At 54.2% G+C, this 50,996-nt stretch overlaps 6 protein-coding genes across 18 annotated transcripts; 3 read left to right on the top strand and 3 right to left on the bottom strand.

Annotated features, from left to right (window-relative positions):
- Nucleotides 1-5,924: 5,924 nt before the first annotated feature.
- LENEP (lens epithelial protein) lies at nt 5,925-6,925 on the bottom strand. Of its 2 annotated transcripts, XR_004349372.1 has the most exons (2): nt 6,302-6,925; nt 5,925-6,214 (listed from the first exon to the last, which is right to left on the bottom strand). XR_004349372.1 is itself a non-coding variant. In XM_032628460.1 (1 exon), exon 1 carries the CDS (start codon nt 6,538-6,540, stop codon nt 6,355-6,357), a length of 186 nt encoding a protein of 61 aa, XP_032484351.1. In that variant the 5' UTR covers nt 6,541-6,925; the 3' UTR covers nt 5,925-6,354. The 2 variants fall into 2 exon arrangements, 1 of the variants encoding a protein (XP_032484351.1); XM_032628460.1 differs by having other exon boundaries at nt 5,925-6,925.
- Nucleotides 6,926-7,040: 115 nt separating this feature from the next.
- Nucleotides 7,041-12,902, bottom strand: FLAD1 (flavin adenine dinucleotide synthetase 1). 4 transcript variants are annotated; one of them, XM_032628427.1, is made up of 8 exons: nt 12,838-12,902; nt 12,157-12,381; nt 9,897-10,641; nt 9,046-9,193; nt 8,489-8,587; nt 8,222-8,411; nt 7,380-7,453; nt 7,047-7,262 (listed from the first exon to the last, which is right to left on the bottom strand). In XM_032628427.1, the coding sequence occupies exons 2-8, from the start codon at nt 12,235-12,237 to the stop codon at nt 7,127-7,129; spliced, it is 1,473 nt and encodes a 490-aa protein (XP_032484318.1). In that variant the 5' UTR covers nt 12,238-12,381; nt 12,838-12,902; the 3' UTR covers nt 7,047-7,126. The 4 variants fall into 4 exon arrangements, with proteins under 4 accessions (XP_032484324.1, XP_032484318.1, XP_032484312.1 ...); XM_032628421.1 differs by lacking the exon at nt 12,838-12,902 and having other exon boundaries at nt 12,157-12,814; XM_032628433.1 differs by lacking the exons at nt 8,222-8,411; nt 12,838-12,902 and having other exon boundaries at nt 7,041-7,262; nt 12,157-12,289.
- Nucleotides 12,903-19,740: 6,838 nt separating this feature from the next.
- Nucleotides 19,741-23,510, bottom strand: CKS1B (CDC28 protein kinase regulatory subunit 1B). The gene is made up of 3 exons (XM_032606312.1): nt 23,384-23,510; nt 20,879-21,006; nt 19,741-20,259 (listed from the first exon to the last, which is right to left on the bottom strand). Exons 1-3 carry the CDS (start codon nt 23,440-23,442, stop codon nt 20,207-20,209), a joined length of 240 nt encoding a protein of 79 aa, XP_032462203.1. The 5' UTR covers nt 23,443-23,510; the 3' UTR covers nt 19,741-20,206.
- Nucleotides 23,511-23,786: 276 nt separating this feature from the next.
- Nucleotides 23,787-34,126, top strand: SHC1 (SHC adaptor protein 1). Of its 8 annotated transcripts, XM_032606252.1 has the most exons (14): nt 23,805-23,941; nt 26,055-26,203; nt 27,410-27,577; nt 28,115-28,185; nt 28,712-28,775; nt 28,922-29,041; nt 29,318-29,371; nt 29,560-29,611; nt 29,773-29,899; nt 30,715-30,913; nt 31,001-31,070; nt 31,149-31,283; nt 31,428-31,666; nt 32,489-34,126. In XM_032606252.1, exons 3-14 carry the CDS (start codon nt 27,413-27,415, stop codon nt 32,615-32,617), a joined length of 1,425 nt encoding a protein of 474 aa, XP_032462143.1. In that variant the 5' UTR covers nt 23,805-23,941; nt 26,055-26,203; nt 27,410-27,412; the 3' UTR covers nt 32,618-34,126. The 8 variants fall into 8 exon arrangements, with proteins under 8 accessions (XP_032462152.1, XP_032462133.1, XP_032462169.1 ...); XM_032606261.1 differs by lacking the exon at nt 26,055-26,203 and having other exon boundaries at nt 23,787-23,941; nt 31,152-31,283; XM_032606242.1 differs by lacking the exon at nt 26,055-26,203 and having other exon boundaries at nt 23,787-23,941.
- A 515-nt stretch (nt 34,127-34,641) lies between these two features.
- On the top strand, nt 34,642-38,903 carry PYGO2 (pygopus family PHD finger 2). The gene is made up of 3 exons (XM_032606301.1): nt 34,642-34,948; nt 35,395-35,444; nt 36,091-38,903. The coding sequence occupies exons 1-3, from the start codon at nt 34,846-34,848 to the stop codon at nt 37,156-37,158; spliced, it is 1,221 nt and encodes a 406-aa protein (XP_032462192.1). The 5' UTR covers nt 34,642-34,845; the 3' UTR covers nt 37,159-38,903.
- Nucleotides 38,904-39,730: 827 nt separating this feature from the next.
- On the top strand, nt 39,731-50,401 carry PBXIP1 (PBX homeobox interacting protein 1). 2 transcript variants are annotated; one of them, XM_032606204.1, is made up of 11 exons: nt 39,731-39,825; nt 42,186-42,272; nt 44,024-44,150; nt 44,507-44,571; nt 44,645-44,810; nt 46,385-46,618; nt 46,747-46,770; nt 47,063-47,145; nt 47,230-47,361; nt 47,969-49,200; nt 49,731-50,401. In XM_032606204.1, the coding sequence occupies exons 2-11, from the start codon at nt 42,222-42,224 to the stop codon at nt 49,810-49,812; spliced, it is 2,196 nt and encodes a 731-aa protein (XP_032462095.1). In that variant the 5' UTR covers nt 39,731-39,825; nt 42,186-42,221; the 3' UTR covers nt 49,813-50,401. The 2 variants fall into 2 exon arrangements, with proteins under 2 accessions (XP_032462095.1, XP_032462101.1); XM_032606210.1 differs by lacking the exon at nt 39,731-39,825 and adding an exon at nt 43,308-43,430 and having other exon boundaries at nt 42,193-42,272.
- Nucleotides 50,402-50,996: the final 595 nt, after the last annotated feature.

The following is a 50,996-nucleotide window of genomic DNA, read 5'->3' as shown; positions in this document are numbered from 1 at the left end:
GGGCCGCTGCCCTGCTCCCCAGCCAGGGGCGGAAAGTGTGAGGCGCCCCTGAGGGCCCAGGCCAAACCAAACAGCCCCCCACCCCAGACATTATCTCACTGTAGATTTAGGGGGGCTCTAGGAAGGAGGGGGTAGCAGTAGCAGGCATGGGTCTCTCCCGTTCGGGGTAATCCGCTCCAGGTTTTCCTATCGTCCCTGTCCCTCTTGGGTCCCGAGGCTGGTCACTGCTCCGGGTTTTCTTCTCGGCCCCGCCGGACAGATTCTGGTTCGCGAGCGCCCGAAGCCGGCGGGGTCCAGGCCAGGGATTTTCCCTCCCTTCCCCAGCTCGGGGTCGCGCTAGCCTGGAGAAGGGCCGTGCCAGGGGCAAGACGGCAGTGCCAGAAGCACAAGTGAAATTGAGAGGGGGCTGCTTCGGGGTGGAGAGGGCATGGCCGAGGAAAAGGGGGGCGGGAAAGTGGCTCGGGGAGGGTAGAGCCAGGGCCTCTAGAGGCAATAGAAGGGAGGGCACCTTGGCATCAGCCCATAGGTATAGAGAAGCGAACAGCGGGCTCGCCATGTCCCCCATCCCTGGGGGTCGCCCCAGGCGTCTTGTTGGACCCAACCTGGATTTTTCAGTGGCTGGAATGCCATTCCTCACTTGAGTCTCGAGAGTCCGGGAACCTCCTGTTAGTTTCTCAGTGACGCCCCCTCCCACGTTCTCTTCTGGTCCACAAAGCTCCCTCGCTCAGAAGTCGGAGTGGGGAACCCCGACTTTGAAATTCCCGCCTAACCCCCAACTCCCGGGCCCTTACCTCGCCAAACCGCTGAGACCGCGTCGGCCAAGAAACGCTGACTGGGGGCCCCGCCCTCTCCCACGAAACCCCAGCCTGGCCCCTGGGGCCTGCCGCCACCCCTGCCCCGCCACTAGGCCTGGACTGGAACTGGGAACTGGAGGGCAGGTGTGGGCTCTCCAAGGGCCCTCCAGGGGATCGGGGAGCGTCCAAGATCCGCACGTTCAGTTGGTCTTCAGGCGACCAACTAGACCTTAATTTTGTGTGGCAGGAGGTGGGTAAATACCCGGAGAGTGAGGTGGTTGACCAAAGAGAAGGATGAACGCCCAGGCCGGGAGTTAACCCCTTTTAGGGAGAACTGCACACCTGGGGCTGGGACAGCGATTCGGGGTGAGGGCCAGGTGCCTAGGCCGGGCCACGTGCGCCAAGGTTGAGCTGCAGAGGAGCTGGATGTTTGCAGAGCCTGGAGGAGAGAGGGCTTCTGGCGGGAAGAAAGGCACGGCTGTGACTGGGCGGGGTCCTGAGTGAGTAGGTCTAGGGGCCTGCTTTGGAATGTGGGGGGCTGAGCTGGAAGCGGCGCATCAGCTTCGGCGCCCACCTCTTCCCCGCTCTCCACCTTCCCCCGGCTGCCTCCGCTTCCCTCGAAAAACCCGCCGCCCAGGAAACCGCTGGGGGCGCTCAGACCGCAGCCCTGCCGCCCCCCGGCGCCCCCACCGCGACCGCCCAACCCACCTGAAGGAGCCGTGGCTGCCAGGGTTGCCCCCCTCCCGCCGACTACCCCCACACCTGCGGGCTGCACTATTTATAACTCGGCGCCTATTCCGGGCCTCTGGGCGGGAGCCCGGTGTCGCGCAGCGCTAATCATCGCCGGGATCTCTGCGCCCCCCAGGGCCGGGGGAGATAAATTTAGCCTCAGGAAGCTCGGGGGAACATTTTCCAAAACTCCACGTCCCAGAGAAGGCGAAACTGAACCCCTCTGCCCTCAGCCTCCTCCGGACAGCCACCAGGCGGCGCAGGTCCCCCGGCTCGAGAAGCCGGGTCGCTGCTTTGAAGCTGGGGTAGGTAAAGGGTTGAGAAAGAACGACCTGAGGGTACTTAGGGGCGGAGGTCAGAGGGGTCAGAGAATGGCCAGAAGAATGGGTATGCCCCCAAGGCTGGCAAAGACTGGAGTAGACAGTCTCAGCTGGGCATAACTGAGAAAGGACTAATGCCTTTTGAAGGGGAAATAACTCATATGCAAACGAGATGCAAATAGGGACGCAAATAAGAGCGTATTCCCTTGGGGGTCTGCGCTCTGGCGCTAGGGAAACAACTGCCACACTCTCCTTTCTGCCCGTCTTTCAGTTTAGCTGGGAAAACGTGGGACCCGCCCAAGATTATTACTATAATATCCAGTTTATTGCGCACGGCTCCTCAGACCATTTCTCTTGACCCCTCTCCTCCAGCTTCTGCACACCACTGACGGTCTTATATTCGACGTAGTCAGCTGGGAATCCTGGATATCAGGCCGCTCCTCCGCATGCTGTCGTACTTGGGGGTCACTTCCAGTTCTGCCTGGTCTCCTTCCCTGTTTTACCCCGCCCAGTCCCCTACCCCTTGTGGCCACTAGAGGGCCCCGGGGCGCCGAAGGGTAGATGAGATCTTACCCATCCCTCCCTGTCTAGGTGCCTGCACATCTTCCTTTATTGCTCCCCTCATCCCCCTCCAGTGAGTTCTTGAGACAGTAGTTTGTACACTTAAAACCTGAACTTACTCTAGTTGGGAAGAGAACATTGCAGGGAAGCTGCCGCATCTCACTTTCCCTTCTAGACCAGTAGGGAGGTGTAGTCCAGGGAACCATCTCCTGGCTTTGTGGCTTACATGAAAAGGGCGTAGCTGGGCCTCCCAAATGAGCGCGGGGGAAATCAAGAACAAGGGGAGATTAGGGTTGAGGTGAAGTGGGAAAGCATGGAGTGGGTACAGAATAGGGGTGGATAGTCCCCTCCACATTTCTGCTAGCCTGGCCCTGCCTCCCAGGCCACTTAGGCTACCACCCCAAGCACCAGTTCAGAAGAGGAAGGCAGGAGAGAAGCCCTGAATTTGAGATGAGAGAATCTGGGTTCACTAAATGACTACCCTACTGCAGTGTGCTGTTCATATGACTTTGGAGGGGTCACCACACCTCTCTGGGCTTGTTCTTTCATGTTAAGATGGGACAATTGCCCTTGTCCTAACTACTTTTTTTTTTTTTTGCGATACGCGGGCCTCTCACTGTTGTGGCCTCTCCCGTTGCAGAGCACAGGCTCCGAACGCGCAGGCTCAGTGGCCATGGCTCACGGGCCCAGCCGCTCCGCGGCATGTGGGATCCTCCCGGACTGGGGCATGAACCCATGTCCCCTGCATTGGCAGGCGGACTCTCAACCACTGCGCCACCAGGGAAGCCCCGTCCTGCCTACTTTTGAAGTGGACTTGTGTAACGCTCGCACACTCTGTAGCTGAAACGGGCTCTGGAACGGTATATGAGGTTTTTGTTATCCTCCCTATCCCTCTCCTCAGTCTTTCCACTTTCCGGGCTCTGACACTCTCTTTCCAGCTCTGACACTCTCCTTGGGCTACTGGCAGTCACGACTTCTCTCCCCTCTTCAGCTCCCACCACCTGCCACAATCACAGGCCCTGCCTTCCACCCCTACTACTTCCCCAGTGGCACTTGCCAGACATCCCCTCCCCTGGCAAAGTCAGAACCCTCAGACTTCAGGATCCACCTCCAGGCACTGCCCCAGCTTGGTAGGAGTGAGGTCTAAGAAAGGAAAAGGAGGCAAAGGTCTAGAGCTTGAGTCAGGGAAGGGTTGGGGTTGGCCAAGCAGGGTGCAGGCTATGAGGGGGAGAGGGAACTCCAAATTCAGATGGGAAGTTGAATTCTGTGTCCATCTCTACAACTAACCTCTCTCTCCTTGGATTCAGGACCTTCTCACTGCTGTGCCCTGGGGCTCTGAAGGCACCAGGCAAGAACACTGACCTGCATTTTGTGGATGTCTAAAGAGGGGCTGCCAGGAATAAGAAATAACCTTGAGTTGGAGTACTATAGAGTACAATACTGCTGTACAAAAGAATGGTCAGGCTCTAAATATACTGATGTGGAATCCTGTACGAGGTATGTGAAGGGAATAGCAAGGTACAGAACAGGGTATAGAGTATGTTATTAACTAGAAGTATAAGTATATGTAAGTGCAGCCACTTCTCCCTACTGCTATTGCTGTAAGCCTGCTCTGAGCCACCAACATGTCTGGCCCCGATTGTGCCCATGACCTCCTAAAAGGTCTCTACTATCATACCCTTGGTCCCCTAAAGTCTATTCTCAACCCAGCAGCCAGTGTGAGCCTTTTAAATAAAAAATCAGTTTATGCTCAACTGCCTGCAACAGTTCCTCATTTTACTTAGCATAAAATCTCAAGTTCTTACCATGGCCTACTAGGCCTGCCTCCACTCCCATCCTTAGCTTGACTTTCTCTTTTTCCATAGAACCTATCACCTAGTAACATCAATGTACTCTTATTTTTTAATGTTTATATTTTATTTTCTGTCTCTACCCACCAGAATGTAAACTCCATGAATACAGGGATCTAGTTTGTTCACTGCTGTATTCAAATCAGCCAGATTGGCATATAGCAGATGCTCAATAATATTTGTTAAATGAAAGAATAAATGTTTTGCTATTTGCAAAAACATGGATGAACCTGGAAGGTATTATGCTTAATGAATAAGTCAGACAGAGAAATACAAATACTGTATGTTATCACTTACATGTGGAATCTAAAAAATAAAACAAATGAATGAATATAACAAAACAGAATGGACTCACAGATGTAGAGAACAAACTAGTGGTTACTAGTGGAGAATGAAGGGGGAGGGGCAAGACAGAGGTAGGGGATTAAGAGGTAAAAACTACTGTGTATAAAATAAATAAGTTACAAGAATATATTGTATAGCACAGGGAATATAGCCAATATTTTATAATAACTTTAAATGGAGTATAATCTGTAAAAATTTTGAATCACTGTGTTGTACACCAGAAACTAATATAATACTGTAAATTAACTATACTTCAATTAAAATAAAAAACTAAAAAAAAAAAAGAATGAATGACGATGCAGTATATGCATAGACTATCTCTGGAATGCTGGCCAAGATACTGGTCACCATGGTTACCTCCAGGCAGGAGAGCTGGGGGATAGGTGTGGGAGGGAGATACTTTTTACTATCAGAGTTTATTAGGCATATATTACTTTGACAAAAAAAAAAAAAAAAAAAAAAGAAAGAGAGAGAGAGAAAGCAAGAAAAAGAAAATAAGCCCAGAGAAAAAGGAGTTAACTAAGAAGTCTGAGGAAGAGCTGGTCCCTGGCAGTGAGGGAGGGCCACATACACCATCTCCAGGCCAGTGTCCCAGGACAGAATGGAGGGGGGAGGGCATAATTGGGCCCCAGGGAATGCTGGGTAGAGACCCCAGGGACACTTTGGCTGGCTCTGAGGTCGTGGGGGGCTGTGAGTGGGCATGTCATTAGGCAGGAGCAAGACGATGTAAATGGCTGGTGTGTGCCTACCACTGGGAGTGATTCAGGGAGAGCGTGTGTTGGTGGCTGCCAAGGGGAAGTGAAGAGTCAATTCTGCTCATTCTGGCTGTTTGTGTCCTATGCACTGTCATAAACCTGAGGGACCTGTGTGGCCATACAGGTGGCTTTCTCTTGCAGCTTTGTGTGTAAGCTAGAGGAGCAGGGCCGGACTTCCTCCATAAGCTGGGAACTAGCACCAGCTCAGTGCTTTCCCCAAGATCTTCAGGGGCAGGGAGCTGGCCAGACCAGGTCTTCTATTTGGGTTCCCATCCTTACACACAGGGCCTCACAGAAGAAGACCCCACCCAAGCTGGACTCCTCCCTGTCTACAAGTTGGGAGGAACCTGGCCTTTCTACCCAACGCCCTCCCCACCCAGGCACCAGTGAGTCAGGAAACCTGGCTTTCATTCTGTTCTATCCAGGAAAACTTCCTTCCCTCCTTGGCTCCCAGACTCTTCCAGTGCTGACTTTTTCTGACTTCCCTGTAGACATTTAGAACGTTTGGTCTCAAGGCTTATTTATTATACATACAGTTCAGTGATTCTCATACAGAGATACTGGGGGCAGCCCATTCCTGGTACTAAGAGGGTATGGTAAGATCAGCCATCTGGGCCGGTGGGCTCACTGTACCAGGCTTGGAGGAGTGCCAGGTTCTGCTGCAGTCTGACTGGGGTCCTAGCCAGCAGGCCAAGCTCCTGTGCACTGGCGGTGGGGCCTGGGAATAGAGGCCCAGAGATGAGGCAGGTCTGACAGATGGCACAAACTCAAAGCAGGATCACACTTCACTCATTGTTTGTGGCCCATCCTTGGTCAAGCACAGCTGGCCCCAGGAGTCTTGATGGGGGTTGGGCTGGGTGCTAAAAAAGAGAATGGGAAGCTGAGAGGCAGGCTTTGCCACAGAAGCTGCAGCCATGCCTCCTGTCTGTTTGCCCTACCCTGCCCACCTGAGCGATGCTGGCCATGATGCCAGCGGGGAGGAGGCAGCTCCCTGCTGCCATTAATCCAGCAGCTCCTTGATACACCAGCAGCAGAGGAGGATGTAGGCGACTTCCTTCAGGGTCCGCTGCAGGCCCTCCCACCCTGTGCCCATCTTCATGACGGGCACCCGGAGTCCAGTGTCTCGCAGAACTCCTCCAAGGGAGAAGGGCAGGGCCTGGGCTAGGGGCTGTATCCGGGACTGCATGTGGGCAGCAGCTCTGAGGAAGGGTGTGGGAGCTGCCTCTAGTGCCTTTTATCAACATTGTCCCCACCCCCTTCAGACCTCATGACTGTGGGGACAAAGGCCCCAGGGTCTAGCACAGGGAAAGTTCTGGGCCTGAGAATGGGCTGAGTCAGCCCCTGTGCCCAGGGATGGTGGGGTGGGGTTAGTAGGAGGAGGGCCTGGCCACTCCATCTTTCATCCTCCACAGCCAGGCCAGCTCAGCTTCCCTTCCTCCAGCCTGGGCCTCAAAGCCCTGGCTGCCCTGCCCAGTTATCCCTTCCCCCAGGGGTTGGCACTGCTCCCTGCTCCTGCCCTCTGGTGGGCTCCAGCTGAGGCTGGCACTGAAAATCATCAGTGAGAGCTCCTTTCCAGCCTCCTCTCTCCCCCGCCGCCCCAGAGCGAGCACTGAGGGCTCCGAGCTGCCAGGGCCTGGCCCACTTCTGCTTCTTTCGTCCCCTGAAGCAGGAAGACACAGCCAGAGCAACAGGCACAGGAGAGGTGGTTTATTGACAGGTTAGACCCCAGGATGGCCCCCTCCCTTCCTCCTGGACAGGGCAGGAGTGGGAGGTCACGTGCGGGAGTTCCGCTCCTCGTCTTCGTTCTCAAGCAGGTAGGCTGGACGGTAGGTGGGCTGTCCTCCTGGGTTCGGGCACTTCAGGGCTGGGTTCCGCACCGTGTTCTCCCGGCTCCCCAGTGACGTATAGCTGGTGGGGCGGGGGAATGGGAATGGAGGGCATGGGTGAGTGTGGTGGGCTCGGCTCTCCCAGTCCCAGCATCCTCACATCTTCCACACACCCATCCTCTTCCTCCAAATCCCTTACCCTTGGTCATACAGGATACAGTATGGGACAAACAGTTGACGCAGAAAGTCCCAGATGTCTCTGTAGGTCCAGTCCTGGGAGGTCAGAGTCAGAGAAGAGTCACACATACTTTCTTTTCCCACACCTACCCACTGCCACCTGGGAAGGGGACTATCCAGGGCTCTTCGGCTCCCTTGGCCTCTGAGGGAGGGCCTGCTACCCAATTCTTTGGTACATCTTGCTCTGCGTAGGCCAACCAATAAGAAAGAGAAAGCTTTTATCCTGTCCCTCTCCATTTCTCAACCCACCCTCCCCTGGCATCTAAGTTCCAGGACAGGGAGAGGATATCTATGTCTGTGTAAGCCTGTGCTGTCCAGTAGAACTTTCTGCAATGATGGAAATGTTCTTTATCTGTGCTAACATGGTGGTCGCTTGACACGTTGTTAGTAGAACTAAAGAACTGAATTTTGAATTGTAATTTAATTTAAAAATTGAGACATTCACATGCCATGAAATTCACCCTTCTAAAGTATACAATTCAGTTTTGTTTTTTTTTAGCAATTTGTATTTCGTTTCAATTAATTACAATTTGAGTGTAAATAAATGGCTCATGGCTACCGTATCAGACAGCACAGGTCTAAGTCATTGTTCTGTCCACAGGAGAAAGCAGGATGCCTGCCGTTGAATTAGTGCTCGATAAAAATTGGTCAAAAGGCTGAACGAACAAATAGCACAGCCTCCCCCGGATGATGGGGCTGTTTCATCCAAGCCCCAGGGTCTAACCTCCCCCAACTCAGGTAGCCAGGGAGCAATGACTGATAGGGGGCATGAGACTGAAGGCGATAAATCCCCTTCCCTGATACCAGCAGCGGGTTGATGCGCATGAATGAAGGCCACCCTGGGTCAGTGGGACTGAAGGGGCCGAGGCTGCAGGAGTAGGGGTCGGTGCGGCGGGTGCCCATCAGCACGGCCTCCAGCTGGGGATGCTGTGCCCGCAGCTCGCTCAGGGCCTGCTTCATGTCACCCTCAGCCTCCAGCACCTGCAGACTGTACCTGAGGAAGAGCAGTGGGAGTCAAGAGTGGGCCCTGCCAAGCCCCTCTTGGAGCCCAAACCTTCAGGTCCCTAGTACCTCTTGATGGTGTCCTGTAGAAACTGCTCCAGCTCAGGGAAAGGGGAGATGCTGCGGATATACAGGATCTGGAGGGGCTCTTGAGCATCAGGGTATTTCCTGGGGAGGGGGCAGAATCCATTGGCTTGCCAGGATGGGCAGGGAAATGCTCTCCAAAGAGCTTGCCTTTTGGCCCCTGGGATGGACACCCTCCCCTTCTCTCCTTTCCTCTTCCTTCCCATCCATCAGAACCCACTTCGTCTGGGAAGCCCACTCTGACCTCTTACCTCTCAAATCTGGAGCATACACTCCTGTTTCCAGTATGTAAGCCTTACCTCCCCGACAGGACTGTGACCACCCTGTTGTCGGGGATGGTGGCTTGCACGCCCATACCCTGCGCCAGGCAGGTGTCAGACGCTCAATAAATATGGTGGGGGAATGGAACTGAGAGGTCACTATGGCTACCATCCTCCCAAACCCCACCCAGACACCCCCTTTCCTCCCTGCTTCTTAGGATGGGGAACTAGAGAATGGGGCCGATCTATCTCTGGGGTCTTGCCTCCAGGGGGTTGGCTCACTTCTGCACAGCGGCATGGAAGAGGTGCAGGAGGGCGGTGCAGTCCTTGCCCCCGTTGAATCCCACGCAGAGCTGGGTGAGGCTGTACTGAGCCAGGGCAGTCTCAATGGTCTGTAGGGCGCCTGCCACCTTTTCTCTCAGAGAAGACCCTGCCAGCCAGGCAGGGAAGAGGGCATCAGATAGAGACATATGACTGTCAAAGGGCAGTGGTCAAAGGGCAGTGGGGGCCAAGTTGCCCTTGCTTAAAACCCTTCCATATCTTCCCAGTGTTCCCCATGCCTTCATCTGCCCACTCGGCCCTGCAGTCTGCCCCCAGCCTGTCATTCAGCCACACCTCATGGCACTCTTCACCTCAGTGTCTTCCCTCTGGAGGTCCTGGTTTCTTTCCATTCTCCTAACCTCATGCTGCTTCCTTTCAGACCCTCTCTCACACCGTTTACTCTTGCCCACCTCCTGGTCTGACCAAATCCTCCTTAGCACTCAGCTTCTATGTCACTCGCCCAGAGAAGCCTTCTTGGACCCCACATCAAGGCTGATCTCCCTGCTATGGAGACCCCCCATCACTGACGCCTCATGCACGATTACCTGTTTAACGTCTCCCTCTCCTGTTAAACTCCTTGTCCAGAATAGGGCATACCTCTGTCTTGTTGAGTTATACACCCAACAGCCAGCACAGTGCTGCTGAAAGGAGGTACTCAATTGATATTTATTGGAAGAATGAATGAATCAGCTGTAGCTATCTTCTACCTTCTCCTGGATCTGGGGGAAGCCTCCAACAGCCCCTGCATTCCTGAGACTGAGGGTGGCACCAAAGGTCTGGTGTATGCTGCCCCTCCCCCAGGAGGCCCCTACCTGACTCAGTGAGTTTGTACACGGCCTCCCTGGCCTGCTCCACGGCGTTGGGTACGTAGGGGACCAGCGATCCCTGGGGCAGACGGGCAGTTAGGTAGGCCAGGCATTCCTCCAGGGGCCCTTCTTCCTCCGAGTCCAGTGTCAGCTTCACCTGATAGTAGTTGCTGCCCCAGTCAGGGTAGGAACCCAGGCCAAGCCTGCGCCCAAAGTGGGTCTGGGCCTCAGCCAGGATGGGGGCGATAGAGGCCTCATTAGCTGCCACATACAGCTCTCGCAAGTGGAACTGAACAGCTGTGTTTTGAAACAGTCCCTTTAGCCCCTCCAGCACCCGCCGCAGCAGCTCCGGAATTCCCGGGAAGAGGTAGACGTTTCGGACGGAGACTAGTGGGAATCTGAACGGACGGCCAGTGAGAGGATCTGTGCCATAATGTAGGCGGGCAGAGGAGGGCACCCGTGACAGCTTCTCCCAGCCCTCCCCCCCTAGGGCTTTGATGGCCCCTTCCAGCTCAGGGTGTGGCCTGAGTTCGTCCCCAAAGGCCTGTGCTACTGCCTCGAAGGTCACATCATCATGGGTGGGGCCAATGCCCCCTGCCGTAAGGACGTGGGTGAAGCGGCTGGAGAAAGACGTGACCTCAGCCGCGATGGTGGCTACCTCATCGGGTACGACAGAGACTCGGCACACCTGGACCCCCAGGGAGCGCAGTGTCCGGCACAGAAAGTAGGTATTGGTGTCCTGAGTGTGTCCCTGCGAGATTGGAGATGGGGAAGATGACAGTGTCAGTGCCGTAGGGATGAAGGGCAAAGGGGGAAGGATCAGGCTGCATCTGCCTGATGATGGGGCACTCTGCTCTTTGGGGGACACCACCTCGGGCTGCCCAGAAGCCCAGACTAGGCGCAAGAGTGGGAAAATCCATGTGAATGGAGTCAGGGGTAATGTGATCCCCCTTGGGCCTTCATCTCTGCTTATGGATTCAATCATCAATTGTATGGGGACAACTCATCTACTTCCTCACCAACCCTGACAGTTTTAGTCCTCTGGCTCCAGGTGCTTACTGGGCATCTTTACCCTATCCCTGGCTGTTGTCCCTTTGGTCAATGGCATCTCCAGACACTGTCCACAGCGTCAGGTTCTTCAAGCTGTCAATTCTACTTCTGAAATGTCTCTCCATTTGCTCTCTTCCCTCTGTTCCTACTGCCACCAAACGGGTCCTTGGCAACTTTCACCTGGACAGTGGCGGCAGACCCCTGGCCAGAACCCCAGCCTCCAGCCACAGCGCTCTGCCCTGTGCCTCCTGAACAACTTTCCTAGCGTGTCACTGTGATTGCATCACTCTTGGCTCAAAAGCCATTTGTTGTTTCCAACCATATACAGAATAAAGTTCAAATTCATTTGTAGAATATTTGAGGCTGTGAGTCTATGGTGTGTGTCCACTCTTCTTTTCCAGCCCCGTCTCCTTCTACTTCTCTACAGAGAGTTTAGTGGTTAAGGGGGGCTCTGGAGTGAGAATCAGGTTGGAACCCCACCTACCACTTACTAGCTGTTCAACTGTGGGCAAGTTTCTCAACCTCTCTGAGCCTCAGTCTCATAATCTATTCATTGAGATTTATAATAAAAGTACCCACATCGGACTTCCCTGGCGGTCCAGTGGTTAAGACTCCGCGCTTCCAATGCAGGGTGCGTGGGTTTGATCCCTGGTCAGGGAACTAAGATCCCACATGTCGGGCAGCTCAGCAGGGAAAAAAAAAAAAGTACTCACATCATGGAGTTGTTGTGAGGATTAGTAAAATCACATATGTGATGTAATAAGCACACTGCCAGGCGCTAGTAAGCACTCAGTATTACTATTACAAACCTGATGCCCACCATGACCTCTAGTGAGACTTCCCTGATTATTCAGAAGTAATTTCCCCCTTCTAGTACTTTCCTTCTATCTCACTTATCTACTCTGTGGAATGCCTTGGATCATTTTCCAAACAGGTTGGATATAACTCTGAAATAATACATGCATTGTCATTTCTGTAAAGCCACCCCTCCCCCTACCATAGTGCTTGGCAAATTGTAGGGACTTTGCTACAAGTTTTTCAACACAGTAATTGAAAGAATGAAGGTCACTTTTTCTCCAGTATATTGGACTCACTCCAGGACCCTACTGCAGCAAGGGGGCTCCCACCCTGGTTCACCCTCCCTCAACAGAACGTGGAGCAAGCTCCGGAGGACAGGAGAACGCTGCCCCTCCCCCCTCCTCTGTCCCAGACACACCTTGAGGATCTCATCTCCAACAATGATGATGCCCGCCGTCACGCTGCGCCCTGGGGGAGGTTCAGAGGCCCTAGATGCCATGGTCCTGCCTTCTCTGCCCCTCTGCAAGGCCCTCCAGTAGCCACCCAGACCCCCAAATAGGGGGCGCAAGCACGCGGAGCCCGCCAGGTCTACAGGGCACTGGGGGTCATAGCCTGGGAACTGGGGTTCCGGGGTCGAGGGAACCTGGAGGAGCCAGAAAGGACAATGGGGGAGAGCAGGAGTGCAATCTTCCTCATCACGCCCTTGACAATCGACTCCTTTATCCATGTCCCTTTAATAAACGTGTTCTCAAACCCTAGTCCATACCTCTTTTAATGTTTTCTATGCTCGGTCCTAGTCTTAAAATGTCCTTCTCTCCCGAACCTACCACTTTAAATGTCTTCTGTCCGTTGAGCTCGGTTCCTCTAGGGTCTGCTCTATCTTGGGCATCTGCACCTTTAAATGCCCCTTCTCTTTGGGGCATCTGTTCCTTTAAATGTCTACCTTATCCTGGGCCTTGGCCCCTTTAAGTGCGTTCCCTCCCTCCACCCACGACCAAAACTCAGCCGCCTTCTTCTGCTGGCTTCCGCACCCTTTCTAACCCGGAATCCTGTCTCTTCCCGCCACGCTTCAGACTGCTGAGCTCTTCCAGGTTCTCACCTGCCTCTTGCCCCTTCACCGGGTCTTTCCCTCTCTCCTTCCCTCCCGTGGTAGCTTCCGTACTCAGAGTCCCGCCTTAGACTCCTACCTACCTCGTATTAATTGGTCATTTTGGCCGTCGCTCACACAATCTTTAAGGGTCAATTGGTGTAGTTGACTATCGCTCTCGAGCTTTAGCTAGAGGGCGGGAGTAGTGCTGGGTTGTTATTGGCGACAACCACGTGGTCACCCCCTCGCCCGGAAACATGGGGGCCGGGCCTTAGTTGGGGGCGGGGCTTTTCGCTCAGTGCTGGGCTTGAGGAGTCGGGAGTGAAATGAGTGGTGGTGGTTGGAGGTGCTTTAAGGACTTTGGGGTGCTCCAGTCTCGTGCTGGAAGTAAAGAGAGGCTTGACTCTAACCTCTGTTCTGTGTTAAAATTCTTGTATGCATATGCTGTTATTCATTAACCATGACTTATTCTAAGGGGTTGGGGGCTGGCACTGGTGCAGAGGGGATTTTATATTGTGGCAAATGGACGTTGGAGGGACAGCCAAGAAAAATTGTCAGCATTGCCTGGGAGGTAGCAAGATCCTGGCGGTGACCTTTTAGTGTGTGGAACTTTCATTTGTCCTTGTTATAAACAGTAAAGCTAATTACCTGTACGCGGGCCTTTCACTGTCGTGGCCTCTCCTGTTGCGGAGCACAGGCTCTGGACGCGCAGGCTCAGCGGCTACGGCTCACGGGCCCAACCGCTCTGCAGCATGTGGGATCTACCCAGACCAGGCCACGAACCCTTGTCCCGTGCATTAAGCAGGCGGACTCTCAACCACTGCGCCACCAGGGAAGCCCTACTGAAACCTCTTTGACAACAATGTCTTGCCCCACCTTGTTCCAGATGGTGCTTTAAACAACCTCTCCCAGTTAATTGGTCTTGGAGGTACGAGTGAGGGCGGCGACTAGGGAGTGCCACGTGTCCACTTTGGATTCTCACATTATCCTAGCTTCCTCTTACTTCACTTGCTTCTGGTCTAAAAGTACTTCTTAAACTTTAACGCTCCTACGAATCATCTGGGGGCCTTTTCATTTTTAAATTATTTATTTATTTGGCTGCGTTGGGTCTTTGTTGGTGCGCGCAGGCTTTACTCTAGTTGCGCGGTGTGAGGGCTTATTGCAGCGGCTTCTCTTGTTGCGGAGCATGGGCTCTAGGCGCGGGCTCAGTAGTTGTGGCACAAGGGGTTAGTTGCCCCGCAGCGTGTGGGATCTTCCCAGACCAGGGCTCAAACCCAAGTCCCCGGCATTGGCAGGCAGATTCTTAACCAGGAAAGTCCCCATGGGGGCCTTCTTAATATGCTGTTTAAATCTACAGGATTCATGCGGTTTGGGTGGGGCCTGAGATCTGCATTTAACAAGCTCTCATTGTTGTGGTCCTAACGCGGGTTGAAAAAGAATTTCCAGACACGAGGCAGGATGAAATAAGATAGAATTTATTAGAGGGAAGGGTTGCTGCCAGAACAGCAGGCCGACTTCCTAGCAGTCTGGGAGAGTCAGCCCGAACATGTGCTATTGATCAGTTTTTATAGCCAGAAAACAAAAGAATGGTCCAGGGTGAAAATTTCGTTTACTGATTGGCTGAGGCACATACACCTTCCTTCTATCTGGTGAGAGTGGGACAGCCCAGATGCCTTTCCTTATTTGGGACAGGTCCCGTTGCCCAGGTGGGTGTTGGCCAGGTGGGCTCAGGAATTTCATAACCATCTCAACATAGTGGGGAGGGCGATTTAAGAGTCTGGTAGGGGGTGTAACGCTGCAACTTTTTCATGCAGGGTCAGTCTTTGTCCTTGAAGCATCATTGTCCTTGGAGCACCACATTCCCCCTTCTATTTATAGGGCCAATTCTTTGGCCCTATTGGGTACCCTGCTCATATCTACCTAACTGCCTAATTCCCTCTCAGGCATTCTGGAACCCCTTTGTGAGAAGGGGTGACAAACTCTCTGGCTGCTTCCTGCTGAGCAGGGGCATCATGGGGCCCTGGGTTCCCGTTGCCTGCTCTCTGTCAGGGTGTATCTAGGGAGGAGTGTGGGCCCCATGTAAAGTGATGGCGGCTTGTTCAAGGGGTTGTATGAGTGTTGTCTGGCTGGTGTTTTTGTTGCATCACCATTTGTATTCTGGAAGAGACAAACTTAACAAGGAGGTTAAAAATACATGGCCCGAAAATTGGTCTGGACCTTGCCTGATTGATTAACCAAAAGACAGCAATCCTCCTTTAACACTGCACAAGTCCCTCCCTGATAAGCCGTTAGGAGGTCCTGAGCTCTTCTACTTTGTAAAACCACTCCTGTTAGAGAATTTATTTGTTCTTGTAGCATGTTAATTTGAGCTGCTAGGTTGGCAATCTGTTGTGTGAGTTCAAGAGAGAGCTGTTGGGCAGTGAAAATAGAGTTTAAGAGTCCTGCTGAGCCTGTTCCCATCCCCGTTAGGAGGATCGAGGAACGACGAGTGGGACAATGGCGAGTGGGACCAGAGAAGGAAGTCAGGGCTGAATAAGAAGCCCCTGTGTCAATTAGAAAGGTTATATTAGCCCCTGCCACATCCAGGGTTACCCGGGGCTCCTCCAGTCTTATGGGGAACATAGGGTCCTGTAGGTTGAGCCTCGGGCACCTTCAGTCATCCACATCCAGGAGCCCCAGATCTACAGTGCAATCCGGTTCTTGCTCCTGGTAGTCAATTACCCCTCACAGGGGTAATTGGTTTTGACCTCGGCCCACGGGGGCTGGGACCGAAAAACCCCGAGTGTTGGGTGGTTGTGGAATTGGCCTACCCGCTTGAGGGCGGCAGGGACAACTCCTCTTCCAGTTGGCCCTTTTGATGATAAGGGCATGGGATATCGGGTGGTGGGGTGTGGCAGTTCCTGACAGTGTGCCCCTGCTGACTGCATTGGTAGCAGGTCCGTGGTGGTTTCTGAGATGGGAGAGGGGCTCCCGTGGGTCCCTGTTGTGGGAGGGACTGAGTAATGGCAAGAGCCATATAGTGAGCATGTCGTTTTAATTTTTCCTCCTCTCTTAGTTCTCGTCTGTTCCTAGAAGCCTCCTCCCTATTGTTAAAAACCTTCAAGGCCGTGTCAAGTAGGACAGAAAATGGGGTTTGTGGCCCTTGCTCTAGTTTCTGTAATTTCTGTCTTATGCTTGGGGATGCCTGGCTTACAAAGTGAACTGCAAGTACAGCCTGACCTTCAGGGATCTCAGGGTCTAGGCTGGTGTATTTCCTCATAGCCTCTACTAATTGGGCCTGAAAAAGGGCCAGATTCTCAGAGCATTCCTGTGTGACTTCTCTGAGTTTATTATAATTGACAGGTTTGATGATTGCCTTTTTCATACCTTCTAGTAGACAGGTAATCATGTAATGTCTCCTAGTGAGCCCTCCTGCTGGCCCATTTTTATTTTCCTGGTATCTCCATCTTGCATCTGCCCGTGGGACTGCCTCTGCCCCTGCTCGGTTCTCATTAGGATTTCGGGCGTGTGCCTCATCTGCCCAGGCCTGAGCCACAGCCCAGATCCTGGCATTTTCCTCGTGATGCAGCAGGTAGTTAGGACCACGTGGATATCTGGCCAAGTTAAGTCAAAGGCTATAGTTAGGGCCTGGAATTCCCTTATGAACATGGAGGGGTCCTGGCTAAAGGAGCCCAGTTTCCCTTGAATATGAGAGAGATCAGACATGGGGAAGGGGACATGAACTCTGATAGTATCTAGGTCTCCGTTAGCGACCTCTCGTAGGGGAAGCATATCGGGACTCGATTCAGAGCATTGGGCTACTGGTGACCAAGTGTGGGGCGGGGGTGGAAGGTCTGCTTCTGGGTACAGGGGTGGGGGTTGGGGAGCAGAAGGTTGAGGAGGAGGCTGGGGAGATCGGGGACAAGAAGGGTCATCCAAGATATCTGGTGGAGGGGGAGGTGGGGAGGGACGAGGTAGTGAAGCTGAAGGAGGAGGGTGGGGAGGACGAGGCATTAAAGCGGCAATGGAGAGACACATGTGACAGGAGTCCCTCAGGCTCAGATTCTGACTGAGGGCCATGAAGGCCTGGACATATGGAACCTCAGAATCCTTTGCTAGTTTCCAACAATAGAGATCAAGTTGGAGGATCATGTTGTAATTTAGCGTCCCATTAAGAGGCCATTGTTCTTGGTCCCTCAGTTTGTATCGGGGCCAAGCCGTGTTACAAAAGAAAATGAGCCTCTTCTTTTTGAGACTGTCTGGGTCAAATTCCTTACAATTCCTGAGAATATAAACAAGAGGTGAGTCTAAGGGGACAGATGTACCTGAACCCATTCTTAGCCCCAATGCCATAGAATGGGGGTACTGAGAATCACTGACAGGCAAAAAAAAAAAAAAAATCACTGACAGGCATATGTGCCCTCTTTGTCTCAGTGACGTCTCCGTGCGACTTAGGCACAAAAATGCTGACTGTCTCAGCTGTCACGTCTGACTGAGGTGGCCAGAGCAGTGAGAAACCGTGCGGCCAGGGCATCAGTGACCAGAGAGGGGAATCCCCGGAAGCCAGCCGGGAATTGACTCACCGTTATTAGACTCTCAGGGATGGGAAGGAGCTCCCGGGACGACCTAGAGGCGGTGAGGTCCTTTGGAGTCAGTCCGAGCTGAGGAGAAAGAAGCAGAAGCGACAGAAAAGAGGACTGAGGATTCCACCTTCTATCCCTACTGAGGAGGCGGTGGCCAAGGGACTGGGGGCTGTGTTTTGCTTTGTCCACAATGTGCCTCGCGTTGCACGGAAGTTGTCTTGCTGGGGGCAGACGCTCTAATAGCCTGGTCCGTTCCGTGACCCCCTTATCCTTTCACGGGAGTCTTCAAGCAGCAGGCACCCTAATGGCTTTTAAATGCCTTACCCATGCCCGCACGATACCCTTTGGCCTAGTCCTCAGTCGGAAGGAAGACAGAGGGATCCTCACCTGCTCTGGGAGGCAGTTACAGGGGCAAAGTGAACCGTGGAGCCTTCGGAACACACAGGCTGTGGCCCTGGCCAGAGTTCCTCTGTTGCTTCCACAGCAACTTGCCTGTTCACAGAGGGTCCCAAGGAATGAGGAGAGGAGGTGGGGAAAGAGATGCCCCTGGAGATCCCCGTACAGGCCACCAAATGTTGTGGTCTGAACGCGGGTTGGAAAAGAATTTCCAGACACAGGCAGAATGTAAAGAAGATAGAATTTATTAGAGGGAAGGGTCGCTGCCAGAACAGTGGGCCAACTTCCTAGCAGTCTGGCAGAGTCAAGCCCGAACATGTGCTATTGATCAGTTTTTATAGCCAGAAAATAAAAGAATGGTCGGGGTGAAAATTTCGTTTACTGATTGGCTGAGGCACATACACCTTCCTTCTATCTGGTGAGAGTGGGACAGCCCAGATGCCTTTCCTTATTTGGGACAGGTCCCATTGACCAGGTGGGTGTTGTCCAGGTGGGCTCAGGAATTTCGTAACCATCTCAACGTGGTGGGGAGGGCGATTAAGAGTCCGGTAGGGGGTGTAATGCTGCAACTTTTTCAGGCAGGGTCGTTCTTTGTCCTTTAAGCATAATTGTCCTTGGAGCACCACACTCCTGTCATGCTGATGCCACTGTTTTCTGTAGTAAAGCTCTAAAATTCATTCATTTAGAGGACTGCTGAACCACACCTGGCCTCATTCTACTCTCCTAAAACCCCTCTAAGATAGATATGATGCCCCTTTTACAGATGGGCAACAGGCTCAAAAAGGTGAAGGGATGCCATACAACAACCACAAAACACTACAGTGAATGGTAGAGCCAGGCTTCTAGACCCTTCTTTCTCAAATAATAAGCCCCGTGTTTTTTCCAATTAAGAGAGTCTCAGCTCTAAAAAAACAAAGTCAGGCCTTCCTAATGACATAAGCCATATATGCTACATCATCTTTCTTAGTAATGGTGATATTTGACAAGCCCCGCCGCCCTCCCCAAAACATCAGCTCTGGTCTGATCCTTTACAGTGGGTTCTCAAGCTTAAGTATGCACCAGAATCACCTAGAGAGCTTGTTAAAATGTCACTAGGTTCTACCCTCAGAGTTTGATTCAGTAGGTCTAGGGTGGAGCCCAAGAATGGACACTTCTAAGGAGTTTCCAGGTGATGTTGATGCTTCTGGTCCAGGGACCACACTTGAACTACTACAGCTCTAAGGAAAAAATGAATGGAAGACAGAGAGAAGTGGGAAGATTAATCTCCCTTACTTAGCACTTCTGTTCAAAGTAGAGGGTAAGCTATTATTTGGCGAAATGTTTTCTCAAATAGCCACAGTTTACAACTGTTTTCTCAAAGGTTAGTGCTGTAACTACCTGTGTAAGAATGCTTGATATTCCCTCATCCAGGCCACACCCCAGACCAATTAAGTCAATTTCCCTGCGAATGACTTAGTCATCAGCACTTTTAAAGCTACCCAGGTGATTCCAATGTTCAGCCAAAGTGAGAACCACTGAAAACACCCCCAAACCATTGTGCAGAGTGAACAGGCCAGAGGTGTGCCTGAGCCTTAGGCTGGTCAGGAAGTGGAGTGCACTAGCAGCCTCTGGCTGACAGCCTCCTCCCTTTACCCTTGTGTACCCTTCAAAAATCAGGACTACGTTAATGGCAGCATCCCTGACTGTAGAAAAGAATTCATTTGTTTTGATGAGATGAAGTTGTCCCCATATAACCTCTTTCTTAGGCCTGTAGTTAGAGTGAAATATATTTCAGTAGATGTTTGACAGCAGAGTCTGCTTAAAGTAGATTAAAAACCAGTTACCTGAATGTTGAAATAAACCTCATTATTAACAAAGAGCTGAACTTCATTATCTCACTGAAGGGCATATAATTAGAACCATGATAGCGAATGTGATGCTTGCCCTGAGAGGGGGAAAAACCTTTACAATGAGAGAATTAGATTATAAAAACTTCCTCTTTAATCAAGGCTTTTTAACATGGAACAGATTTCTTGAATAAAATGGAAAGTTTCCAACACATTGAAACATAAATCACCATACATACAACACCTGGCAGAAAAAAAAAACAGGAAGTTTACACAATCCCTGTAACAGCCACGGTCTTATTCTTAGATGCTTCCTCCATCTGCCAAGTGTGTTCTGCGGGATACAGAGCTCACACTGGTTTTGGGGGTCACACTTAGCTGAGGCTGCAACCCAAAGAGCAGTTGTCTGGCTGGGCCATGGTCCTGTTGGTTCTGCTCAAGAAGCAAAGCAGTCTCCAACACGTTCAAACAGTGTACTGAACATCCTTTAAATATCAAAGTGAGAAACAGGAAGGCAACATAATAATGTCATCAGAAAGATGTTAGCAAATGAAGACAGCTGTATAAAGCATGAGGCTGAAAAGTGGCTCCCCAGCTTCATTTCTTTGGCTTCTTGGGCAGTGGCCGCCGGAACAGCAAGATGTGAGGTTCTGAAAGAGTGAGTGAAATCTAAGAGACAAGCTCACATCATCCTATGCACAACCTATAGTATCTCCCACTCCCACTTCCCAGGTATCACCCACTCAGATCTTTACAACTAAATTAAGATTTAAGCATATGGCCTTAGAAGCAGACCCCGAAGCCTGGCCTGTGTGCCAAGTACAGAATTGTCAGTATCAGTTCTCTTGCTATGTTTGTGCAGCCCTGGGGCGTCCTTTATTAGTTTTGTCTGGCAGTTTGGTGTCTGGTGTCTTATCAAGAAATATACTTTCCTTGGTTTATTTGGAACACATCCCAAAATTCACTTTCTGATGGAGAATGAAGCAGGGGCCAATAACCTCTACCAGTGTATATGTAGCCTTAAAAAAAAAAAAAAAAAAAAAATCCTCTGACCAAATTAGAGATTAAAGGAGGTTTTTTCAGTGACAGGTTGTTTCTGAACTTCCCAGATACTTTCTTATTTTTGGTCACTCCTGTTTTTCTAGATGTCTGGTGAGTTAAGAAACTAGTAAATCATCCCCACTTTCCCCCTATTTCTTTGGGTTATGCAACCTTATCATTCCTTCATTTCCTCAGTCCTACATGGTTGCTTTCTGCCATTGCACTGACCTGGTTCATGGATCATATAATGGACCCATCCCTGACTCTGCTGAACACCAAGATTCCTCCATTCAGATTCAGACATCAAATGGGTTTTAGGGACCAGCTTGGCTATGTCCTTGGGCAACATCACATGCCTGTAACAGAAACATGGGAAGGTGGGGAATCTGTATCAATAATGGGTACAGTCTGTCAGACGAGTGCCTGCATATAAAGCCAAGAGAGGGGCTTCCCTGGTGGCGCAGTGGTTGAGAGTCTGCCTGCCAATGCAGGGGACACGGGTTCGAGCCCTGGTCTGGGAGGATCCCACATGCCGCGGAGCGGCTGGGCCCATGAGCCACAATTACTGAGCCTGCGCGTCTGGAGCCTGTGCTCCGCAACAAGAGGCCGCGATAGTGAGAGGCCCACGCACCGCGATGAAGAGTGGCCTCCACTTGCCGCAACTAGAGGAAGCCCTCGCACGGAAACAAAGACCCAACACAGCCATAAGTAAATAAATAAAGCAAACTGTCAACAAGTAAAAATAAATAAACACTATTAAAAAAAAAAAAAAAAAAAAGCCAAGAGAGGCAAGAAAAGACAAACTAGTTCCTAATGGCAGGGAGTTTATATAATCTTATTGTGGGGCAGAGGCAGCTAGAAATAAAGGCCAAGATACGTACATTCTCACAAAAGTATATTAAAAAGTACACATCAATGAATAACACCAGTGAATGGGCACCTAAATTCCAGGCACTGTTGATATATTGACTCTGCCTTCTCGGAGCTTATAGTCTTCTAGTTGATGACCCTAAAATAATATAATGGGAACCCCACAACACACACACACACACACACACACACACACACAGTTAATAAGTAAAGGCAATTTTGAACAGAATTGTAAGGAGGAAGGGAGAGAAGTAATTTCATGGAGACGAAAGCCCTATCAGGGAAGAGTCAGAACAAAGGGTGAAATATATCTTATCCTTTAAGATCTATCCTAACTTCATTTTCCTAACTCTGAAGGGATGTGCCATGAGACTTCTTTGGGGGGAACTCCATGCTTTTCTAACCAAGGGTAAGTCTCCTTTCATGGCAAAGAAATTACTACTCTGACATGAATTGGGGTGATTCAGACTTCATCATTTTCAATGAAAATGTACTGAATGCTCTCTCTGTGCTAAGTAAAAGGGATTTTTTTCCACCAAAGAGTCAATTCTAGTCTAAATGTCTGAAAATAGCTTACATCTTAACAAGTCCCTGGCATAAAGATTGGCTTCCATACCTATTTAGACCAAAAAAACAAACAAACCCTTTTCTTAAACCAAATATCACTGCCAAGACTTACATCTTCCAGGGGATGAAATTAGTGATGTTTCTAGCCCTGCAAAGACATTATAAGCTCTTAATTTTAGTTAGCCTAGTTCAGATGTAGAGGAAAACAGCTGAGGAAAAGAAAGTTAATTGGGTCCAAACAGGGCCGGGGGGCCTTTCCCAAGGATTTGGCATAAAAATAATACAAATAGTGTGTTTGTCAGCAGATACTGAGTTCTCCAGCAGGCCCAGAGCCCTGCAATAGGCTGAAGAAACACAAGGAAAGCAAGCTTCCAGTTGTTTTAAGTATTACGCTTCATATAGATTGGTCGAATGCCAATATTTGTAGAATTCTTTGTCTTCCCTAATTTTCTAATCTAGAATTATGGATTTAGGGTTTATCAAATGCAAACTATAGGGAGTCCTTTCTTCACCATACTTGGCAAGTCGTATGTGCTCCCACCACAATCTGTACATAGTTCTATCATACCAATTATCACCTTCTTTCTGCTATCTGTCATTACTTCCACAGATTTTTAGGTTTGTTGAAAGCAGAGACTATGGCTTATCCTTGCACTTTAGTAGAACACCTGAAACCTATAAGCACTCCATAACTGTTTCCTAAGTAGATGCCCTTCAAATATTTGACGGGAATCTATTAGGTCTATATTAAGTCTTTTCTCAATGCTCCTGGCCAGTTTTATTCCACTCCAATTCTTCGAAGCCCACTTCCTAAAACAAGCCAGGCAACCACGCCCCCTTTCCATGAATTAATAAGCAACACTCAGGCTCTCCCCTCACTTTGAAGCCTCGAGGAAAATTCGGGATCCGCCTTTGCCACCTTCTCCCAGGAGGCTCTACGGTGTTGCCATGATACAAGTAGTCTCAAGAAGGCAAATTCAATTTGCTCAGTGAAGGTGAGAGAATGATCCAGAAACCCGCAAAGCTGAGGGTGGTCGGCACTCTAATACTCTAACCACGTCCACCCACGCCTCCTCCCAACAGGAGAGCTTACTCCAAATTCTCTACCTCTTGAGGATTTCTTTTACGATCGCCCCCTACCCTTCGCGCATGCGCCTTACGCTCTCATGGCTCGCACCCAGTCCCTTCATCTCCCGCGCATGCGCCATTCTGTAGCTTCAGTCCGCGTTACTAACTCCTCGTGCCCTCACTTTTCAAAGCTCACGACCTTGTTATTGCCCCCGCGCCGGCACTAACCGGTACTCGAACTCCTCGTCGTCGTATTTGTCCGAATAGTAAATCTGCTTGTGCGACATAATCACCCTGCCTGACGACCGTCAGCCCCGCACCGCCAACCTCCAAAGAACTCCCAGCAGCACGCGCTCCCACCCTCTTTGGCCTCGCTTTCAAACACACCGCCCGCGCTTTCTATTGGTCATTCTGGCAGAAGGCGGGACAACCCCACCTTCAAGCCTCCGATTGGCTTAGATTTGCTTCTCCTTGAGTCCTTATTGGAGGTGCACTGCTTACGTTGCTCAAGAACAAACGCAGGTCAAAACTAGGCCTCTTATTGGCTATCACGGCTCCTGTGCGCGTTCTCGTGCTGCCATTGGCTGACACGGGAAAGTGGGCCGGGTGAAGGAGGGACGATGAGGTAGAGGGTCAGGGGTTAGTGAGGCCGGAAGTGAGTGAAATAAAGTTTCTCCAGGGAGGCCGGGCCCGGGGAGAAAGTTGGAGCGGCGACCTTAGAAGGCAGTGGCGTGATCCGGAACCAAATCGGCCCGCGGTGCGGTGCGGAGACTCCATGAAGCCCTGGTGAGTTGGGACTTTTTTTCTTCTTAGGTGACCCACTCCTCCTCCCCGGAACCCCTCTCCCGGGACCCTACTTCCGGTCTTCACTTATAAGCCCCGCCCCTGCGACCCCCTCCCCGGAAGTCCCACCTCCCAACTTCAGGGGGCTCCCCGAACCCCGACTTGTTTTCTATTTATTGTCCCCGACCCCACTCTGTCGCCCGACTTTCCTGGAAGTCCCACCCCCATACATGCTTCCAGGCCCTACTACTAGAAACCCTACGTTAGTCCTTCCAATTCCCCGAAACTCCGCCTCCTAGCGACGATTCTCCGCCAACTCCTGTCTATCAAAAAGCCTATCTCCCGAAAGGGCAGAGCCCTGCCCCTCAAAGAACTATTCGAATTCAAGAAGCCACGCCTCTCTAGGGGTTCCTCCCCTCTAGAAGCCCCGCCCCCTCTTTAATCCACGTCTGAGTGTCCAGAAGCCTTGCTTCCTGGGAGTCTCTCTGATGCTCGCGTCCTGAGAGGGCCACGCCCCCTCAGGAGCGTTATCCCTGTAAGACCCTGGTCATCGCCTCAGAAGCTTTGTCTTCAATCCCAGAAACTTCACCTGCTTAACATTTCCTTGTTCTTTTTCTCTTTGGGGACTTTGGCTCAGTTTTCCTGAGCTCTCATGCTCCACTGGGTAGGAAGTCAGAAGTTCACATCTCTGGCTCTGAGGAGTAAGAGATTAGAGGCAGCCCTTTTCCTCTCCCTTACCCCCTTCCAAGGGTGGACCTACTTGAAGGGGGCTGGACTTGGGGTTTGGTACGAGAGTGGGAGGGAGACTCGCTCATAGATTCCCAGCCCCACTCCCAGGACCGACTCCACCCCAGAAACAGCTGTTTGTCTCATACCTGTACATCGGGAGCTGGGTAGGGCCACGGATTTGTTGGTGTGTGACATGTGGGTGTGACAGGAGAGAAAGTTTTCCACCACCAGAAAACGGTGGCTTGGAGTGGGTGTAGGTAATAGTGTCCTTTTTGCTGTTTGATTTTCTTTTTTAAGGGACTCCTCAGGCCCCACCACTTCTCTGGCTCTTCCCCTCCCCCTAACCGGAGTTCTAGTCTGGGCATTCCTCCTGGTCCCGCTTGCCCAGCCTTCCCTTCTGGAAACATTCCTGAGCTTTCGCCATTTCCTGCTACTTTCCGCCGCTCTTGCCTCCTCCTCCCTGCTGGGCTGAGAAGCCACACGCAGCTTCTTCCAGTCACCCGGATTCCCAGTAGCAATCTCCTTTCTTCCTACATAAATTTAAAAATCCCTACTTCCTCTTTCTTTTCTAACAATGCTCACACCTGTTGGTCATTCCCTGCTTCTGGATCCTGCAGGCACCCATAGAATGCCCACCTCTAAAGATGAGGACATCCTGGTGTGTGTGTGTGTGTGTGTGTGTGTGTGTGTGTGTGTGTGTGATGGGGGTGTGAGGCTTTGGCAGAATACTTTCCTCATTCTCTCTATGCCTGGGCGCTGAGTCTTTAGGAAACAGAGTGATAGAATTTCTTCTCGGGAGTGGTGCATGGAGTGGCAAAGCTCTCCCTGGAGGACTAAGTGGGAGGTGATATGCACAGTATCTAACATGTTTTAAGTGCTAGTGTTGTTCATTGCTATAATCATATGATAATTTGCATCTTTTTATATTCTGAAGTAAATTTAAGGATAGGTAATTCTGCGGTGAGCCTGGGGGGTTATATGGATCTTTTACAACTACTTTTTTGGGTCACTTTCCAACTTCCTTTATGGCCCCCTTGAGCAGAGCTGTGGAAGGAAGCTGTGGGCGGAAGGAATGGGTTTGGGACTGTTCCCTGTGTCCATCCTCAGTCCTTCTCCTGGCACCCCTTTCTCCTTAGCAGATTTGTCTTCTGCCCCCTCTGTCCCTTCATGGCCCGTAGCCCCCACTTCTCTTGGAGAACTGTTGCACTCTCCCATTTCCTCCAGCCAGACTCTGCCTCTGGCGTGAGGGGCATCGTGCTCTGTGGTGGACACCTGCTCCCTTCCCAGTCACTACTGCAAGAGGAGGGGTATGAACTTACCCGCAGGTCCAGGGAGCTGACCTTAGTGTCAATGCCCTGGCCGCCCCCACCCCTTCTACCCTTGACAGCTTGCTTCGCTGTGGAAAGGGGGACAGAAGAGTGCTTGGCATGGGCCGCTGCTCCTTGGCATGGTAGGCGCCATGCATGGAGAACAAGCCTCCACCAGCCTGTCCTCTGCTCCAGCTCCTGCCTGGTGGCTCCCTGATGCACCACCCAGGTTGGACTTTATTCCCCTTACTTCACCAGCTTTGCCCTTCCTCTTGGCCCCTCCCTGCATCCACTGGGACCACGTCCTTCCTTTTCCCATTTCTTTAGCTCCCTCCACAGCTGTGGTAGCAGAGGATGCTAATGGCCCAGGCTCCCTGGGGCCACCCCATGTGTGATAGTGGTGGGGGGTCGCCGGGGGTGGCCGGGCCTGGAGGAGGAGGGAGTTTGAGTGTTCAACTAGGACAGGAAGGGAATTGCTGAGCTCAGGAATCCCCTCCCTTTCCCACCCCCAGCTGCCTCTGTTTCCTCCCTCATTCCCCCCACTGCCCTCCCTTAGTTTCCTGCTCCCTTTGGCCTGCCCATGTCTGGTTTGGATTGATGCAGACCTCCTCTTGCCACCCTCCTTTCCTTCTCACTCCTCCATCCTTCCCTCCCACTCCCACTTTATTCCTCTCCAGATTACTTGCTGTTTGTACCGGGGCGGGGTGGGGGGGGCGCGGGCATGGATCGCTCTGCCCTGTAAGAGTTCTGGGTTGGGGCAGTGCTGGAGGCTTAGCCCCTCAGAGCCTGTGAGTCAGCACTGTCCTCGGGATTGGTCTCTCCCCTTAGCTTCCCGCCCCTGGGGAGGAGCCAGTCAGCTCTAGGTCCAGCCCGTTCTCCTCACAGCTAGAGAAGAGGCTCCACGCTGGGCGGGGATGGGGCCTGAAACTCTCTGGGTCTGAGCCTGGGGAGCCAGAGCCACTTGTCCCTCTCCCTCCCCAGGACCCTTGAGATCCCTGGGCCAGAGAGGTCCGATCAGGCTAAGGGCCTGGGATGCCCCCTGCCTGGCCCCCTTGCCCTGACTGGCAGGGGGGCCAGGCTGGGCAGCAGCCTTCCTCTCACTCCAGCCATGGATCTCCTGCCCCCCAAGCCCAAGTACAACCCACTTCGGAATGAGTCTCTGTCATCGCTGGAGGAGGGAGCTTCAGGGTCCACCCCACCGGAGGAGCTGCCTTCCCCATCAGCCTCGTCTCTGGGGCCCATGCTGCCACCTCTGCCTGGGGACGATAGTCCCACTACCCTGTGCTCCTTCTTCCCCCGGATGAGCAACCTGAAGCTGGCCAACCCGGCTGGGGGGCGCCTGGGGCCGAAGGGGGAGCCAGGAAGGGCAGCCGAGGATGGGGAGGGGATCGTAGGGGCAGCCATGCCGGACTCAGGCCCCCTGCCCCTCCTCCAGGACATGAACAAGCTGAGTGGAGGCGGCGGGCGCAGGACTCGGGTGGAAGGGGGCCAGCTGGGGGGCGAGGAGTGGACCCGCCACGGGAGCTTTGTCAATAAGCCCACGCGGGGCTGGCTGCATCCCAACGACAAAGTCATGGGACCCGGGGTTTCCTACTTGGTTCGGGTGAGTGAACATCCTCCCTCCCACTCCCTCCATCCAGTTCCTCTGCTCACTAGTCTTTTTTTTCCTGCTCTTCCCCAGCAACTCCCTTGGTTTCTGTGTCCTGTTTCTTAAACCTTTCTTGCCCCTTCTCTGATTCTTTCACCCCTTCCCTTCCAGCTCTGTCTGGGGCCCCTTCCTTCTTGTGACTCCCCCACCCCCACCCTGCCATGCTTAGCACAAAGCCCAGCACAAGCCCTTAGTAAGTGTTGGAATGAGTGACTCTTGACTGTCCCCTCCAGTCTCCTCCCCCTTTCTGGAGATGTCACTCCATCCCACCCAGTGCCTGTCACTCCCCTCCGAATTCTCTTCCCACATGCATGAGGTCCCCCAAACTTGCCTTCTCTCCTCACCCTGTTGTTCTGCATGTCGTGGGATGTATCCACGGGCAGTGGGCAGAACTTCTGCAACCTTACGGAACAAGCAGGGAAGAGTCCTGGGGTTCTTTGTGAAGAGGTGGGGGGAGGCGGCTGACTGTTCTCCTCCCGTCCCTCCCCTCAGTACATGGGCTGTGTGGAGGTCCTGCAGTCAATGCGTGCCCTGGACTTCAACACCCGGACGCAGGTCACCAGGTTGGTGGGGCGGGGGGCGGAGTGTGGGGGTCCTGGGATTTGTGAGGGGAGGGGGGAGTGGGTCACTTGGCAGTGGCACTAGTGATGGCTCATCTTTGGGTGGTGAAGGGGATTGAGAGAAAGTTAGGGAAGGGAGTCGAAGTCTCAATGAAGAGAGGCAACTCTGACCTGGCTCCTTCTTGCTTATGCAGCCTGGGGGGTTGTGGGGGAGGTGGCAGAGGCAGCTGGCAGCTGGAGCCTGAGTGGAAAATGGGGGTAGATGGAAGGTTGCTGCTGCCTTTGGGAAGGGGATGGGACATTTGGTAGCTGGAAGGGGGTGGGCCCAGACCCACTGAGGCTCTAACCCAATCAGCCAGGAAGCAGCCTCTCAGTGTCATCAAATATTAAAGGCCCTTAATTCAATCCGCCACGACAAAGAGCCTGGAGTGCCCCTGGAGTCTGGCCTGGCCTTCCCCTCCCCCAGCCCTGTGGCAGCTCCAGCCGGGTGGGAGGCAGGTTGTGGGTCTGAGTACCCCTCTTTCCCCAGGGAGGCCATCAGTCTGGTGTGTGACGCTGTGCCGGGTGCCAAGGGGGCAACAAGGAGGAGAAAGGTAGCTGGGGTCGATGGGGCTAGGGGCGCTGCCGGGAGAGGTGGAGGAGCAGGGAGAAGGCTGGTGCGGGGCATGCGGGGAGGAGGCCAGGAGGCAGGAGTGTGCGGGGAGTCCCCAGCTTCTGAGATCCTCGGGCCCTTCCCTAGCCCTGTAGCCGTCCACTCAGCTCCATCCTGGGGAGGAGTAACCTGAAATTTGCTGGAATGCCAATCACTCTCACCGTCTCCACCAGCAGCCTCAACCTCATGGCCGCAGACTGCAAACAGGTTGGTGGACTAGGGCGGCAGGACCAGAAGCATTGATGGGAGGGCTAAGTGAGGACCCGGTTATGAGGGTTATGAGGGCAAGAAGCTCGGAGGGAAGGCTTGGGAGCATCAGGACGGTAGGGAAGGAGGAGATTAGGAGGACATGGGTTGAGAAGCCAAAAGGATGAGACTGGGACCCCAGGGTCCTGGGCCAATGGTGGGGGGCGCCCAGTGGGCCCTGAGGCTGCCTGATACACGTCATTCCCTTCCTTCTCCATCCCCTGCCCTAACCCTCAGATCATCGCCAACCACCACATGCAATCCATCTCGTTTGCGTCTGGCGGGGACCCGGTGAGTTGGGGGATGAGCACGGGTGGTGGGAGAAGAGTACGGGGCTAGGGGTTGGGAAGACACTGGCTAGAGAATAGAGCGTGCTAGGATTGAGGTGATATCTGAAGAGGACTGGGTTTGAGGGGTCAGGAGTGAGGTGGGGCTATGAAGTTTAGCTAACTGGCCTCTTCTGACTCTGTCCACCCCAGGACACAGCCGAGTATGTCGCCTATGTTGCCAAAGACCCGGTGAATCAGAGAGGTGAGGCGTGGTGGGGAGCACTGGGTGGGGCCAGCTGTCCGAGAGGTAGGTGAGCAGGACCCGGCGGCTCCTGGCTGTGGAGGACAGACGACAAGGGCCTCTGCGCCTCCTCCTGGCCACGCTGCCCCCGAGCTCTCTGATGGCCTCTGCTGTGTCCCCAGCCTGCCACATCCTGGAGTGTCCCGAAGGGCTTGCTCAGGACGTCATCAGCACCATTGGCCAGGCCTTCGAGTTGCGTTTCAAACAATACCTCAGGAACCCGCCCAAGCTGGTCACCCCCCATGACAGGTGAGTGGGCCAGGGTTGGGGGGCGGCCAGCTCTTGGGCCCCAGACCGGAATTGGAAAAGTAGGTCTGCTCTTCCCACACTTGAGCTCAGAGAGGTTCAGGGAAGGAAATAACCTGTGCGCCCCTGCTTCCCACTTCCTGCTATTCTTAAGTTTCCTGTGGCCATCAGGAAGGTCTTTCGAGGCCCTGCCTGCTGCAGGGCCAACTCTTCCTGTCGTGTGCCCGTGGTGGAGCTGTAGTCCAGGACGTCCACGCTGCAGCTCTTCCCTGGCTAGATGGGCTTTTCTTTTCCAAGCCATCTCATTGCTGGTCTGTCCTTTTGTGCATTTCTCTATATTTAGTTTAGTTCTTCATTTTCTTGCCTCTAGAAGCCGTCAAGAATTTGGGTGAGGGAGGATGGCTCTTTCCTGAGATCCTTACCTTTCCCACCTCAGACCAGTAATATTGAGTATTTAGAGGAGGTTAAATGATTCTGGAGCACCCCCCTCCCCTGTACTTACTGCTCCCCCTCCCTCTTGGGAGACAGCTTAATGATCAAGGGCATGACTTTAAAGACAAATCCGAATTCACATCTCAGCTCCACCACCTTTTAGTTGAGACCTAAATCCTTTTACCCCGACCCTCATTTTCCTCATCTATAAAATCGAAGAAGGGAATAATACCTACCTTATAGGGTTGCCAGGAGGATGAAATGATTATATATATGAAACACCCAGCCTCAGGCCTACCCCTCAGGGAATGCCCAGTATGTGACCGCTGTTCTGTCTGTTCTCCATCCTCTTACCCATGCTCTTCTCTTCCTCCTGTCCCTCCCAGGATGGCTGGCTTTGATGGCTCAGCTTGGGATGAGGAGGAAGAAGAGCCACCTGACCATCAGTACTATAATGACTTCCCTGGGAAGGAACCCCCTCTTGGGGGGGTGGTGGACATGAGACTTCGGGAAGGAGTCCCCCAGGGGGCTGCTCGACCCACTCCACCCAGTGCCCAGACCCCTAGCCACCTGGGAGCCACGCTGGTAAGTTGCTTGCAGGAAGGTGGGCTGGGCCCAGGATGGCAGCGTCTGGTTAGGGCCTCTGGTCTCACCCTATTTTTGTCCCTTCAGCCAGTGGGGCAGCCTGTTGGAGGAGACCCAGAAGCCCGCAAACAGATGCTGCCCCCGCCACCCTGCCCAGGTATGAAGGGAGCTGAGAGGGGCAGAGTGGGGTGTGAGAAGCAGGGCGGGGATCACTGTAAAGCCTCCCTTTCCTCAGCAGGCAGAGAGCTCTTTGATGATCCCTCCTATGTCAATGTCCAGAACCTAGACAAGGCACGGCAAGCAGGCAGTGGGGCCGGGCCCCCCAATCCTGCCATCAATGGCAGCGCGCCCCGAGACCTCTTTGACATGAGTGAGTGTGCCCCTCTCCTTCCTGCATCTGCGTCTTCCCACTTGGTTCCTCCTCTTTTCTTCCTGGCCTCCCCTCCCTGAGGGTCTGGCTCTTGAGCATGTGTTGTGCCAGCTGCCTCTTCTAGCCCTCTCTCTGTACCCCCAGAGCCCTTTGAAGATGCCCTGCGGGTGCCTCCACCTCCCCAGTTGGTGGCCATGGCTGAGCAGCTCCGAGGGGAGCCCTGGTTTCACGGGAAGCTGAGCCGGCGGGAGGCCGAGGCACTGCTACAGCTCAACGGGGACTTCCTGGTGCGGGAAAGCACGACCACGCCTGGCCAGTATGTGCTCACTGGCCTGCAGAGTGGGCAGCCCAAGCACCTGCTACTGGTGGACCCTGAGGGTGTGGTGAGTATCGCAGGGGTATGGGTGGGTGAGGCAGAAAGGAAGATGCAGTACCCTCCTGTGCAGCCCTGTTCCTGCCTCACTGCTTCCTAGACTTTACCTGCTGGGCACCTCTACCTGAGCCTCCCCTGCTCTCAAGGTGCCTGGCATTCCCCCTCTAGTGGCTTAGGGTTCCTTCCCTTCTCACATCCCTGAACTTGAGCTGTTTTCCCTTCAGTCCCGGCCAATCCCCAAACTTTATGCCCACAAGTGCTGGAAGGTGCACATGTCACCTTAGTCCCTCTTTTGACAAATGAGAAAACCATCCTTAAGAGGTTGTGATGCTCAATGTCAGATGGTTAGAGGCTAGGCACCCCAAATCTCCTCTCTCAAGAGGAGCCAGGGGCCTCCCCAGCTTCTCCAGACTCAGGGCTCAGACCAGTGCTCTGTCTTCTGTCTGCACTGTCCCTCTGCCCCTCATAACTTTGGTCTCTTTTCTATAGCAACCTCAGCCTCCTTCGCATGTCTTTTTTGTACTGTGTATCCTCTTCTGAGACATACCACCTTCTTCCAGGTCAGGGGAGGAGTAGCTATCCCTCAGCTTCATGATTTCTGGGCTGATGTCCCCTCTGCCTTTTCCCAGTTCACTGACCTGCCCATTCCCACGGCTATCTCCAGCTCCTCTTTCTAGAGAAGCCTCAATGATCAGGACTGACGGCCCTCCCGCTTCTGCCATCTTTTTCTCCTGCCTCGACCCTCTTGAACATTCCAGCTTCCTCAGCTTTGGGGACTGAGGTCTTATTTGACTCTTCACCTGAATTGACCTTCTCCCTTCCCACTTCGCAGGTTCGGACAAAGGATCACCGCTTTGAGAGTGTCAGTCACCTCATCAGCTACCACATGGACAATCACTTGCCCATCATCTCTGCGGGCAGCGAACTGTGTCTCCAGCAACCTGTGGAGCGGAAGCTGTGATCTGTCCCAGTGCTCTCTCCTAGAAGATGCCCTGTGACCCCTTCCACCCTATTGCCCAATTCTCGGGACCTCACTTGGGAGTGTTCTGTGGGCTTGGCCTTGTGTAGGGATGGGGGTAGTGTGGACATTGGGTTCAGCGTCCAGCTGAGTGAGAGGGTTTGAGTCAGGAGCCAGGGGTAGAGTCCTGCTTTTCCCCAAACCTCACCAAAGTATTAATGTACAGAGTGGCCCCCTTCCCTGGGCCTTTCCTGTGCCAACTTGATACCCCCTTCCCCAAGGTGGGTGCTGGAGGCCTGGGCAGTATGCCTCCTTGTAATGGAAAATGTCCTGTGGTGATAGGCCCAGTGGAGCAATCACCCTTCCAGGGAAGGGGAATGAATCACACCCTTAGTCTACCCCTGGGCTCAGGGTACCCCAGACCCCTCTCAACAACCCTCCCTCCCAGCGTTTAAACTTTGTGCCTTTGACCATCTGCTAGGTCTGAAGATATTTTATGCAAAGAGTTCTTGGGGCCCTGAAGTCAAGCATGGGGGTGCTGACACCTTGGCTTCTGGGACCCCATCCTCTCCTTGCTCAGTACCCCCTCCCCTTTAGGTTGGGTGAACAGAGGCAGGAGTGGCAGCTGTCCCCTCTCCACCGGGATATGCAGCCCTTAGAGATTGCCTTAAAGCCCCCTCCCAGCCAGTGGGGAGATGGACCTGCCTCTTGCTCAGTGCCTCTTGGGTGGGGCCCCTCACCCCAGGGGGTCTATATATACATTTGGCAAGTCCATCCCCCCCCATGTTGCATGCATGTTATACTCTAGAGCCAAAGTACAACCCTTCCTCCTGTAGCCTCTGCCCTGCCTCCCCCTGCTGGGGTGGTGGGGGGATGACTGAAGTGTCATCCTAGGTGGATTTTGTGGAGGTGGGAACAGGGGCACTGAGACTCTAAAGCAGTAGACAATCCTCAGATACCATCGGTAGATTTGGAACTGCGTTTTTTATTTTATATGCATATATTTTAGGGCTGTAGATTTACTTTACTAATTTGTTTTCCATAGCTTATTCCTGAGCACAAAATGATAATAATCCATTTATACATCACCTTTTTGACTTTTCAAAGCCCTTTTACAACTATTGGCATTTTCCTCACCCTGGCCTTTGCCGGTAGCGTTATCTTTTCTGAGAGACCAGAGGCCGAGTGTGAGCTAGGACTAGAGAAACTTGGACCTCCCACCGCGAGGCTGGGAGGCAGAAGTTTGGCTGAATGGCTGTTAGTTTCACACGGGGCGGGCGGGGGCTTGGGGACACTTAAAACCTGCAGTTATTGAATCCCTTCTCCAGGCCGGGTCCTGCCTCAACGACAGAGGAGCCGGTCCTGCTCTGTCATTAGGCCTTGTGGATAAGGGAGCGTGGACTATCTAAATCCTCACCTCCCTTTTTTTTCTTTTCTTTTTGTTTGGATGTTTTCACGGGTCTCACTTATACCAAAGGGAAAGAATCTTCATTAAAGTCCATATTTCTTCTACCTCGGCTTCCTGGTCCCTGTCGCTGCCTATTGTTGGCTGTGGGCCCCCCGCGGCGGGAGGCCGAGGCAGCCTCGGGGCGCGGTGCGGCCCGGCCCACCTGGCCTCGCTCGGGTCGCGCCTCCTCGCGGAGGAGGGGCGCCGGGAGGGCGCGGCGGGGTGGGGAGGGCGGGGCCATCATCCAAGGAGATGTTCGTGTCTGCAACTGGGGCCGCGGCGGCGGGGTGGGATCGCGGCCGGCCGAACCCCATGCGGCTCGGGCTTCCCAGGCGCGCGCTCACGCCCTCGCGCACCTCTGCGGCGGCCCCTCGGCGGGGGATGGTACGGCCCAGCCGCAGAGCCCACGGCCGCCGTCTGCCCTAGTAAGCGGGCACGCGGCGCTCCCGGGCTTGGGACGGCCCCCCGCCCCAGGGTCGTGCCTTGGTACCGCCCTGCCCGCCCGGCGCTCGGGGGAGGGTGTGACCCGGGCCTCGCTCCCCCTCCTTGCCGTGCGCAGTGGTGGCTGCCACGCCGAGTTCCGGTTCCTGTGGCTGCGGCCGCGGGCGGGCGGTAAGGCTGGGCGAGAGTGCAGTTGGCCCCCGGGCTCGCCGACCCCGCCTCGCCGCACCTCCGGCTTGCTGCAGCGCGGGGGCCTGCGCCGCCCCAGCCTCCCCTTCCGGGCCATGGTGCAACCCCAGGGCGCGTCCGTCCCCCGCCGCCGCTGACCCCGGTCCCCCACTCCATGGCCGCCTCGGCGCCGCCCCCACCGGACAAGCTGGAGGGAGGTGGCGGCCCCGCACCGCCCCCTGCGCCACCCAGCACCGGGAGGAAACAGGGCAAGGCCGGTGAGACCGCTGAGGGGGCCTGGGGCTGGCGAGGCCGAGAAGTCGGGGAGCTCGGAGGGAGGGCTGGCGGGCGGGGGAGGTGGTGGTCCTCTGGCTGAGGACTCTGAAGGGCGGGGAGGCTCAGGTGAAAAGGATGGGTGGGTGAAGCCCTCCAGGGGTTGCGGGCAGGGGTTCACAGATTGCGGATCCTAGAGTTTGGGGCACCTGGAGTTCAGGAGCCACTTGGGAGTCTGAGGGTATCAAGAGATGGGGCGTCTCATTTGAAGGAAGAGGCAGCTGAGAGTGTAGCGTCCAATTTATTTTTCAAAGTGCACCATTGTTAGTATCTGTGAAGTAAATAAACAAGAGTATAATGAAGTTAGAAGAGTTCCTTATATCATGGCTGCGAGAGAGGAGGTTGGGGAAACTTCAGGGAAACTTGTGTCTGCGTTTTACTACTTTTCCAGGTCTGCAAATGAAGAGCCCAGAAAAGAAGCGAAGGAAGTCAAATACTCAGGTGAATGGTGGTTGGTGGCGGGGGTAATTCCTAGTAGCTCCTTTAGGTGCTCTGCTCTGCCCCTCCAATGTCTCTACTTTGCATAAGCCGCGGGGAGAAGAGAAAATTGTCTTTCTTGTTCTGTTTCTGGTCCTTTCCTTCAACTTCATAACAGATTTTAGGGGTAGGGGTGGGGATGAGATGGTTTGACCAAAGGTCTTATCAGTCAGGATTAGAAACATTCTCTCCCCCGTTTGTGCTGTCGTGTTTCCCACATGATGTTAACAGCTACCACTTACTGAACGTTTTCTAAGTGTCAGGGATTGTGCTAAAACTAGCAGTTTGGGGAGATGGGTATTGTCACTATTTTACAGATGAGGAATCTGAGGCTTAAAAAAGTTAAATGCCTGCACCAGGGCCTTGAAGTTACTCAGTGTCAGAGCTAGGATTCCAGCGTAGTTCTGCCTGTTTTCAAAACACAGTTACTGCACTATGCTGGTTCTGCTCTCCACTCTCAGTTTCTTTGTTGCATTCTAAAGTCCATCTTGATTTAAGATCTGAGCTGGCCAGTACCAGCCTCCAAAAATGTGTATTGTGTTTCTGACGCTCTCTTGGTTTAGCTCTCCGTCTCCCTCCATGACCCTCTTTCCCTCCTCTTTTCCCCCAGGGCCCTGCATACTCACATCTGACGGAGTTTGCGCCACCCCCGACTCCCATGGTCGATCACCTGGTCGCATCCAACCCTTTTGAGGATGACTTCGGAGCCCCTAAGGTGGGGGGCGCAGCCCCTCCATTCCTGGGCAGTCCTGTCCCCTTTGGGGGCTTCCGTGTACAGGGGGGCATGGCAGGCCAGGTACCCCCAGGCTATGGCACTGGGGGTGGAGGAGGCCCCCAGCCTCTTCGTCGACAGCCCCCCCCTTTCCCTCCCAACCCCATGGGTCCTGCTTTCAACATGCCCCCACAGGGCCCTGGCTACCCTCCCCCAGGCAACATGAACTTTCCCAGCCAACCCTTCAACCAGCCTCTGGGTCAAAACTTTAGCCCGCCTGGTGGGCAGATGATGTCAGGCCCCGTGGGGGGATTTGGCCCCATGATCTCACCCACCATGGGACAGCCTCCCAGAGGGGAGCTGGGCCCCCCTTCTCTCCCTCAACGCTTTGCCCAGCCAGGGGCACCTTTTGGTCCTTCTCCTCTCCAGAGACCTGGTCAGGGCCTCCCCAGCTTGCCCCCCAACACAAGTCCCTTCCCTGGTCCGGACCCTGGCTTTCCTGGCCCTGGTGGTGAGGATGGGGGGAAGCCCTTAAATACACCTGCTCCCACTGCTTTTCCCCAGGAGCCCCACTCAGGCTCCCCGGCTGCTGCTGTTAATGGAAATCAGCCCAGTTTTCCCCCAAACAGCAGTGGGCGGGGTGGGGGCACCCCAGATGCCAATAGCCTGGCACCCCCTGGCAAGACAAGTGCGGGCTCAGGGCCCCAGCCTCCCCCAGGCCTGGTGTATCCATGTGGTGCCTGTCGGAGTGAGGTGAACGACGACCAAGATGCCATTCTGTGTGAGGCTTCCTGCCAGAAGTGGTTCCACCGCGAGTGCACGGGCATGACTGAGAGCGCCTATGGGTTGCTGACCACTGAGGCCTCTGCTGTCTGGGCCTGCGATCTCTGCCTCAAGACCAAGGAGATCCAGTCTGTCTACATCCGCGAGGGCATGGGGCAGCTGGTGGCTGCTAACGATGGGTGATGCTGGCGAGGTGCCCAGGAAGTGCATACGTTCCTCCCTGCTCTTCCAGGGTGGTTGTTTTCCTGTCTGGCTCTTGGTCCTTGTTTCCACTGGCTTCCCATCCCCATGGGGCAGAAACACAATGTCTCCTGGGGGCAGAAAAGGAACTGAGACGGGCAGGCAGAAGAGCCTGGCTTGCTCACTTTTCTGGAAACTTACGTGTTGAGATCTACAGAGGTCCAGGAAACCAAAGCCCTGCCAAGCAGAGCCATTTTTGGTGGCTGTCTCTGGAGGCCTAGGGGTGCGACTGCAAGAGAAAAGAGGCTGGAGGAAGATCTGAAGGGCAGGGGTGTCCCCTCTACAGATGATGGATGCCCCCAACACCTGTGCCTAACACTCCTATCTAGCCCCCTAGCCTTAGGTTTTGGAGTCCAGTATTAAAGGTTTCTGGCCAGAGGAGTTGGGGGTCTCTTCCCATCTCTGCAGTAGCCCTTTCACGGGTGCTGGGAAACAGCTTTAGAGAATAAATGGAGATTTTCCTCTTTTCTTACCTTCCCCTTGCCTCCTCCAAGACCTACCCAACTCCTCCCCCCTCAGAGAACCAAATAGCTTGAAGAAGCAGGAGAGTACGTGGCTATGGCAGTTTGTTGGTGATTTGGGGCTTCAAGACAGTAGGTAAGAGATGCTGTCAGGACATATCTTCCTCATACCAAAGTCACTGGTCCTTTCTCAGACTCTCTTGTGCTTTTTCCCTAATGACAATATTTTTGCTAAAAATTGGGATATGTGGTCTGACAGAGCAGAATATTTGATGTTTGGACTGTCCTGGAAGCCTGGACTCTGGCTGTACACCCCCCCATCTGTTGCACATTATTCCCAGCGCTGGTCTTCAACTTTTGGCGCCCTTACTTCCCTGCTTCCCTGGCTTGATTGAAGGAAAGCTTGAAGAGGCGCAGAGCCCTTATACCTCATTTTTTCTCCTGATGAAAGGATCCCTGTCCCTGCCTGTGGGTGGGGAGGTGGCAGGACCCTTATTGCCATGGTACTAAAATGCAATCCAGAGCCTGGATGTTTTTTGTTTCTCTCTTTCCCTGCTATTCTTTATATCTTCTCCGGCCTGGTGATCTAGCTGTTCTCATTCCTCTCAGCCAGGGTCCTGCACTGGGCTTTGTTTTTATTTTATTTTGTAAGCACTGCCTGCCAGAGATGGGCCAGCGGCCTTAGCAGGAGCCCCTCACAGCTGCTGTCTCTTCCTTACAGCTCCTGCACACATTCCTCAGTGGGGTGGGGAAGGCAGGCTTGGGGTGTGGCCCTGAGAGGAGCTGGTGTTCCCCTGCCCCCACTTCTCCCGGGACCCTAGGGTGTGAAGAGAAGACAAAGGTATACTGCAGAACTCTTGCCTGCCCAGGTGCAGCATGCATCCTCTGAGGCTGTGAGAAAGAAGGGAGAGGCCTCTGGGCCTCTCTCCAGTGTTCCCTGCCGTGGAACAGCAGAGATGGCAGCCCCCCCCCCCCCCCCCCCACTGCTGAGCTTTGTGTTGTGTTTGTGGTTCTGTTTGCCCCTCTTTTATCGGTTGCTATTTTTGTGGTCTCCCCCATCTCTGCATTTGGTAAGATGGCTCTTGCGGGGGGGTGGGGGGGTGGGCGTGTCAGCTCAGTCCCTCTCTCCCTCTCAGTCCACTGCTTTTTGGAAGGAAGTGGGGGTGGCAGAGACGTGGTGGGGAAAGTTTTGTATGGTTGGGTTAATAAAATGACTTGGAAAATCCAGACCAGGACTCCTTGCTGTTGGGGTGTACAGGGTTGGAATGAAGCAGTCACTGCTGGTCAGGATGGTTGCGGGGTGAGGATATGTATCCCTCAGGGTCCTTGGAGGTGGGAATGGCAGAAAGACTCGGGCCCCTGTGCTGACCCTGGTACAAGCCGCAGGGCCCAGGGAGGCTTTTTGGCTCCACCTCTCCCCCTGTGTCCCTGCTGCGAGAAACAAGTTTCTTTTCTGAGCATGTTCCTGGGCCAGGCTTGGAGCCAAGCAGGAGCTTTGGCTCCAAGGCTTCAGGGAGACAACTGCCTTTAGAGCTTCTGGGGTTAGCGCCCGCACTCCCACTCCCGAGTTGTTTGGTTTAGGGGTCGAGCGTAGCTCCAGGGGTGGGGGATGGGGCTGCCTTGGTCTAGCAGATTTCATTTTTGGATGCTTTTCAGCCCCCCATCCCCCTTTAAAAAAAACAGCGGCATCCTTAATCCGCACCGGAGCAGGGTAAGGAGAGTGGCAGGAGGGCTATTTCCAACACATAATTTGCCCCTCTCCCCTCCCCCATCCTGCAGCTGTCTCTGTCTGTCCGGGAACCAACCTGGCTCCTGGTCCTGGAGATGTCACGCCTTGCCTTTCAGTTTTGGGTCTTCCCTCCAGAAATTGTTTAGACACTGGGAAAGGAGGGAAGGTGACCCAGGATTCAGTTTGTTGAAAGTCCAGTGTCCCACCGGGAGGTAAGCCCAGGTTTAGGGGCTCTGCAGGTACCCGCTCTCCACCCCTGGCTCTCAAGTTTAGCTGTTATTGGCCAAAAGTTTCCGCCCCCTCAGGGAACTTGACTTTCCATTGGCCAGTCCTTAGTCACATGACCTTCCTTTCTCGGGGCTGTGAAGCTGGAGAGCCAGCAACAAGTTCAGCTGAAGACTGAAGCAAGAGCTGGGTCAGGTAATGCCCTAGCGGGGAAGGGGCCATAGATCTCCGTAAGAGAGGAAGGATGGAGGAGAGGAAGGGCAGAACTCTGAAGGGTTGGGCCCCACCGAGGATCTGCAGAGCTGTTTGTTACTTCTGGGCCGGCGGAAGGGGGATCATGGGCGGCCGTTTCCAAAACAGAAACTTGCTCTGGGTCCCCCAGACAAGTCCTAGGTCCTTTGCGTTAGAGGTTTGGGGGAACAACTCTTAGAGGGGTTGAAATTAGCTGGATGAGACTTCCCAGCTTTGTACAGAGAGGGAGAGCTCCCCCTTTAGCTGTCTTTTAGAAACAGCACAAATCCCTGACAGTCCTTACAGGACGTTTTTGTTGAATCCTGCCTGAATGAAAAGAGAGGGAGTAGTGAGGAGAGGGTGGAGGTGGGTTTTCTTCCAAGAGGTTGATGAGAAGAAAGAGATCTGAAAATAGCAGGGAAGGGTGGGGATTAAACAGCAGAAGGAACTTCCTAATAAGGCAGTGAGATGCTGGCTTGGGAGAACTGGGAGATCTTTTGGAATGCTGGGTGAACCCAATCAAGATAGAGATACCAACCAGGGTTTGGAACAGACTGTCTTCTGTTCGGGTCTCAGAAATATTTGTCTTGTTGACCCAAATACCGTTGCTGGTTTCCATGGAAACAGTGTGTCTGACATCACCCTGGTTGCTATGGTGCCTGGTTCTGGAGGACCTGAGCAGGCTGTACACAGCCAGGGATAAACAGGGACTTCAGACCAAGCTGCTGCTACTTCCTTCCTGCCACCACCTGTTAAGAGTCACACGCAGCAACTGGGGATGGGGAGATGATGACAGAATGGCGGGGTTGGGGCCTGAGACCAGAAGGCAGCACAGTGATGGTTCTGTGGATGCCTGTAGAAACCGGCCAGGGGTGTCCTGTTGGACGTGGTGTGGAGAAGTCACTGCAGCCATTCTCCTGTCTCCTTGTGGGATGGGTGCATGTGTCTGGGAGGCATGGGTATTGGGGGATGCTGTGAGGGGTCCTTCATCTGTCCTGGGCTTGGATCTTGATTGGCAAGGGCCACAGGAGGTTTTTAGGGCACCATGTAGGACTCACACTAGCTCAAACAGAAAGGGGAATTGTGGTGGTTTCCCAAGGTAGAGCTGCCACACTTCTACCCCAGCCTCACTTCCATTTTCCCAGGGTTTCCTTTCAGAGTCCTTTTCCACTTTCCACCTTTCTAGTCCATCAACAAGCAGTCATGTAGTCTCCTCTAAAGGATCACAATCCCAGATTCGAGGGGGTCAGCTCCTCTATCCCTCCACCTTTATGCCGGGTCCCAATTGCCAGCCTGGGGGAGTAGTCTAGGCCATGGATGGAGGGGTAGGTCCTCTTCTCATCCTGCCTTGTGTCAGGCTTTGGAAACTGGAGTAACTTCCCACGCCCACCCGGCCAAGTCAGAGCAGATTAGCAGGGGTTAGGACCACAACCCTGATTTTTGTCCATGCTTTGCAAACTGTAAAGTGCTTTATACATGATAGCTGCCATAAATCCCTTTTGCCAGTCACCTTCAAGTTCCCTAAGATGAAATTCTGGAGTTTACTAAGAAGGGAAACAACTTAGAATGGAGAGTGAGAGTGACAAAGAGATTTACTAAAGGTACATTGAGGTGGATCTAAGCTATGCCAGTTGTTCTCAACCCTGGCTGCAAATGAGAATCATTTGGGAGATTAAAAAAAAAATCCTTCCCTGAGCCTGACCCTTGAACACAGTTGTATCAGAATCTTAGGTGATTCCATTGTGCAGCCAGTGTACAAGACCCCTGAACTAGACCACAGAAAGGACTTATGGTGGGTGATGGGTGGGTGACTTGTGGGTGAAGGAGGCCATTGAGTCTTCTTTTCTAGGCTCTGGGGAAGAAGGTGGTGATTATGGGGGAGGCTGGGGAGGTGAAGGGAGGGCTGGGTTGTTCCTCACTCTTTTTAGCTGTTCATCGTTGGCAAGTCATGTCAGCCAATTTTCTGGCCTTCATTTCCCTTCATTTTCCCTGACTATAACATGAGAGAGTTGGCCTGGATTTTTCCCGAAGCCCTTCCAGCCCTATGCTTCTCTGACCTTTCAAGGTCAGTTCTGTTTCCCAGTTTACCAAGGGCTCTTTCGGTCCCTGGCAGAGGCAGGCTTCACTGTGGCTGTTGGTACGTTCTGATTTGAAAGGCAAATACTGCCCAGAAGAGCTGAGGTGTTGGGGTCAGAAGACTGGAACCAGGCTGGCTGTGGTAGTGGCTGCCCAGCCCTTAAACCTTGGAACCCGGTCGAGGCTGCTGTCTCCATCCTGCCTCCCCTGAAGGGAGCTGGGGTCCTTAAGAAAGACTTTTTCTGCAGGTAGCAGCCTCAGTAGCCTTGGGGACCTCAGCAACTATGGCCTCCTGCCCAGACTCGGACAATAGCTGGGTGCTTGCCGGCTCAGAGGTAGGAAAAGCAGGCCTGGGAGCCACATGGAATGGGGGTTCCTGCAGGGCTGGGCTGCTTGCTGCGTCTGTCACCTTCCTTGGTCTTGGTGATCATGTGCATCACCTCCTGCTGGTTGTGAGAGGAACTCTAGTGGCAGGGAGAAGGCCATCAGGCCCTAGGAGTCAGGTGTTGGGACTTGGACCATGCCTTGAAAGAAGGAAATTGCTGGGGTAAGCTGTGAGAAGCAGGGAAGATATTCTGGTGGGAGACCAGCATGAGCAAAGGTTCTGAGGCAACAGTGGGAGAGCCGTGTTGGGGGAGACCAAGGAGGTCCGTTGGAGGAGGTGGAGACATGGGTCAGACGGTGTTGAAGTGAGGTTGGGCCAGAGCCTGGGAACCTCCAGAAGAAGCCTGAAGGGCCTGGCTCGGGCATTCGGGCCTCCTCTTTGATGGGAAATCGTGGAAGGGCTCTGAGTTGGAGGGAGTCAGGACCATTACTGCCTTGGGCAGAGGGTGCAGCCACTGTGTGGGCTGGGCGGGAACTGGGGGAGAGCGTTTTGAAGGTCCTGCAGTCCAGGTTGTAGTTGGTGGAGCGGGATCCCAGTAGACCGCTGTGCTCTGAAGCCACTGAGAAGGGGGCCAGCGGGATTGGGGGGCTGAGTGTCTGCAGAAGGTTTATCAAGGGCTTGGTATGTTCGTACCGCAGGGAGGGAAGAAGGTGAGGAGCTTGAGTTAAAGGCGTCGGGTTTGAGTGGCCTTGAGGAGACCAGTTGGGGGTGAGGGAGCTGCTCTCAGGATGATTGGAGCAGGGCGCATGGACTAGGGCTGGCCGGCAGAGGGGACGGACACCATGCTCCCAGCCAGAGCCCTGGCGCCCTGTTGAGGTGCCTTTGCTGACAGCTGGGGTACCTTGGGCCGGTCGTTTCACCTCTCTGTTCTCCCCTGTAAAAGGGGAGTTGTGATTCTTGCCTGGTAGGAGGGGCCATGAGAAAAAAGTGACTTGAAAATTGTAAAGAAACATACTAAGGTCAAGAATTATTCTTGGAAGGATAGCGGGAGCCATGGATGGGATGAGCGGGCGGTGGCCTGTCAAGGGGGCATAGGCGGAGAAAGGAGAGGCCGTGGCTGGACGGCCGGGCTGAGAGCACCTTGGGAGACAGTCTGGCTGTGGCTGGGGTGAGTCACGTTTCTGTCAGCTCCTGGGAGAGGAGTGTGTGGGGAGGGGGGAAAGGCCAGAAAAGCTTGGAAGATGTAACTAGAGTGGGTGGCCCGTTCTGAGGGCAACTGTGGGGGAAGCCTGCGGCGGTCGGGACCGTGATCCTTAGGCATCCAGGGGACTTTGTTCTCTTGCCATCCTCCCACCTTCCAACCAATAACTGAGTTGGTCACTTGTGGGGAGGGAGACCCAGGCTCTAGCCGGCTTCTCTGGGGAGGTGGGGGGCACCGGGTTTGTAGAGTGGTCCACCGCCTTGGTCCAGTGGTGCTTCTTCATTTAACAGAAACTTGGCCTCTGAAAGTTCTCAGAGCAGCAAGTGAGGTTAGGGAACGGCCGAACACTGCGTAGAGCTGAGATGCTGCAGTGCCAGCTGACCCCCGCCCCGTCCCCACTTTGGAGCAGCCCACTACAGAGTGTATTGTATTTTTGTGAGATGTGGGTTGAGGTCCCTGAGCAGTGCGGCTGGTCCCAGGCACCCCAGTAGAGCACCCCTTGGTTTCGTCCTGCTGTCCTTCCTCTGGAGCAGCCTTTCTGCTTATGCCCCTCCCCCCAGAACCTGCCTGTGGAGACCCTGGGCCCTGAATCCAGGATGGACCTAGAATCCGAGAGAGCTCCCCAGGCCCCTTGGAGCCCCTCGAAGGCAGCTGCTGAGGAGTTAGCTGGGACCTTGGATGGAGAAGGTAACAGGGCCGTACTGAGGGTGGGGTGCAACCACCTCTCCTCCATGTTTTGGTGTTTCCCAGTTTCCTCAGGGAGAGGGAGGCTGCTTGGTCTTATTTCTGGCATTAATCTCAATTTAAAATCTTCCCTCATATGTATAGCTGATTCACTTTGTTGTAAGGCAGAAACTAGCACACCATTGTAAAGCAATTATACCCCAATAAAGATGTTAAAAAAAAAAAACCTTCCCTCATTCTACCCTGGCTTTCTCCTTCCCCTTCCAACTTGGTTGGGGCCTGTGGGAGCCAGAGGGTCGTGTAGCACATTCCGTTGGTGGGGTAGTGGTGTTTCTCCTTAGCCTTTTCTCCTGCCACAGAGACCCTGTTCCAGAGTGAGAGCTCCCAGTCCAGGCCCATTCTGCCAGAGGAGACTGAGGCCAAGGTGAGGACCTTCACTGGGGGAAGGGTAGGAAATGGGGAGGGCCGGGAGCTGCTCACAGCTGTGTCTGCATCAGGGTGTCCTGGAAGGTGATGATCGTGGAATGGAGTCCCCTGGCTCAGGAGACACAGAGGTCCAGGGAGACTTGGAGGAGACCCCCGAGGCAGTAGGCCTGGGACTGGACACACAGGACCTGGAGGATCAGAGTCCCCCCAACAGCCTGCTCTCATCCCCCCAAACAGGTGAGAGTTCTCCTTGTCTCCCCCTGTCACTATCCTTCTAGAAGGTGTGGGAGTGGGAGTAGATATTGCTACTGAACACAGCTCTGGGCCAGGCCCTAGGACTTAGCAGCTTGTTGCCCTCCTTAAATTGTATCAGTGAAACCTTACCACCACCCCTGGGGACACTGAGGCTCAGGTTAAGTCACACAGCAGGTAAGTGGCAGGGCCTAGGTCTGGTCGACTCTTTTGTCTCTGCCGTGGGGCCTCCTCTTTTCTTGCCTCTAGATGCAACTCTTATTCCCTGAGTCCCTTCCGTGTGTCAGCTCTGGGGAAAGAGGTTGGCTTCATGGCCTATGTAAGAGGTGGACTAGACCAAGTCAAGATGCAAGTCAGACCTATGAGGGGCGCAAAAAGGAGGGGGAGGGTGGTTAGTCACGGGACAGGTCGAGGGGAAGGGAGAGGCGGGGACAGCTGGGGAAAGGGCCACACTGGAGGTGTCATTTGAGTGGAGCCTTGAGCAAAGAGGATTTTAGTCGGTAGGGTAGGAGGAAGAGAACATTCTAGGCCAAGGCTGCAGCATCAACAAAGGGATGGGGCCGCCTATCCTGTGCTGAGGAGGCTGTTTCCAGCGCTGGTGGTAGAGGAGTGTATGAGTCCATCTCTGTTGAGGGGTGACAGGGTGGAGGGGGAGGCCGGGGGCTGGGGCCATTTAGGGGGCAACTGACAAAGCCGAGGAAGACCTGAACTAAGGCAGATACAAGGTGAGTGACGTTGAGATGTTTAGGTGTCAAATTGTCGAACTGTCTGCGTGTGGGGTGAAGAGGGAGGGCTGAGGTTGGCTAGGTGGGAGCAGTGGCGTCTTGCCCTGCAGTGGGGGAACACCAGAAAGAACCAGTTTGGAGGGCAATGTGTTGAGTGTTTGGTCCCCAGGGACACCCAGGTGGGAGTGGCCAGGAGGCAGTCAGACAGACGTCCGCGCCTGGAGCTCCAGGGAAGCCAGGTTGGGAGTTACAGATGAGGGACTCATCTGCTCTGTGGGGAAGCCAGCGGGGTGGGTGAGATAGCAGGTGACTGTGTGTACGGTGGGAAGAGCAGAAAAGCAGGAATGGTGCCAGGGGGACCTCTGCCTCTAGGACCGGGAAGAGCCAGGGACTGAGCGGAGGCACTGGGAAGGAGTGGCCAGGGTTCGGGCAGAACCCAGAGCCAGGAAGGTGCTCCACGTGAGGCACGTGTGGGAGGAAGGAGTGCACTTTTAGGGTGAAAGCTGCTCTTGTAGTTTGCAGATTGAAAGGACTGGTCTCCCCCCAGACATAGAGAACAAACGTATGGACACCAAGGGGGCAAAGTGGGGGGGTGGTGTGGTGGTGTGATGAATAGGGAGATTGGGATTGACATATATACACTAAAGGACTGGTCTCCCGCCTCCAGACTGGGCGGGGGTGGTCACTAATGCCCTGGCAGATGTGGGCAGGGTCTCCACGTGCCCCCTCTGTGGTCAGGGCTGGGGGCCTCTCGTGTTCACTTCTGTTTCCCGTCTCTCTGTATGTCCCATCGCTTCCGTTGCTTTACTGTCCTGTCCCCATCCCTTCCTCCAGCTTGGATCAGGGAGGAGGCCCACTGCTCCAGCAGTGAGGACGACACCGACATGGATGTGGAGGGTCTGCGGAGACGGCGGGGCCGGGAGCCCAGCACTCCTCAGCCTGCAGCCCCCCTGGGTGTGGAGGACCAGGCCGGGGGTGAGGGTGCGGGCAGGGAGCTGGGCATCTCCCTCAACATGTGTCTCCTCGGGGCCCTGGTTCTGCTGGGTCTGGGGATCCTCCTCTTCTCCGGTGAGTGGTCCCTCTCCTGATGAGGCCTTAAGCCTCCACTCTGGCCTCTTCTGCCCTCCTGCCGCACTTTCACTCCATTCCAGCCCCTCCTCTGAGGGCCTGACCAGACTCCTCTGTCTCCATTTCAGGTGATCTCTCAGAGGCTGAAAGTGGTGAGTGAGGACGGACCCTGACTGGTTCGTGTCTGTCCCCTTCCAGCCCTGAGGGAGGCTGATGGGGGCAGTTCTCTGGGTCAGGAGTAGGGATGCTGGGGGCTGTATATTTTTTGCTCAGTTATAGGTCTTGTCAGCTATTCAGGGTGACCCTTGACCCTTTACCTCGCTGGACTCTCAGCCATAGGGCGGGTCCAGGGCAGGAGGGTGACTGTGTGTGTTGGGGGGGGGCGGGCGGAGGAGAGGGCCCTGTGTGCCTTGGGGCCAGTTTCAGGATTTCACTTTCCCACAGGGCCCATGGAGGAAGCGGACCTGCAGGTCTTCCCAGATACCGGCTCGGATACTGAGATGCTGGAGGCTGAGGGGGATGGGCAGGCATGTGTGACACTCTCCATTGGTGTGAGGGGCCTGATGGGGGAGATTCAGGGCTGCGGGGGTGACTGGCTCCTTTGCCCTTAGGATGGGCTAAAGCAGCAGCTGCAGACCTCAGCGCCCCCTGACAGTGTTCCCAGCCTGCAGAACATGGCCCTTCTGCTGGACAAGCTGGCCAAGGAGAACCAGGATATCCGGCTGCTGCAGGCCCAGCTGCAGGTGGGCACAAGCAGGAGCGGGTGGACTACACACCCTCCCTAGGCCAGGTGTCTGTCTGTCCTAGTGTCCTCCCCCAAAAGAAGTTTCCTGTATTCACCTGCACACCTTGATCCCCTCCCTTTCCCACTATAGTGAAGTCATCTTCTCAGTTCTCTGTTCATGTCCTGCATGCTGAGGGTTAGGCCAGGACTGGCATACCTGCTTCACGTGGCATGCCACCTCTGCTTGATTGGCATGGTCCACCTGGAGCATTGTGTGGAGAAGGATTTGAAGAACATGCCAAGGCTCAATGGGAAAGAAGTGCTGGGATCAATTAGTAATGTCTGCTCTGGGTATGGGAGGTGGAAATTGGGCACCATAGCCACATCTTGGCTATCTTTCAGTGAATCGGAGAAGTGTGTGCTTAAAAAGGACATAGAAGCTGAGGCCTGTGATGGAATTTGGGGATCCCAGGGTCTGGTGAAGGGTGAAGATGGGGCAGGGGATGAGAACCAGATCCTCAGAGTTTCCCAGGCCATAAAGTCTATGATGGAATGGAATCAGGGTAGAAGGCACTGGGGTCGTCCTTGACTCCTCCTTGTCCTCTCCATCCCTACTCCCATTCCAGGCCCAGAAGGAAGAGCTTCAGAGCCTGATGCATCAGCCCAAAGGGCTGGAAGAGGAGAATGCCTGGCTCCGAGGGGCCCTACAGCAGGGCGAGGCCTCCCAGCGGGCCCTGGAGTTAGAGCTGCAGCAGCTGCGGGCCCAGCTCCAGGGCCTGGAGGCTGACTGTGTCCGGGGCACAGATGGGGTGTGTCGCTATGGGGGCAGAGGCCTGCGGGCTGGCAAGGTCACCAAGGAGCAAGGCCCTAGGGGGCAGGTGCCAAGCCCTGGCTTCCTGGAGCAGAAGAAACAGCTAGAGGCTGAGGCCCAGTCATTAAGGCAAGAGTTGGAGAGGCAGCGGCGGCTGCTGGGGTCTGTGCAGCGGGACCTGGAGCAGAGCTTGAGGGATGTGGGCCGAGGGGACCCAGCCCATGCTGGCCTGGCTGAGGTTGGTCACAGGCTGGCCCAGAAGCTGCAGGGCATGGAGAACTGGGGCCAGCGCCCTGGGGTCCCTGCCAATGCCTCAGAGGCCTGGCATCAGGAGCCTCACTTCCAGAGTTCCAGGGAGTGGAGCGGAAAGGAAAAGTGGTGGGATGGGCAGAGGGACCGGAAGACTGACCACTGGAAACATAAGAAGGAGGAATCTGGCCGGGAAAAGAAGAAGAGCTGGGGGGGTGAGGAGGACAGGGAGCTGGCAGGGAGGTGGAAGGAGGGCAAGCCATGGGTGGAGGAGTGGGCCAGCAAGAAGGACGGCAAGCAACAGGGTTCTAAGGAGCCCCCCAGGAAAAGTGGGAGCCCCCACTCTTCCAGAGAAAGGCAGAAACACCCTCAGTGGAAGGAGGGGGCTAAAGACAGGCATGACCCCCTCCCACTCTGGGCAGAGCTGTTGAGGCACAAGTACCAGGCACCCCAGGGCTGCTCGGGTGTGCACGAGTGTGCCCGTCAGGAGGGCCTGGCCTTCTTTGGCATGGAGCTGGCCCCTGTGCGGCAACAGGAGCTGGCCTCTCTGCTGAGGACGTACCTGGCGCGGCTGCCCTGGGCCAGGCAACTGACCGAGGAGCTACCCCTTTCTCCTGCTTACTTTGGTGAGGACGGTATCTTCCGCCATGACCGCCTCCGCTTCCGGGACTTTGTAGATGCCTTGGAGGACAGCCTGGAGGAGGTGGCAGTGAGACAGACAGGTGATGATGATGAGGTGGATGACTTTGAGGACTTCATCTTCAGCCACTTCTTTGGAGACAAAGCACTGAAGAAGAGGTGGGCAAGCTGTGGGGGAGTTGGGTCGGTGGGAGCAGGAGGCAGGAGGTGATGGTAAGGGGTGTGAAGGAGCCGGGCCCTGAGCTGGGGTGGGGTGGCGGGGTGTTCTTCAGTTTGAGGTTTTATCTCTGCTTTTAGGTCTCCCCTCCCCCCAGCCAGTACTTTTCCTGTCTTCACTTGGGGTCAGGAAGCTGCCTGTGCTCACCCCAGAGTGGTCCTGGGGAGTCCCCTTTTGCGCTGGGGGGATTTTTCCTCCCGAGTTACCCTGTACTGCCCATACCTGCAAGAGAGATTGCTTCCCACCTTCCCGCCTGCCCAGCTGGGGCCTTCATCCTGGGAGACCAGGTCTGGCCACACTCCCCCGCCTCCCCCCCCGCCGTATGATTGATGGTGACTGCCTGTGTCGCCTGTCTTAAGAGGAACAGGGTCCCCTCTCCTCAGGGAGTGCCTTCTCATCATGTGGATGTGGCATTGTTGTCTAAAGGCCTCTTATTGCCCCCCCCCCCGCCCCGCCCCATGCCTCTCCACAGGTCTGGGAAGAAGGACAAACACTGGCGGAACCCCAGAGTTGTGGGGCCCAGGGAGGAACACAGCCACCAGCGCCAGGGCTGAGGCCCCGTGCTGTCTGTCCCCTGGGAACCGTTAAACTGCCACCTCCCTTGGCTCGTTTGGTGTCCTTGGATATCCTTCACCGAGGAGAGCGGAAATCACCCAGCCCCTAACTGAAACCACTTTTGCTAGAAAAAGGTCTTAGCTGGACCTGCCTTGCTATCTATGCAAATGTATGCAAATATTCAGGACCTGGGGCCGTGACCCTTGCAGCCTGATTGTGTCATGCCAGTGGGGGGGGGAGGGGAGAGAAGCCTGTTTTTTTGGGGGTGGGGTGGAGGTAGGGGGGATGGGGCAATTCTAATTCTGAAGCCAGAGAGCTTACCTCCGTGCGTGTGTGTGTGTGTGTGCGCGCGCGCGTCGGGGAGGGGAGGGGGAGAGTGGGCTCCTTGGCTGCACGCACTGACCCGGGCCCCCTGGGATTTGACTATCCTGGCTGGCTGGGGGCCCAGCATGAGGGTTTCCCCTGGCGTTTTGTTAGATTTGGAAGGAGCTGTCCCCAGGGGGGTAAAACCCCCTTTTAAGCCTTGCTGCTCACCTCCACACGTGAACTGTAGACTCAGATCCCAATAAAATGCTGTTGGAGCTGTGACATTGGGTGGAGACTCTGTCACTTGGGGCTGTTTCTAAGCACAAGGGACATCCACACCCACCGCCTTGTAGGCACTGGTGCTCACCTTCTCCCATATACTCCTCTCCCAGTCACCTCACCCTCGCAGCAAACCTCAGGCCCTCTGGGCTGGAGCTCCCCATTTTGCTCACAGCTGCCTTGGCTGCACCCCTGGGAGATGTAGAAATATGCGAATGGGTTTTGGAGTCTGAGCCTTGGGCTCAAATCCAGTTTGAGTGATTTTGGGCAAGTTAATCCCTGGGAGCCTTGGGTTTCTAATCCTCAAAAAAGGAGACTGAGGGGCTGGAGAAGAGATTAAATAAAGCAGTGTAAACCAAATACCTGTCTTGTATTTGGCACTCAAAAGTGATTTCACTCCCTTCAGGGTGTGGAGGAGGGAGGAGAAGGGGACCCCCGACCCACCCCCGCACCTCCCCCAGGATTGGGGAGGTGAAGGAACCACTAGGTGGTGCCTCGGCTCCACGTTTGCTCCAGACATCACCTCCCTCACTACTTTAGTACCCCAAATCTTGGACCCCCCCACCCCACTGATTTGGGCCGTCTCTCTGGCTAGCTC

This window comes from Phocoena sinus, chromosome 1 (assembly GCF_008692025.1).
Source record: "Phocoena sinus isolate mPhoSin1 chromosome 1, mPhoSin1.pri, whole genome shotgun sequence".
NCBI classification, from domain to species: Eukaryota; Metazoa; Chordata; class Mammalia; order Artiodactyla; family Phocoenidae; genus Phocoena; species Phocoena sinus.
The sequence above is the reverse complement of the archived record's forward strand: the minus strand, read 5'-3'. Positions and strand labels throughout refer to the sequence as shown.

Bases quoted from the DNA above. Each gene is read 5' to 3' on its own strand.
- FLAD1 (XM_032628421.1), bottom strand. From the start codon at position 12,465: ATGGATAAAGGAGTCGATTGTCAAGGGCGTGATGAGGAAGATTGCACT. The intron at 10,642-12,156 runs GTGTGTCTGGGA...CCAATCTCGCAG, and splicing joins TTGGAGATGAGATCCTCAAG to GGACACACTCAGGACACCAA. The intron at 8,412-8,488 runs GTACTAGGGACC...GCTCTTCCTCAG, and splicing joins CTACAGGACACCATCAAGAG to GTACAGTCTGCAGGTGCTGG.
- PYGO2 (XM_032606301.1), top strand. From the start codon at position 34,846: ATGGCCGCCTCGGCGCCGCCCCCACCGGACAAGCTGGAGGGAGGTGGC. The intron at 34,949-35,394 runs GTGAGACCGCTG...CTACTTTTCCAG, and splicing joins GAGGAAACAGGGCAAGGCCG to GTCTGCAAATGAAGAGCCCA. The intron at 35,445-36,090 runs GTGAATGGTGGT...CTTTTCCCCCAG, and splicing joins GAAGGAAGTCAAATACTCAG to GGCCCTGCATACTCACATCT.
- CKS1B (XM_032606312.1), bottom strand. From the start codon at position 23,442: ATGTCGCACAAGCAGATTTACTATTCGGACAAATACGACGACGAGGAG. The intron at 21,007-23,383 runs GTTAGTGCCGGC...TTTCTGTTACAG, and splicing joins GACGAGGAGTTCGAGTACCG to GCATGTGATGTTGCCCAAGG. The intron at 20,260-20,878 runs GTCAGTGCAATG...TCACTCTTTCAG, and splicing joins TTATATGATCCATGAACCAG to AACCTCACATCTTGCTGTTC.
- LENEP (XM_032628460.1), bottom strand. From the start codon at position 6,540: ATGCAGTCCCGGATACAGCCCCTAGCCCAGGCCCTGCCCTTCTCCCTT.
- SHC1 (XM_032606234.1), top strand. From the start codon at position 27,083: ATGGATCTCCTGCCCCCCAAGCCCAAGTACAACCCACTTCGGAATGAG. The intron at 29,900-30,714 runs GTGAGTGGGCCA...TGTCCCTCCCAG, and splicing joins CTGGTCACCCCCCATGACAG to GATGGCTGGCTTTGATGGCT. The intron at 31,071-31,148 runs GTATGAAGGGAG...CCCTTTCCTCAG, and splicing joins GCCCCCGCCACCCTGCCCAG to CAGGCAGAGAGCTCTTTGAT.
- PBXIP1 (XM_032606204.1), top strand. From the start codon at position 42,222: ATGGCCTCCTGCCCAGACTCGGACAATAGCTGGGTGCTTGCCGGCTCA. The intron at 44,811-46,384 runs GTGAGAGTTCTC...CCCTTCCTCCAG, and splicing joins GCTCTCATCCCCCCAAACAG to CTTGGATCAGGGAGGAGGCC. The intron at 49,201-49,730 runs GTGGGCAAGCTG...GCCTCTCCACAG, and splicing joins GACAAAGCACTGAAGAAGAG to GTCTGGGAAGAAGGACAAAC.